Source organism: Budorcas taxicolor, chromosome 18 (genome assembly GCF_023091745.1).
Source record: "Budorcas taxicolor isolate Tak-1 chromosome 18, Takin1.1, whole genome shotgun sequence".
Lineage (NCBI taxonomy): Eukaryota > Metazoa > Chordata > Mammalia > Artiodactyla > Bovidae > Budorcas > Budorcas taxicolor.
This window is the reverse complement of record NC_068927.1, coordinates 46,376,701-46,448,295: the sequence shown is the minus strand read 5'-3', so window position 1 is coordinate 46,448,295 and position 71,595 is coordinate 46,376,701. Positions and strand designations below refer to the sequence as shown.

The window sequence follows — 71,595 nt, the reverse complement described above, 5'->3', positions numbered from 1 at the left end:
CCTGTTTTCTTCCCCTTCCCATCACTACTCACCCGGAGAGGTGGATAAAATCTAGGAGGTCTGGCTGAGGTGGAATTCTGGGGGTGTTGACCAGAGGTCTCCATTGCTGGGATTGGAGCCTGCTGAAACAGCGGCTCTACAATCTCCAGGAGAGCTGGCGAAGAGCAGCGGCTGCTGTAGGAACTTCACTTGGCCCTGGATCGGGCGTTAAGGCAGCCTCTGATCCTGGTGGAGCACTGGGAAGCAGACGCGTCATTATCCAGTATGGGGGAGGGGTCAGGTCATCCCCATCCAAATCCTGTAGAATTTCTTTTTTTATCATCAGTCTATTTTTGTGCTATTAATATTTTTCCCTTTTCCTTCTGGATACAGAAGCTTGTCCAAGTAGGAGGGTGTTGAGCTAACCCTAGCCATGAGTCAATATATAGATATTGATCCGGGTGTCCTGGCTCTCCTGTGACTACTGTATATATTGCTTTCACTAATTTTAAGTTCATGGTGTCCTCTGGTGGCCATCCTACTCCCATAGGGGGTCATTAGACCTCACAGAGTATGTAGGGGCGGTTAGGCATGATGTTCACCTCATAGTCTCCTCCAAATCCCTTCTTTAAATTTTTAATCATGCATTCCAATAAACTTGCCTTAGATTCACTGCCCCACATCTTGCTTACCTTCTCAGACCTTCTTAAACTTTTCCTTTTCTGTCTAAGAAGTTCTCAGTACCCTATGTACTTCTGATATTTCCACTCAATGAAACATTTAGATTGCCATTCCACCTCTTTCCTAATCAGGGTGAGAAGAGCCTTACCTGCCAGACCCCAGAGGGAGAAGGGGAATCGGCATGTCTTCACCTGCTAGTCAGCACAGCCAAACCGGAACACCACGTGGTCCAAGACTGTTTCTCCCTTAATTTTTAAAGTCCATTCTGCCTTGGTGGGCTTGATCAGGTGTGGATGAAAACACAAATGGGTTAAATATCACACGTCCCAAGCCATCTCCAGGAAAAGCCAATTTGTACTCACTCACATATCCCCCTCCTTCTAGCCTGACAATTCCGAGGGGGTCAAGAATTTCACAGCAGTTGGGACACCTCCTTGGGAAGGGCAGAATACGAGCACCCAAAGACCAAGTTTCTTCTCCTAAAAATCCCCTGGCGATTGCTTGGTAATAATTTTCCCCAAGATGGCGTGGACACCACCTCCTAAATGACCTTCACAAATTTCCTTCCTAAGCCCTAACATGCTCGTCAACCTGTGTACCAAGCAAACGCTGCCACCTGCCTATTCCAGGCTCATGTGGGTCCTTCTAGTCCCTTCCAGGGAGGTGATCAGGACCCCTCTTCCACCCTGCCAGGTGGGTTCCTCCTCACCTGAGCACTCAGTTCCCCTGCTGCCATCCACTACCTGCTAAAGTGAAAAGTCCAGGCATTGAGAAGCAGAATCCTTCCAGAAGGGCAAGGCATCTTCCCCCCTCTAGAAGATTCAAGCTGCAAGGCCTCAGAGTAGTCCCAAATGGGACTTGTCTCCTCAAAGTGAGGAGTTTCCTGGCCAATGCACCTAATGTTGTAGCCACATGTTCTGGGAAACAAACTCACTCAAAAGGACAATGCAGATAGTGGAGTGCAGTTTATTACACTGGTGGGCCCAAGGCAGAGTCTCCTCTTAGCTAAGGACCCCGACCAGTTTTTGTGAAAACCTTATATAACCCTGAAGTGTACGTGCTCAAACCCACCTCCCCAAATTCTCTGAAACTAGTCTGAACAAAGGAAAAGAAAGATCCAGTCAAAGTTAACCATGATTCGTATGCCTTAAGCCTAGGTAGTTAACAGTGGACAATTATCAATAGGCCTGTGGTCATACCCCAATAAGCATAATAGGATTTATGATTCTATTTGGTTACACAGATAATTAGGGTATTCTTGTAGGTGATGGAGAATCTAGGTATGAACCCTGGGGCTCTTCCATGGTGGATAGGGGGGTGGGGTTCTGGTTTTCCACTTGGTATGTCATTTCCATAGATACTGGGCATATAGCTCAAAGTCCACAGTCTGGCCAAGATGGAGTCCTGCTTTCAAGATGGAGCCTGTTCTGTTTCCTCCTTCACTAGTAAAGTAATGCTTAAAATTCTCCAAGCTAGACTTCAACAATACATGAACCATGAAATTCCAGATGTTCAAGCTGGATTTAGAAAAGGCAGAGGAACCAGAGATCAAACTGCTAACATCCACTGGATCACTGAAAAAGCAAAAGAACTCCGAGAGGGAGTTAGCTTTCTATTGCTCTGAGAGGGAGCAACAGAAAAACATCTACTTCTGCTTTATTGACTATGCCAAAGCCTTTGACTGTGTGGATTGCCAGGGTCCAGCCCCTGCAGGATCCAGGGGAAGCCAAAGGAGAAACGGCATTGGTGAATGAATGAATGAACGAATGAGAGAGGAATAGAGGAGAGAAAGAGGCTGATATTCCTTGGTTTACACAGAAAGCCAATAAAGCCCCAAGACACGGAGCTTGCTCTGTTCACGGAGGCCGCCAGGTACCCTCCCAGTCTCCCCAGGGAGTAAAGATGCAGAAAGTCTTCCCGTTCAGGTCTTAGAAACCCAGGCAGATACGTGAATGCAGAGAGCTTCTATGCTCCAAGGGATCAACCTGAAAAAGAGAGTAAGAGAGAGAAAAAAAGACACGGGGTGACCAAGCTTCTTCGGTGAGCGAGGCCCATTACTTTAATTTCAAAAGGGACTTTTATACCTTAATTTGTACATAGAGGGAAATGAAAGATACAAGGTCATACAGAGTCAGCCCAAACATTCCAGCAGTTTTGCCCTTATTGAAACCAGAATATTTTCTGCATACCTTTCCCACAAATGATGTTGTGTACATTATCTTCTGGCCTTGGAGGCCTATGAACATTTTATGATCCTCTTTTGATAAAGGCTGTTCAACCAGAAAACTTATTTTCCCTCAAAGTGTTTTTTCTTTATATTTCTAATCTATGTCAGCCTCAGAAAATGCTAAACAGAGTTACATTTCTCACAGAGCAAAGGTGCAGTGAGTTACAAGAAAGAACCAGTTAGCTCAAAGGTCTGATGTGGTTAATTTCAAGGCTACACTTGTTTTTCTTACATTCCAACTATGTTAACTAATGCACTCCCAGGTGCACAGTGGATAAGAGATATGGGAACTTAGCAACAAACATTGGCCCAATAATGAAATCCTACACCAGCACTACTCTAATAGCTTTTAACTCTTTGAAAGGCTCTATGTTTTAGGCTTCCCTTGCCTCTCACAGCTGGGAGGCTGTGAACAATCATTTGCGTAGCTTCAAGAGTCTGGATAAAGCTGCCAAGCAAGCTAGAATGCTAACGGGGGTGGGGCAGGGGGGTTGATTTGAAATATTCCTCTCAAGTCCAGGAGACTTATTAGCTAGAGCCCTAAGTTGATTTTTCCAGAGAAAGGTGGTCGGGGATAGCCCCCTGTTAATGTCAGAAGAGTTGGTGAAAGGCACAAAATAGTAAGACAGACAGATTCTGGTTTTGAGGTAGATGCTTGAGCAGGTCTAGGGAGCCCCTCGAGTTCTGAAGCCTTGCTTAACAGTTCTCTTCCACAGGATCTCCCATGCTGGCTTCTGGCAGTAGATCACCACAAATGTGGAAAATATTGAAAGAAATGGGAATACCAGACCACCTGACCTGCCTCTTGAGAAATGTGTATGCAGATCAGGAAGCAACAATTAGAACTGGACATGGAACAACAGATTGGTTCCAAATTGGGAAAGGAGTATGTCAAGGCTATATATTGTCAATATTGTCACCCTGCTTATTTAAATTATATGCAGAGTAAATCATGACAAATGTTGCGCTGGATGAAGCACAAGCTGGAGTCAAGATTGCCGGGAGAAATATCAATAACCTCAGACATGCAGATGACACCACCCTTATGGCAGAAAGTGAAGAAGAACTGAAGAGCCTCTTGATGAAAGTGAAAGAGGAGAGTGAAAAAGTTGGCTTAAAGCTCAACATTCAGAAAACGAAGATTATGGCATCTGGTCCTATCACTTCATGGCAAATAGATGGGGAAACAGTAAAAACAGTGGCAGACTTTATTTTGGGGGGCTCCAAAATCACTGTAGATGGTGACAGCAGCCATGAAATTAGAAGACGCTTACTCCTTGGAAGAACAGTTATGATCAACCTAGACAGCATATTCAAAAGTAGAGACATTACTTTGCCAACAAAGATCCATCTTGTCAAGGCTATGGTTTTTCCAGTAGTCATGTATGGATGTGAGAGTTGAACCATAAAGAAACCTGAGCTCTGAAGAATTGATGCTTTTGAACTATGGTGTTGGAGAAAACTCTTGAGAGTCCCTTGGACTGCAAGGAGATCCAACCAGTCCATCCTAAAGATCAATCCTGAATATTCATTGGAAGGACTGATGTTGAAGCTGAAACTCCAATTCTTTGGCCACCTGATTCGAAGAACTGACTCATTTGACAAGACCCTGATGCTGGGAAAGATTCAAGGTGGAAGGAGAGGGGACAACAGAGGATGAGATGGTTGGATAATAAGAGGGTAATAGGCAGGAAGGCCAGGGGTCTCCAAATGGATGAAATAGGCTGCAAGGTCAGACATTTTTTTATCTTTTAAGCGGCAGGAGGAAACAAACTAGTGTTAGATTTTTTTCCCCCTTCTATATACAAATTTTAAAAGAGGTTTCTCTTAAAATTCTGTGTTGCCATAACGGACACCTGGTTCCATCTGAACTTAACTTTTCTCAAACCTTGAGCTAACTGATGCATTTTTCTTATGGAAATGTTTGTCTTAAGCTATGTTAATGTACTAGGCATTTACCCTAGACTCTATCTTCAAGTCGGTTCCACCTAAGGGCTCAGGTTTAGGCTCAGAACTAATTTGACAAACCAGTATGTTATACTCATACATTGTTCTCCTAATCTGTTAATGAAACTATATATTTGTATGGAAATCTGCCTTTCTTCAAGATTCACGTCAATTGTTTTATGGCCTGGGATGATTCACCTGGTGCCATTCTCTGAGTTTTGAGACATTTCCTTTCTTTAATTAGCAGATTGCTAGTAGCTATATAACATCCAGCTAAAGACTAGCAGGGGGGTACTCTTTCTGCCCCCTTCTGATGTCTATGTCAGAAGCTTTCTCTATCTCTTTTTTATCGTGATAAAAATTTATTACACAAAAGCTCTGAGCAATCAAGCCTCATCTCTGGCCCCAGATTGAATTCTTCTCCTCTGGAGGCCAAGAATCCCGGTGTCTTTTGTGGTTTAGCAACAACCTTTCAGTGGCATCACAAACTCAATGGACATGAGTTTGAGTAAACTCCAGGAGTTGGTGATGGACAGGGAAGCCTGGCGTGCTGCAGTCCATAGGGTCTCAAAGAGTTGGACACAACTGAGCAACTGAACTGAACTGAACTCAACTGAATAAAGACACAGGCTCTATGAGAACAAATGTATATACACCAAGGCAGGGTGGGATGAATTGGGAGATTCACTGACATAAATTACACTACTGATACTATGTATACAATGGATAACTAATAAGAACCTACTGGGTAGCACAGGGAACTCTATCAAGGCTCTGTTGTGACCTAAATGTGAAGGAAACAAAAAAATGTAGGGGATACATGTAAATATCCCCTGATATTTACAGGGGATAAAATCAGATACCTGATTCACTTTGCTGTATAGCAGAAACTAACACAGCATTGTAAAGCAACTATACCTCAATAAATAAAAAAGGACACTCTCTCCTGACACTGCTAAGGATTTCTCTTGATGCCCAGAAGGCTGGCTAATATCCCACCCAAGCAACCCCATGTAGCTTTGCTGGCACAGTCCAGTCTAGGTATTACCAGAGGATTGCCCTTTTACCTTCCAAGGAGCTCTCTGAGGGTCCTTTGCTTTGGCCCATGTCTCTTAGGTCCCTCCAACCAGAGCCATCCTTGAGACAAGTACGGCAGAAAGCAACACAAGCAGCAGCGCTGGCCGCCCAGTGTACTGAGGCCAGCATCCACGCTGACCTTCTCCACGCCCGCAGCTGGGGGCTCACACACTGCAGCTTCTGCTCCCTGGGAGTCCTCCTGCCAGTCAGCTCTAGGCAGGAGATAGGACTCCTACTGGTAATTTCAGTATCTACTTACAGAGGGTCTTTTCACTGTGTCCCATATTACATCTTACACACTTTTCCTTTTTTTTTTTTTTTTTTACATTTTTTGTCTCTCTGCTTTTATACGGTATTTTATTTTAGCTAAATTGCATTTACTAATTTTCCTGATCTTAAATGTAGTATTTGAAAACTTAAAGAAAATCCACTGTGAAAGTATTGAAGGAGGAAACAGAACAGGCTCCATCTTGAAAGCAGGACTCCATCTTGGGCCAGACTGTGGACTTTGAGCTATATTCCCAGTATCTATGAAAACGACATACCAACTGGAAAACCAGACCCACCACCACCCCCGACCCCCACCATGGAAGAGCCCCAGGGCTCACACCTAGACTGTCCGTCGCCTACAAGAATACCCTAATTATCTGTGTAACCAAATAGAATCATAAATCCTATTATGCTTATTGGGGTATGACCACAGACCTATTGATAATTGTTCACTGTTAACTACCTAGGCTTAAGGCATATGAGTCACGGGTTAACTTTGACTGGATCTTTCTTTTCCTTTGTTCAGACTAGTTTCAGAGAATTTGGGGAGGTGGGTTTGAGCACGTTCACTTAGTGTATACAAAGTTTTCACAAAAACTGGTCGGGGTCCTTAGCTAAGAGGCGACTCTGCCTTGGGCCCACCAGTGTAATAAACTGCACTCCACTATCTGCATTGTCCTTCTGAGTGAGTTTTTTTCCCAGAACACATGGCTACAACAGTATAAAATTCTCTATATATTAGGGATAAAGATACAGATATAGAGAGGTATGGATACATATTCTCAGACTGACAATTCTCCTTGTATTCCTTTCCCCTAGTACAGTTTTAGATTTCCATCTTGTACCACATCTGTCCCTCCTGCAGGCATTCCTATAGTGCAGGTATGCTAGTGATTAATCCTTTAAGCTTTTGTATATGTGAAAAAGTTTCTTTTTCCTTTATTTCTAAAAGATCATTTCATCAGGTGGAGAATTAGAGATTCACAATATTTTTTCTTCTAATACCTTCAATACTTCACTAAACTGCATTGTTTCCCAAGAGCAGTGTGCTGTCATTCTTATCCTTATTCCTCTGTTCCTCTTACTACTTTGAAGATTTCCTCTTTATCACATTTAAGAAAGCTTGATTACAATGTGCCTAGTACAGTTTTCTTTGTGTTTCTTGTGCTTAAAGTTAACTAAGTGTTGTTCATGATTTTTATCAAATATGGGAAGAGTCTGGTTCCCATTATTAGTTAATGGTTAATAACTATTAATTAATGGTTCCTCGTTATTCCTTAAGAGATTCCATTAATTATGTATTACCCCTCCCCCAGGTTGTCTCATAGCTCACTGATCTGCTTTTGATCATTTATCTGTTTTTCATTTCATTTCATTTTCATTTTTAGTTTCAGTCATTGTCTACTTCAAACTCACCAATGTTTTCTTTAACAGTGCCTAGTCATTGTTAATTCCAGCCAGTGGAACATATTTTTTAACTATTCAAGTTTAATTTGGGTTTTCTAAATATATCTATGCTACCAGCTTACATGTCTAAGTGGTCCCCTCCCTTCTTAAACATTTGGAATAGTTTTACTAACATTAACATTTTGTCTATCAACTGTATCATGTATGTATTTTCTGGGTTTTATAGTTTTTTTAATATTGATTTCTGCAGTTTATATTGATTCTATTCCTCAATTGTTTATATTGCTATCTTTGTTTATATTGATTACTTCTGATAACAGTTCATATTTTTCTGCTGCTTTGCATGGCTGATAGTTTTTGAAAGTCAAATATTCTAAAATTTAAATTTTTAGGTGTTTGATACCTCTGTAGTTCTACAGATATTCTTGAGCTTCATTTCTTTTATTTGGAAATAAGTTGATTCATTTGAAGCTTCTTTTAAGCATTATTAAGATGGCATAATGTGGCTCAGTGGTAAAGAAATCTACCTGCAATGCAGGAGATATGGGTTTGATCCGTGGGTCAGGAAGATCCCCTATAGAAGGAAATGGGAACGACTCCAGTATTCTTGCCTGGAAAATCCCATGGAAAGGAGAGCCTGGCAGGCTGAAATCCATAGGGTCACAAAGAGTTAGTGACTAAACAATAACAACAAAATGATACAAAAGCATCCATATGAAAAGGCAAATTTTATAACCACTGCTAAGATACCTTTCTGAATAAACTACTTGTCTTCCCACAAATAACCACATATTCCTCTAAGGCTGTTAGAAGTACAAACCATTTCCAGATCTGTGTAAATTTCAAAGATTGTTTCCTCTGTTCCTTTCAGATCATTATTTCCTCACTTCGGGCAGTTTTCTTACATGCATACACTGAGCAGTATATAGTGAAGACTTGATGGGGACTTTTTCGCAGAACCCTGGAGTCTTATTTCTGTGCAACTCTTTCCTCTCCAGTATTCTGCCTTGCAAATGTAACCACACTGGCTACCTGGGACTCCCGACTCTTTCTCATGAACTCGGAGAGACTGCTCTTTTCCCTTCTCTAACTCCTACCTCCCGCTGTGCCATCTGGGTACTCTGTCCAGGTAGTAAAGTGGGACAATCATAGAACACACCTTCATTTCCCCTTTCCCAGAGACCACTCCCCTGTGCTACCTGAAGTTCAATTTTTAAATATCATTCTTTGCTATATTTTGTCGAGTTTTAGTTGTTTCAGGTGGAAGGGTAAATCCATTTCCTGCCCAGAACACAGTAATATTGTTTTTTGTCCTACTAGCTTAGGATATTTCATTGACTACAGTTTGGGAAAGGCATTGCTTTTAATATAAATGCCACACTGAACATTATGGAACATAGATTAAGAGTGTCTCTGGTAAATTTCCCTGGTAGTACAGTGGTTAAGAAACTACCTGCCAATGCAAGGAACATGTGATGGATCCCTGGTCTGGGAAGTGAAAGGTCAGGGCAAGGTCGGGCGTGTTGAGGCATGCCTGGACATGCCCGTGCATGTCGGGACATGTCCCGGCAGAAAGCCGAAGACAAGCCCCGGAGACGGGCCGGCAACCAAGCCGTCCAATCAGGAGCCGACACGGAGCCCTTGGACACCAATCACCGCTGAGCCCGTGTTTCCTTCCTTATATGGGAGCCCAGCCTGGACTATAAAACCCTTCCCCACCCCTCATACCTCGCAGACTCCCTTTGCTTCGCAGACCCCCTTCGCTCCCTTGCTTACCCGCCCCCGGGAGTTCTGCCCGAGAGCGACTGCCCAATAAAAGGCCCTGATCAACAGTCCATAGGGGTGGCTCCTTCTTCCTGCCGCGTTTCTTACAGGAAGATTCCACATGTCTTGAAGGAACTAAGCCCAGGTGCCACAACTACTAAGCCTGCATGCTACAGCTATTGAAGCCTGCATGTTTTAGGGCCCACAAGCCACAATGACGGAGCCCACATGCTGCAACTACTGAAGTCCTTATGCCTAGAGTCTGTGCTCTGCAACAAGAGAAGCCACCACAATGAGAAGCCCCTGTAACACAACAAAGAGTAGCCTCTGCTTGCCACAGCAGAGAAAGCTCACACACAACAATGAAGACCCACTGCAGCCAAAAATAAATAAACAAGCAAACAAACAAAGAGTATCTGTGGGACTTGGGGGAGAGGAGATAAAAGATAAGTAATTTCCAAATATAGAATATTTCTTTAATGACTAAAATTTCATCTATCTAACTTACGTATGATAGTGGTAGAAAAACAATAAACAAGAAAGCTTGGTAAATATACAGCACATTAAAAGAGAAACTAAAGGAAAGAGACAGGAAATGCAGAGGACGGGGTGGGGAGGGCGAGGAAGAGATGTGTTGGAACTCAAACAGAATGAGTGAAGACTCAATGAAGTAACATTTGAGTGATGTCCTGAAAAAAGTGCATGTGGTGCATTTTGCCACACAGTAACATTTTATTTTTTATGCAGCCAAAATTATCACTCTGGTTTTCTTTCATCTTTAGAAAGGCCTTCTTTACCCTGAAGTTAAAACAGATTCTCTCATAATTATTTTCTAAGAATTTTATGACATTTTCTATCCCAGTCTTTGTGTAAACCTTTAACTTATCTGCAATTACTACTGAAGGCAGCTGTGAGATACAGATGCAACATTTTTATCTCCACAAATGTTCAGTTAGTTTATTCAGCACCATTTCATCTATGAAGTCGAGCAGATTTCCTGACTGGGAAATTACCTTTATCATAAAATGATTTATATCTATTTCTGGCATTTCTTTAATAGCCAATTTATCTGCTGATGATAAAAGTGTGTGTGTGTTTCAGCATCTCCTGGGTTTCCTGCCCCTAATTACTTAACATATTTTTCACAGCTATTCTTGCTTAGTTTTCCAAATACGGTACAATAAATAGCATATAAATAAACCATATGGTTGTAGTCTTTAAGTTCCGATTCTTTCAATCATAATATGCTTGAGAATCACCCATGTTGCTGCATGTGCCAATGGTTCTTTCACTTTCATTGCTAAAGTAGAATTCAATTGTAGAAGTGTAACATACTTTGTTTTACCTTCAGTACTTGAGGGACACATAGGTAGTTTCCCAGTTTTGATAAACTTATCTGAATAAAGCTGTTATAAACATCAGTGGCAGGTTTTTATATGAATGCAAATTTTCATTTCTTTTGAGTATAAACCTAGAAAAGGGATTTCTAGATCATATGACAACTATAAGATCAATTTTATAAAAATAAAAAAAACATAATATCATATAAGAAACGAATCGCCAGCCCGTCCAGGTTCGATGGCAGGATACAGGATGCTTGGGGCTGGTGCACTGGGATGACCCAGAGGGATGGTACGGGGAGGGAGGTGGGAGCGGGGTTCAGGATAGGGAACACGTGTTACACCTGTGGCAGATTCATGTTGCTGTATGGCAAAACCAATACAATATTGTACAGTAATTAGCCTCCAATTAAAATAAATAAATTTAAATTTTTAAAAAAAGAGGGAGAGAGAAAAGAAAAGAATAAAATACCTTTCTAAAAAAATCCTGGGACTTCTCTGGTGATCCAGTACTTAATACTCTGATTCTGCATGCCACGCAGTGAGACCAAAAAATAAATAAATAAATGACAGGTAAAGACAAACAAAGACTCTCATATGAAATACTTAAAAAAAATCCTATTGTTATTTTATTGGGATTACATTAAACTAACTGCTATTTGTTTGTTCCTTTTGGCCACATGGCATGCAGGATCTTATTTTCCCCATCAGGCATTGACTATGCATCCCCCTGTTGTGGAAGCTTGGAGTCTGAAACACTAGACCATCAGGGAAGTCCCAAATTAACTGCTATTCATAAAGAAAAACAACATTACTATTTTGTCAAAAATTTCCTTTGAATAGCTTCTTCATTTATTTAAATTCATGATAATTTTATAACTTAAAGAAACATTAATTAAACAAATATTAAGTGAGGCTCAATTCAGTCCTTTTCAATGTTTTAGTACTGGGGCTGGAGATTTAAATTTGAAAGTTAGAAATGAAGTTAAAATGAAGATGGATAATATCACTAACAGTGAACATATATACAGAAGGAAAGACATACAGAGAGAATGGTCCTTGGCATAGGAATCAACCAGAAAGGACTGAGTGGGATCTTCCAGTAAAGCCGGAGAAAAACAAGAAACTATGATGTCATCACAGTCAAACTGAAAGAGTGTGGAGAGACAGAGGAGAAATGAGTTGAGACAAATGAATAATTAAACATTAGAACTACGGCAATTAAATGACTACTCCTTATAAACCCACAGGAAAAGGCTTGGCAGATCCATCTAGACTCTTAATGTTGGGTCAATTTTCTCTATGCTATTTTAAAAAAAATCTACTCCTTTTTCATGATTCAATGAACTGTTATTGTTACATTTTAAACTATCTTTGACTTTATCTATGGCTTTTCTCTTCTGTCACAATGACCATGTATTTATTCCTCCACTAAAACTAGACCTTCTATGGAGTCTAATACTTCTGTTGTAATCCCTGGTGACAACGATCCTCATTATAGTTCCTCTGTATTTCAATTTCCTTGGTGGATCTGAAGAATTTAGTTTGGGGGGAGGGTAAATTTTAAGTCAATCCTCATTAGAAAAAAGATTTATTTATTCATGGAGTGGACAGAGTTTCAGGAAGGAAGAGACATATGTATACTTCTGGTTGATTAACATTGCTGTATGGCTGAAACCAACACATATTGTAAAACAATTATTTTCTCATTTAAGAAAAAAAAGATTTATTTGGATGGATTTGGGAATACTTGACATTTTTAAAATGTCAATTCATCTCATACAAACACTTAGCCCTTCAGTTCAGTTCAGTTGCTCAGTCGTGTCTGACTCTTTGCGACCCCATGAATTGCAGCACGGCAGGCCTCCAATCTATCCAATTTTATTTGCACTTTCGAACAAAAGTTGAGACCTCTTTACTATGACCTGAACACTTAACACTAAGACTGGTAGAGCATGCAGAACATGGTAGACATAAAACCGAGATGTAGAAATAGCAAATGGATGAATTTAAATCCTTAAGCCAGGAGGTCAAAGAAGGGCCAGGACTCAAGGTCCTGGCCACTTAACTCCAAGTCCCAAGTTCAGCCTTTATTATGTGATCATATTACACTTTCCTGACCAGAAGGTAGATTTTACCAGTTCTACCACTTTTTCCATGAGTCACACTGACTGTAGTCTGACATTGTCCTAGAACCTAAGAAAACGGAATATAACCTAGTCCCTTCCTTGTAGCTTCACAAGCCTCCTATGGCAATGCAACTACCCATTTCATGCCTTTACAAGTAAGCTGGAGGGTTCCAGACATATGCTCAAGTGACACATTCTGCAGTTCACACTTCACAGCATGAGCTGTTTCCACGGAAAAAACATTCCCACTGGGGTAGCTTCTACTATTCACTCCCTTCCTCCTGGTCTAAGACATCATGGAGGTCCTGGTCCCTCTGGCAGGACCAAGAACAGCAGTGGTACTCAGTGTCCCTGAAGAAACGTCAGGATCCTCAGAAGTCATCCACTTAAGAAGCAGAAAATGGTGAATGCCACTGGGAGAAGACGGGACCTGTGATGAGCCTGCTCAGGTCATCACCTGAGACACCTGTCAATAACCAGAGGGACATTTAAAGGCATAGACGCTCTGCCACTGTGGGAAAGGCCAGAGCAGGAGATAAGTTATCTGTGCCCACAAACAGTTTTATCCTGCCAGGTTGGTGAAGTCCAGAGTTACCTATAAGTTATTGGCTTAATCTTGACACACAATCCCCCTTAGCAGATGACTTAAGAAAGTTACAACAAACTTTCCCAAGTTCCCATAGCTTGCCAGGGACAGGGACTAGTTTTCCCCTTGTCTTACGTGCCTCCGGATCCCATGCTCTCGGTGACCATGTGTCACTTCTCCTCACCATCATGCAAAACCTCCTGCCTCACATCCTCCCCAGAGCACACAGACACTGGGCACACTGAGCATGATGCAGTTATTTTATTAGAGTCAGCCTGATAGAGACCATACCAGGTGGAACAGATGTCTGGATTCCAGCTTCAGGTGAGAGAATAGGGTAGGAAGCTTGAGCACAGACCAGGCATCCCTGGCTAAGATTAGCTCACTAAAGAGGGCAGAATGGAAAAGAATCCTTTAATAGTATTCACCAACGTGGACACTCTATAGCCAGTGCAATCCTTGCTGAAGATCACGAGAATCTGGAAGGACAGAGCAGGAGAGACAGGATCTGAGTCCACAGCCAGGCTATCCCATCTCCCCAGGATCACCTCACACCTCACCCTCAGGGATTCAGCCCCATCCCCAGCAAGAACCTCTGCCCACAGACCCACCACTGGAGAAGGGGCTGCCATCAGGCAGCAGGAGGAGGATGGTTCTCTAACAGCCCAGGCACAGGTATCAGGAGGGAGATAGAGCCACTGGCCACACCAGGGAGGAGAGGAGATGAAGGGTCAGAAGGGCACAGTTGGGACTGGTCCTGACAGAGGAGCAAGGTGCTGGAGTCTGGGTTTGGGTCACATATTCTGCACCTGAGCCTCCTCTGCCAGGTGCGCTGGGTGCACAGAATGTGCATGCAGGTTTCATAAACTAGCCCTGGGACCCTGTGTGCTTCTGTTAGTACTAGAAACTTTGGTTCTTGGAAATCCTCTCATTTTGAACAATCAACAATTTAGGGAAAATATGCTAAGACAGACTATTTAAGATCTCCAATATTGTTATCAAGAAAAATAACAAAAACAAAAAAAGATGGTTCTTCAAGAGATACATTTCTAGCCCAGGTGAGCAGCTGCAGGTACCTAGAAGGTACCTCAGGCATCAAAATACCACAGTGGAAATTCTGGCTGTAGGCACTGAGGCCATGTCGGTGGAAATGGGGCTCTGAGCCAGAGTGGGAACAAGAGGAGGTGATGTGACCACAGGCCAGAAACCTTACATAGACAGGGAGTCCCATGCTGAAAAGAGACTCTAAAGGCAGGGCCTCCTTTTCAGTATTCCTAAAGTAGAACTGACACGAATCCTACAGGCAGGTGAGCTGGATGCTGCATTTCCTGCCAAAGATTAAAATGCTACTCCTTCAATGCTAGTTCCTCTCATGGAGGGGAAAAAAATCACATGACAATACATTTGGGATATTGCATTGCTATTAGTTCTCTATTCTGTGTGAGTTAATGGACATGATATGGACATATTCTGTAACCAGAGGCTGGAAGTGCAGGTGGACTGCACTTGCATATTACAGGTACTGCAGGTTGGAGCAAAGGTTTATATGCTTCTTTGTTTAGAGCTCTTCTCTGTCACATATCCCATGACTGCATGATGTATTACCATGTGGCATATTGCACTATGCTGCATGTGAGTTCTCAGAGTGGGTGAGGGTAAAGTTAAATTACCTTAAATATCAGATGATTAACCCTGTTCTGATGTCCTACTTCAATGAAGCAATCCTGGATTTTTCCAAAGGCTGCTTTTTCTTCATCTGTAGCACTGACCGAATCAAAGTTTTCATTTAATGCTGCCCTTGGTAGTACAAAGTTCACAATGATCTGCATTTCATAAAAAACAGGGCAGGCTTCCACTGAAGGCAAGACAGAAAAATCACATCAAAATGTAATCAGAGTAGGAGGTTTTCCCACCACTTGATAGGAACCCACACATCCAAAGCTTCCGGACTCACCTCCCAAGGAGACACACCCTCTCCCAGGACTGTTTACATCCCAGACAGAAATCCTTCCCTATGAGGCACTCACAGGAGAGGGAGCAGCAAGAGGGGCTTTGCCTGGAGACCCCTCTGCCCTTGACCACTAGCCCAGGCATATCAGCCCCCTTCCCTTTTTCCAATGAACACGAGTATCCACAGCAACATCCCAGGGTGTGCACAGTTAATGACCCTTCCAGCTCTACACAACCCGCTCCATTCAAAGACTGAAAGCCTCAAGGGGTTTGTGCAGGACTCCTGGGCACTGATCTGCCAGCTGCCCTCAGAATCTGCCCCTCGAAGCAGCTTGGACAGGACAGGGAAGGATACAGTGAGACAACATGGGGCAAGGATCATGAGGGTCATCTGGACCCTCCTTCCTAACCTCATGTGTCTCAAAGGTCAGCTCTCTGGTCACCAGCAAGGCCAGCACAAGCAGTGCTCCCTTCATCGTGGCGGTGGCTGAAGTGCTCTGCTCAGGGCAGGGTTTCTGTCACTTTATAAACAACTAGCTCCCCTAGCTCAGCTCATGGTGCTCCCTAGAGTTCCACAGGTCTGTGGCCAGCCACCTGGCACAGATGGCTCCCTAGGCCCTTGGGGTGTTTATGGTGGAAGCCTTTCCTACTCTGAGAGCAGAGCCCTGGAGAACATGTGGGTGTATCTTTGCCAAAGACCAAGTGGAGCTGACATTTCTAAGTAACTCCATTTGGAGCTAAATGCTCTGTTTTCTGGGCCCCAACCATCATCTGTTTTCTGGGTCATCATTCCCCCAAAACTATCCTGGCTCTGAGGGCAGCACTCTCCCAAACTGAGCAGATGGACTCACAGGAAGGCCAAGGACAGGTCTACACCACTATCAGGTAGAAGAAAGGTCTTCCAGAATCCTTCCTTTTCCCCCAAGTTTAAGTCATGGAGATAAGAATTGAGCACTGGACCTTACTGAGACCACTGTGGATGGGAGTTCTAAGGCCTAGGATGCTGGGTCCGCCAGAGATGGTACGTGATGTGCGAAAACTCACTCAAGAGCCAAACTCAACCTTCCACACTAGGAAAACAGTTTGTTGGCACAAACAAGATAAGATGGGCCTTAAATTCAAAGGAGAAAGCCTAAGAAGATCCCGCTGGTCAAACTGGAAACAATTCAACACACAAAATGAATAACAGAGTACAAGATGATAAGATAACCCAAAGTATAAACTAATCCATGTGAGTCCATATTGATATAAATAAATGATCAAATAAATACAGACTTCCCTAGTGGTTAAGAATCTACCTTCCAATACAGTGGACACGGATTCAATCACTGGTCAGGGAAATAAGATCCCACATGACCTGGGGCAAATAAAACCCTCAAACACCAACTAGAGAGAACATTCTTTGCAAAGAGAAGGTCTATGAACCACAACATAGAGCCAACGTGGCAAAATAAAGCCCAGCAAACTTAAACAAAAATAATATGAGAGAAGAGACAACCATTCCTTACAGAAATATTCCAAATAACACATGTAGATTATCCCCTCCAGGAGGGGGAATTTACTGCCCTGACCCCTATGAGCTTCCCTGATAGCTCAGTTGGTAAAGAATCCGTCAGCAATGCAGAAGACCCTAGTTCGATTCCTGGGTCAGGAAGATCCGCTGGAAAAGGGATAGGCTACCCACTCCAGGATTCTTGGGCTTCCCTTGTGGCTCAGCTGGTAAATAATCCGCCCACAATGTGGGAGACCTGGGTTCGATCCCTGAGTTTGGAAGATTCCCCTGGAGAAGGGAAAGGCTACACACTCCAGTATTCTGACCTGGAGAATTCCACGGACTGTATAGTCCAAGGGGTTCCAAAGAGTCGGACACAACTGAGCAACTTTCACTTTCACTTTCATTCTGAGTATGGTCTAGACTTAGTAACTCATTGCCAAAGAAAAGAGGAGGGGAAGAGGAAAACAGTGCAGAAACCTGGCAAACACAACATGATCAAGTACTTAAGACAGACATTGTTGTTGTTCAGTTGCTCAGTCATGTCCGACTCTTTGTGACACCATGGACTGCAGCATGCCAGGCTTCTTTGTCCTTCACCATCTCCCGAAGCTTGTTCAAACTCATGTCCATTCAGTCAGTGACATACCCACTGGTAAGACACACTGTTGTCACTTGTTCCCTGATGTGAGGGCACAGGAAGGGCATTTCACCTCTGTGGTGTCTTCCTCAAAATACAAAGCCTGAAGCTCACTCAACATTATGAGAATAGCAGCAGACAAACTCAGCCTGGGGGCCTTCGACAATCCCTGGCCAGTCTTCTTCAAGACTGTCAAAGCCATGACAGACCAGGAGAAAATGAGTAATCCACAGAGCAGAGGACACTGGGGACAGAGGACAATGAATGCAGTGAGTTATGGATTGGATCCTGGAACACAAGAGACATTAATGGACAACCTGGTGAAATCCAAATAAAGTGTGAGGTTAAGTTAGTAGTAATGTTCAAATTACTACTAAAGGCAAAGGAGAAATGGAAAGATATAAGCATCTGAATGCAGAGTTCCAAAGAATAGCAAGGAGAGATAAGAAAGCCTTCCTCAGTGATCAATGCAAAGAAATAGAGGAAAACAACAGAACAGGAAAGACTAGAGATCTCCTCAAGAAAATTAGAGATACTAAAGGAACATTTCATGCAAAGATGGGCACAATAAAGGACAGAAATGGTATATACCTAACAGAAGCATAAGATATTAAGAAGAGGTGGCAAGAATACATAGAAGAACTATACAAAAAAGATCTTCACAACCCAAATAACCATGATGGTGTAATCACTGGCCATTGAATGCAAAGTCAAGTGGACCTTAGGAAGCATCACTATGAACAAAGCTAGTAGAGGTGATAGAATTCCAGTTGAGCAACTGAACTGAACTGAACTGAATGTTCAAATGTTGTTTTTCAGTGTTGACAAATATTTGCAACTATTCTATACATCTAAAATTATTCCAAATTAAAATTTCATATAAAAAACTTGATATAGATCAATGAGGTACTGTGTGACAACCTAGAAATGTGGGATGGGATTGGGGGCATTCAAGAGAGAGAGGACACATGTATATCAATGGTTAAGTCATGTTGTTTTATCACAGAAGTTAACACAATATTGTAAACTAATTCTATTCTAACTAAAAATACATTAAAAGAAAAACAACCCACATAAGGAAAGGGCTACGTCTCCCACATTCCACCAATGACCTTGCCCAGCTTTTCTCCCTGATGTCACCAAATGTCCCCATGATTCAGGGACATTTCAAAGGAACCAGTGGCACCCTTGGAAGTGCACTGGTACTCAGCACTCCAAGCCCTGGTTCCTCTCCTCACAGAGCTGCAGAGGGTATTGGGGGCAGCATCTTCAGAAGAACAGGAGACATGGGATCCATGGGAAGTGGTCCCACCACTTAGAGGTCCTGCTCCCACAGACAAAGAGACAGCATGTGTAGCCTGGGCAATGTGGTGTTCACCTTACTTCCCAGGAATCTCTGAGGCACATCTGCAGCCACCTGAGGGCTCGTGGGGTGACCTTCAGAGAGATGGCCCCCAGGCAGCAGGAGCCATGGCTAGGAGCAGCTCCACTAGGCCAGTTCTCACTACAGCTCAGTATTTGGTGCCTCTTTGCCAAAAGCAGTTACCGGATATGAATCCTATTTGGCACAGAGTTCTAACTATGATCACACCTTGTGTTCCAACTCAGCTCTGGCCTTCAGCAAGCCTTAATATACCACAGGTGGCTCAGAGAAAGGCTAGCCAGGTTCCTCCAGTGAAAACTCTTTGCTTCTGAATTATCCAATATTTTAAACCTTTACCTTATTCACTTAATTCCAGGCAATATTCATAAGCACATATATAGCAAATAGAATTAACAATATTCTTGTTTATCAGCTCCAGAGAAATGGAATATTTCTGCCATTATTCTAACAAACACTGTGCAGCATCTACCGAATGCAGGCCCTCTCCTAGTCCTGAGATGCTGCAGCACACAGCACAGCTGTCGCTCTCCTGCAGCCCTTCATCACCTAAGAGGGAGTGAAAGACAGTGACCCCACGGGAAGACGCACTCTGGTGCCAGGAGCCAGCATGAGGAATCCCACCCATGGCAAAGGTCATGAGGAAGAGACCCGACAGGCAAAGGCAAGTCGGATCTCGAGGGAACCTCCCTGGACCTACTCGAGCATCTACCCCAAAACCAGAATCTGTCTGCCTTACTATATTATGCCTTTCACCAACTCCTCTGACATTAACAGGGGGCTGTCCCCCCACCACCTTTTTCTGGAAAAAGTTAATTTAGAGCTTTTAGATAATAAGTCTCCTGGGCATAATAAGAGTGTTTCAATCCAAAAACCCCTCTGATGGCTTTCTAGCCTGCCTGACAGGTTTATCCGACTCTTACAGCTACGCATGTGATTGTTTACAGCCTCCCCACTGCCTGCAAGAGGCACAGGAAGCTTAAAACATCCTAGGAATGTAAGGCCTTCCAAGGAGTCAAAATCATTAGAATAGGACTGATTAAGGGTTTCATTGTTGAGCCAGTGCTTGCTGCCAAGTTTTCATATCTTTTATTTGTTGATATAGTTGGTATGTAGAAGAAACAGGTAGTAGCCCTGGCATTAGCAACATTAGATCTTTGAGTTAAGTGCTTTCTTTGTTATAACCCACTGCATCTTTGTTCTACAGGAATGTAACTTTATTTAGTACTTTGAGGGTGATGCAGATTAAAGAAAAAACACTTCAAGGGAAAATGAGTTTTCTGGTTGACAGACTTTTATCTAGGAAAAGAGCCATAAAAATGTTAACAGGCCTCTTGGCCAGAAGATAATGTAAATCACCTGAGACCTTTTGTATATGGGAAGGTATGCAAAAAGAAAGCCTGGTCTCAATAAGGGTCAGGACTGCTGCCCCTGCATAACTCTGCATATTCCATTATTTCTTTATGCACAACTTGGAGTATATAAGCTGCCTTTGAAAATAAAGTTATGGGTCTTGCACCGATGCTTGGCTCCCCCATGTCCTTCTTTTCTTATTCTCCCTTTTCAGGCTGAATTCCCATCTGGAGCATAGAGGCTCACTGTGTCTACTTATTTGCCTGGGCTTCTAAGACCCGCACAAGAGGGAGCCCAAGGTGGGGCACCCTCCACTATTCAAGCAGGCACCTGTGGCCTGTGTAGATGGTGCAAGTCCCTTGTCTTGGGGCTTTATTGGTTTTCTATGTAAACCAAGAAATACAGCCTCTTTTCTCCTCTATTTTCTCCACTATACTATTCTTTCCTAATTTCTCTTTATATCTCGAAATAAACAAATCTCTCCTCACTGACACCATGCCTGCTTCGAATTCCCTGGATCCACTGGGGCTGGACCCCGGCACTCTGGGCAAAGATGAAGCAGGGGGAGAAGACAGAGGGCCATGGGGGGAGGAGCAGAGGGCAGCATGCTTTGAAATAAGGGCTCAAGATATGGGGGAATCTGTGCCCTGTGATACTTGAAGACACCTGAGGATGAGGGAATGAATCATGCAACCACTGGAGGAGGGCACCACACAGAGAGGCCCTGCAGCATAAGCAAACTTGATCTAGTCAAGAAGCAGACAGGAGGCACTGAGGGAGGAAAGGCAGGGATAAGTCCAGAGAGGCAGTGCAGGGCTGGTTGTGCAACTGGCCCAGGGATTGTGGCTAGAAAGGGCTTGGCTTTTCCTCTGGAGAGGTGATGTTGGGAACAGAACAGACACTCAAGAGTAGAAAGAGACTTTAGAAAATGGATGGACATAAAGATTGTCATACTGAGTGAAGCAAGTCAGACAGAGAAGCAGAAATACCTCATGACATCTGTTATACAGGGAATCAGAAAAGACATGATACAAAGGAATTAATTTACAAAACAGAAACAAACTCACAGACTTAAGAGAATAAAACTTTGCTTGCCCAGGTTGGATAGGGGGCAAGGATAGTCAGGCAGTTTCAGATGGACAGATGCACACTGTTAAATTTAAAACAGATTATCAACAAGGACCAACTGTACAGCACAAGAAACACTACTCAATGTTATGTGGCAGCCTAGATGAGGGGGGAATTTTGGAAAGAATGGATGCATGTGTGTGTGTGTGTGTGTGTGTGTGTGTCTGTGTGTCTGTGTATGTGTCTGTGTGTGTCTGTGTGTGTCTGTGTCTGTGTGTGTGTGTGTGTGTATTTATGGCTAAGTGCCTTTGTTGTTGACCTGAAACTATCATAACATTGTTAATTGGTTATACTCCAATACAAAAGAAAAAAATTGAAAGAAAAAAGAGGGACTTCCCTGGTGGTCCAAGGGTTAAGAATCCACCTTTCAACACAAGGGACATGGGTTCGATCCCTGGTCAGGGAACTAAGATCCCACATGCAGCAGAGAAACTCAGCCTGCAGGTCATAACTACTGAGCCCATGCTCCACAACTAGAGAACCCATGTGCCGCAACAAAAGACCTCACATGAGAAAAGGAAGATCCTATGTGACACAACTAAGACTCAACACAGCCAAATAACAAATAAGTATTTTAAAAAGAGATTGCAGAAAATATTTCTGTGTAGAATGAGGTGCTATCAAAGTCACCAGCTGGCAGTTCTTGATCAAGAAAAAAACAGAAATTTCTAGGCCAGCAATAGATGACATTTCAGGGCTCCAGACAGGGATTGCTGGAAGGAGCCCAACAAAGGCCACTGACCAAGATTAAGGACACAGTGATAACAGCAGGGCAGGAGCCACCAGAGACCCTGACCAGGGGCTCAGGGCTTGTGCTTTGCCCTGCCTGGAACTTACTCCCTGTGAGATCATTCACTAAGCACTGAGCTTCCTGAAGACCGATAAAGTCCACACCAGCCAGTCTTCAAGGTCACAGTTGTTCTGACAGTCTGTCACAGGCCAGCATTCAGGAGGCCTGATCTGGGAGCACTTTTGCCCTTTTTGGTCAACCTGGGGATTTTCAGTTGTTAAGCTTCCTGAGTCAGCTGCCCCTCCCACAGAGCCCTCCAGCGGGGAGGAGGCTGAGCCAGTGCCCTCTGTGGGCTCAAGGACTAGCATCTTGCCAACACACACAGCTCCTCCTATGCAGCCCCGGGCACTCTCACACTGTGACCTGGCAGAATCTCCTGAAAAAAGGAAGCATGCGACACAGTCCCCTGGGGTGAGGACGAGCACAGGTATAAAAGGGCTCCAGGTGAGTAGGGAGCACCTGCCACCAGCACCATGATGCGGGCTGGAGCTCTCCTGCTGCTCTGTGCTGCCTTGCTCCTCATCACGGGTGGAAGTGAGTAGCTGCGACCTGGGCTCCCCAAGGGTTCCGACACCTTCCCAGGGCAGCACTGAACATGTCAGGGGCAGGAAGGAATAGGGCATTCTGATGAATATCTTTCAGGAAGTGTCCCCTTATCTTTCTGTTTCAGAGTATGATGACATCTGCCCAGCCTTGAGGGACACGGTTGACCTGTTCATATCAGGAAGACATGGGGCCTATATTGAACAAGCTGAAAAGTATAACAAAGCCTCTGATGTACTGGAAACTGCCGATACCCTAAAGAGCTATGCTGATAAGAGTTTGACAGCCGAGGATAAGCAGGATGCTCTCAGTGCTCTGGTGGGTCAGGCTGTGTGTAAATGTGCCTGTGGGGCCTGTGTTGGGGTGGGGATGTCAGGGACCTGCTCAGGGCTCTGGGAAGTGGGGGGATCATATCCTCTCCACCCTGGCCCTTCCCTGGGAAACTGAGAGCAAAAAGATCCTCATGAACGAGGAGGTAGAGAGGATGTGGCCAACACCCACAGTGTGGGAAAGGATCCTGCAGGAAAACTCAGTCCAGCCCTGGAGCTCTTGAGCTGGCCCTGACTGCTCAGCTCTGCCTGGTCACAGGCCTGGGACCCTCCAGGCCCTCCTGACTCTGTGGCGCCACCTGCTTTGGAGTTAGGCCCTCAGCACTGGCCTCCCTAACTCCAACCTTTCCAGCACATGAACCTGAATCTGCTGCAATCCATTAGCATTGAGTCCTTCCCTTCTGCAAACATCAGTTCTTTCCCTTACTGCCTGAAAGCCTTCTCTATTCCACCTAAACCCAACATTTCTCCTTATTCCCTGGACCCCAAAGGGGAATTTATGCCTCACATGTCCTAAGAGGAATCTTTTTCCAAAAGCTGCCCTCCTGCCCTCCCCAGGCCTGGGATGCCTCGAGGATCAGAGTCAATCCTTTAGAAATAGACAGCAGCCCCAGCTCACCACAAAGAAAGCAAGCCCATGGTCTGTGATGAAGACCCAGTACAGTCCAAAAAAAAAAAGTATCAACAACCATCAAAATTAGGATCTCTAAAAAATCAAAACAGTTGAGAAACCTGTATCACTTTTCAAGAAAAGAAATAAGACGGGGCGGTCCTAAGATGGCGGAGGAATAGGATGGGGAGACCACTTTCTCCCCCACAAATTCATCAAAAGAACATTTAAACGCTGAGTAAATTCCACAAAACCACTTCTGAATGCTGGCAGAGGACATCAGGCACCCAGAAAAGCAGCCCATTGTCTTCGAAAGGAGAAAAAAATAAAAAAATAAAAAAATAAAGGTCACTGTAAACGAAAAAAGAAAGAAAGAAAGAAGACACAAATTACAATAAAGAAGAGATGTCTTTATTGGTTCTACATACATAAAAATAAGGAGAAAACATTATGAACAAATTATGCCAATTAACTGGATGGCTTAGATGAAATGGACAACTTTCTTAAAGATAAAAATTAGTAAAAGTGACTCAATGCAAAAGGAAAGATAAATTTTAATTAAATCATCACAAATAAAAAGTTCTAGGCCCATAGATCTATAGTGGTGAATGTCATAAAATATTAAAGAAATAAAGACAATCCTCTATAAATGCTTTAAAAAATGAATGCCAAACAAACCTTCCTAACTCATCTGTTGAGGCCAATATTCTCTTCATCATATTTTCAGGAAAAAGATATTACAAGAAAAGTAGAAATTCATACCCTTTGTAAAAATATACTCACAAAATATTAGGAATTCAAATCCAGCAACATATAAGAGGAGTGGCACATAAAGACAGAGTACTATTTATCCAGGGAATACATGATTCATTTAACATTCAAAGTCAATCAAGGTAATCCACCATATTAACAGAATAAGGGAGAAGAGTCTTATGATCATCTCAATTGAAGGTGAAAATATGTTTTGACATAGTCAAAATATTCATAATAAAACATATCCATACACTAAGATAAAAAGAAAGTTCTTCAACATGCTGAGCTGCACCTACAGAAGACATAATAACGCAGGGGACACAGGTGGGATCCCTGGTCCAGGAGGACTCCACATGCCATGGACGACTAAGCTCGTGTGCCACGACGACTGATCCCAAACTCCAGAGCCCACAAGCCACAACTAACGAGCCCATGCACCACAACTACTGAGGCTCACACACCCTACAATTGACATAAAAGTTATTGGTGAAATATTGAATGCCTTCCCCCCAAAACTGAGACAAAAGCTAAGATGCCCACTTTCATGAATTTTCTGGAACTGGCAGTACTGACCAATGAAGCAAAAAAATAAAAAAGAAACACACACTGAAAAGGTGGAGGTAAAAGTGTACAAAAAACATCAAAACATGCAGGAAAAAAACTGACGGGCAGATTAATGGATAAGGAACTTGTGGTACATACACAAAATGGAATATTACTCAGCTATAAAAAGGAACACATTTAAATCAGTTCTAATGAGATGGATAAACCTGAAGCCTATTATACAGAGTGAAGTAAGTCAGAAAGAGAAAGACAAATACTTAATATATTAACGCATACATATGGAATCTAGAAAAATGGTACCAACAATCCTACGTGCAGGGCAGCAAAGGAGACACAAACACAAAGAACAGACTTTGGGACCCAGTGGGAGAAGGGGAAAGAACAGCATTGAAATATACACACTACCATATGTAAAACAGATGACCACTGCGAATTTGATGCATGAAGCAAGGCACACAAAGCTGGTTCTCTGGGACAACCTAGAGAGATAGGATAGGGAAGGGGGAGGGAAAGGGGTTCAGGATATGGGGGGACACATGTATACCTATGGCTGATTCATGTTGATGTATGGCAAAAAAGTTACAATATTATAAAGTAATTATCTTCCAGTTAAAATAAATATATTAATTAAAAATCAACATCATTAAGCCTTTCAGTACAACAGTAATAAAAGAAAACTTCCTCAATCTAATAAAAGGCATCAAAAATAAGGAAGACTTCAGCTAACATGGCATTTAATAAACAAAGACCAAATTTTTCCCCCAAGATTAAGAATAAGCAAAGATACTAACGCATATATATAAAATTTAGAAAGATGGTAACGATAACCCTATATGCGAGACAGCAAAAGAGACACAGATGTAAATAACAGTCCTTTGGACTCTGTGGGAGAGGGTGAGGGTGGGATGATTTGGGAGAATGGCATTGAAACATGTATATTATCATATGTGAAACGAATCGCCAGTCCAGGTTCTATGCATGAGACAGGGTGCTCGGGGCTGGTGCGCTGGGATGACCCAGAGGGATGGGATGGGGAGGGAGGTGGGAGGGGGTTCAGGATGGGGAACACATGTACACCCATGGCAGATTCATGTCAATGTATGGCAAAACCACTACAATATTGTAAAGTAATTAGCCTCCAGTTAAAATAAATAAATTTATATTAAAAAAAGAATAAGCAAAGAGGCCTGTTTTTCTATTTCTGTTCAACATTGGACTGAAAACTCTCACAACTGAAAAACAGCAAGAAAAAATGAAAACGAAGTACAGTTGGAAGGGAAGAAGTCAAACTCTCTTCATTCACAGAAAAAATTAAATACAGAGAGCAAATTATAATATACAGAGGAAATCCTAAAAATCTACAAAAACATCATTATCTATATAAGTGATTTGAAGATATTGCAAAATACAAGTTAAATGTACAAGCAAATACAAAAAATCAAAATACAAGCAAAATAAAAATTAAGCACATTTGGAGAACAAGATGGCGGAGGAGTATGTGGACGTGGAGTACATCTCTCTCCACAGATACATCAGGAATACACCTTCAGACACAGAAGTACTTGCAGATGCACCAGCTGAGAGCAGACAGGAGTACCTGAACCACTGGAAAAGAATATACAGAACCACGCAAAACTTGGTAGGATGAAGGAACTAGAGGGAAAAGTTCTTTGGGAGATACATGCTAGCTCAGGTGAGCAGCCACAGGTAGCTAGAAGCCTCCACAGGAGCCTCAGCACCAAAACACCACAAGGGAATTTCTGGCTTGTAGGCACTGAGACCATGTCAGTGGAAACAGAGCTCTGAGCCAGAGCAATGGCATTAAAGTGTGATAAAAAGGAGGTGATGTGACCATAGGCTGTAAATGTTATAAAGCCTTCCTGAGAAGAGACTCTAAACACAGGGGCTTTTTTCCATATTTCTTAAACAGAACTGACATGACTCCTAGAGGTGTGGGAGCTAGGAAATGCTACCTTTCCTGCCAAAGATTAAAATTCTACTCCTCCAATGCTAGCTCTTCTCACTAAAAAAGCAATCACATAGGTCAAAACACTGGCCTACTGCACTGATGCCAGTCCCCTATTGTGTGCAAGCTGACTGGCATGATATGGGTATACTCAGTAGCAGAAGAGGCTGGATGTGCAGGCGGACTGCACTTGCATATTACAGGTGCTATAGGCTGGAGCAAAGGTTCATGTGCTTCTTTGTTTATAGCTCTTGTCTGTCACATATCCCATAACTGCATGATTTATTACCATGTGGCATACTGCACTATGCATGTGAGTGGGCAAGGCAGAGTGGGGGTCAGGGAAGTAATAATTACCAAGAATTTCAGAACCAAAAACTTGAAAATAACTCCCGCCTCACTGTAGCAATCCTGGATTTTTCCTATGGCAGCTTCTACTGAATCAGTAGCATTGACCACATCCAGGAATAGGTCCAACAGTGTCCTGTTTCCAAAGGACATTGTGCTAAATAAACACACCATAAAACACAGGGCAGGCTTCTGCTAAAGGTAGAGACAGAAAACACCTTGTCAAAAGAATCACCAGGTCAGAAAGTTCCTGTTTCCCGCTGCTTGATAGGAACTCACACATCCAAAGCTTCCAGACTCACCTCCCACAGAGACCCACTCTCTCCCAGGACTGCTTACATCCCAGACAGAAAACCTTCCCTATGAGGCACTCCCAGTAGGGAGAGTAGCAAGAAGGGTGAGGCCTGGAGACCCCTCTGCCCTTGGCCACCATCCCCAGGCATATCAAACTGCTTCCTCCCTTCCAATGAGCACCACTACACCCAACAAACTATCCCCTCAAGGTGTGCACAGCAAATGACCCTTCCAATTCCACACCACCCACTCCATTCAAAGACTGAAAGCCTCAGGAGTTTCTACAGGGCTCCTGGGAACTGATCCGCCACCTGCCCTATGAATCTGCCCCTCAAAGCAGCTTGGACAGGACTGGGAAGGATGCAGTGAGACAGCATGGGGCAAGGATCAGGAGGGCCAAATGGACCCTCCTTCCTACCCTCATGCATCTCAAAGGTGAGCTCTCTAGTTACCATCAAGGCCAGCACAAGTAGTGCTTCCTTCATGGAGGCAGCAGACTGAGTGCTCTGCTCAGAGCAGGGTTTCTGCCGCTTCATGAACCACTAGCTCCTGACCCCAGCCCACATCCCTCCCAGGAGTTCCACAGGCCTGTCTGCATAGGTGGTTCTCTCAGCCCTTCATGTGTCTACTGTAGGAAGCCCTTCCTACTCGGAGAGCAGAACTCCTGGAGAACTTGCGGTAGTATCTTTTCCAAACACCAAGTGGAGTTGACATTTCTAAGTGACTCCATTTGGAGCCAAGTGCTCTGTTGTTCCAGCCCCAACTGGGACACCTGTTTCCCTGGTCATCCTTCCCCCAACTTATCCTGGCTCCAAGGTCAGCACTCTCCCAGACTGAGCAGATGGAATCACAGGAGGCCCAAGGACAGGTCTACACCACTACCAGGTAGAAAAAAGGTCATCTAGAATCCTTCCTTTTTCCCCAAGTTTAAGTCCTGGAGATAAGAATGCAGCACTGGGCGTTCCTGTAGCCCCCAAATATCTTAACATCTGCAGTCTCCAGACTGGACCCCGGGCACTAGTGGACAGCAGCCTTGGACTCCAAATCATTCCGACCTGGGAACTCTCAGGACTTGAGGCCACGTGGATTTTCTCAGGTGCTGCTAATTCTGTAACAACAGATCACACCACCAGCTTTTCTCAAACCCTTAAAGGAGCAAGTTCCTGGTACATTCTTGATGCCCAGTGTCTCCAGTCTTGGCATTTTTCTTGGTTGTCCCACCCTCCTCCATAAATGAATCTAGTCTCAAGAAGTGCTTGGACTGTAGTCTATCCAGAAACTCAGAGAGAAGCTGTAAAGCTGTGGTGTTTGCCTCCTGTGTCAGAGACTCTGAGGGCCACAGCTCTCGAGGACGCTGGAGATAGGAGGTCTAAGGCCCAGAGGGCTGGGTTCACCAGAGGTGCCACTCTGTGCGTGAAAACTCTCTCAAGAGCCAAAGTCAACCTTCCACACTAGGAAAACAGTTTGTTGGCACAAACAAGATAAGATGGACCTTGAAAACTCTAGGAGAAAGTTTAAGAAAGCTCCCAATTGCCAAACTGGAAGCAGTTTGAAGACAAAATAAATAACAGAGAATTAGATGATAACCCAAAGTATAAAGTAATATGTATGAGTCCATACTCATATAAATAAATGACTAAATAAACAAATGTGGGAGAAGAAACAACCATTCCTTAAAGAAACATCCTGAATAACACAGATAGATCATCCCTGCAAGGAGGAGGAAATTACTGCCATGATCACCTGATTGTGGGCTAGCCTTAGTAACTTATTTCCAAAGAGAAGAGGAGGGGAAGGGGAAAACAGTGCAGAAACTGGACAAACACAATATAATGAACTAATCAAAAGCGATATTCCCAGTGGTAAGACCCTCTGCTGTCACGTGTACCCTGAGGTAATGGGACAGGGTGATTCACCTCTGTGGTGTGTTCCTCAAGACCAAAAGTCTGAAGCGCACTCTACATTATGAGAACAACAGCAGCCATATTCAGCTTGGAGGGCCTTCTACCATCCCTGGCGAGTGCTCCTCACGACTGCCAAGGCCATAACAGACCAGGAGAGAATGAGTAACTCCACAGAGCAGAGGACACGGGGGACACATGACAGTGAACGCAGCGTGTATAGGTTGTGGATTAGATCCTGGAAATCAAAGTGACATTAATGGACAACCTGGTTAAAACCAAATATACTGTGAGGTTTATTCAATTCAGTCACTCAGTTGTGTCCGACTCTTTGAGACCCCATGAATTGCAGCACGCCAGGCCTCCCTGTCCATCACCAACTCCCGGAGTTCACTCAAACTCATGTCCATTGAGTCGGTGATCCCATCCAGCCATCTCATCCTATGTCGTCCCCTTCTCCTCCGGCCCCTAATCCCTAACAGCATCAGAGTCTTTTCCAATGAGTCAACTCTTCGTATGAGGTGGCCAAAGTACTGGAGTTTCAGCTTTGGCATAAGTCCTTCCAAAGAAAACCCAGGACTGATCTCCTTTAGAATGGACTGGTTGGATCTCCTTGCAGTCCAAGCCACACTCAAGAGTCTTCTCCAACACCACAGTTCAAAAGCATCAATTCTTCAGCGCTCAGCCTTCTTCACAGTCCAACTCTCACATCCATATATGACCACTAGAAAAACCATAGCCTTGACTATATGGACCTTTGTTGGCTTTTGAATATGCTATCTAGGTTGGTCATAACTTTCCTTCCAAGGAGTAAGCGTCTTTTAATTTCATGGCTGCAGTCACCATCTGCAGTGATTTTGGAGCCCAAAAAAATAAAGTCTGACACTGTTTCCACTGTTTCCCCATCTATTTCCCATGAAGTGATGGGACCGGATGCCATGATCTTCGTTTTCTGAATGTTGAGCTTTAAGCCAACTTTTTCACTCTCCTCTTTCACTTTTATCTACAGGATTTTTAGTTCCTCTTCACTTTCTGCCATAATGGTGGTGTCTTAGTAATCATCTAATATTGTTTCTCAGTTTTGATAAATATTTGTAACTTTTCAATAAATCAAAAATTATCCCAAATTAAAATTTTATTTTATAAACAGCTTACATAAGAAAAGGGCTACATGTGCTACATTCCTCCACGGAACCTGACCAGCTTCTCACCATGATGTCACTAAATGTCCCCACAGTCCAGGGACATCTCAGAGGATCCTGTGGCACCCTCGGAAGGGCATTGGGCTGGATCCATAGCAGCCACCTGTGTTACTCAGCATTCCAGGCCCTGGCTCCTCTCCTCACAGCACTGCAGAGGGCATTGGAGGCAGTGTCATCTGAAGGACAGGAAGCACGGGATACATGGGCAAGGGTCTCACCACACGGAAGTCCTGCTGCCACAGACAAAGAGCCAGCATGTGCAGCCTGGGCCATGTGGTGTTCACCTTCCTGCCCAGGAACCTCTGAGACACATCTGCAGCCACCTGAGCCCCTCGTGGGGTGACCTTCAGAGAGGTGGCCCCCAGGCAGCAGGAGCCATGGTGAGAAGAGGCTCCATGGAAGTCAGCTGACACTGCAGCTCAGTACTTGGTGCCTCTTTGCCAAAAGCAGTTACTGGATGTGAATCTTATTTGGTAAAGGGTCTGACTGTGATCATGCCTTGTGTCCCAACTCAGTTCTGGCCCTCAGCAAACCTTATTTCGCCACAGGTGACCCAGAGCAAGTTCAGTCAGATGCTTTCAGAGAAAAACTACCTGATTCTGCTAGCCAGAAAGTCATAGAGAGATGGAAGCAAGCTTTGGGTGCCAAGACAGAAATAACAGAATGGAGCCAAGCCCCAAAAGAAAGGCCCTAGATCTAGCAATAGCAGAAGTCATTAATGCAATGAAGAGCTCATGGATAAATGCACTGCTTTAGTGTTACCATCATAACCAGGAAGTTTCTTCACAATTTCTTACAAAATAATGTATAACAGTGACTACTAGTCCAAAGGTATAATACATTTATGATCATCCTTAAGCTGGCCATGCTCATGGAATCAGAACACAGGATACCCAGCTGGGGTCTCAAACATAGGCTTCTGAAGGGGTCCACATGGAATGGGAAAATGTTCTTTTATGTGCCCCAAGGAGGTAACCCCAGAAGGCTACAGGACTCAGAAGATCCTGAGGAGCGCTCAAAAGACAAAAAGAGTTGACAGAAACACAGCTTACATGCTGAAAGAAAGCAAAGAAAACACACACATGGATTTATCATGTCCATTCCCAGATTACTGAGGTAACTGCAAACTCACTATTTTGGATAAACAAATATGCCCCACTTGTAAAGCCTGCAAAACTGCACACAGGCCCCTGTATCTGGGCAGCCGGGGCACAGAAACTAGCATGGTCAACACAACAGAGCCAGGTGAAGAGGCCCTGCTGATGACAGCAGGGCAAGGGCAAGCCCAGATACCAGGACATCACCACTGCCTCCACCACAAAGGCAGCTCTGAGCAGACACACAGGACTGGCCCCGGTTCAGGAGCATCTTCCACACTCAATCCATGAGGAAACAGCCCATCCTACATTCTTTCAGGAGAGGCACAGAAGGAATAATAATAAATCAGAGAAATACCAAAATGATTTTGGCCTACCTGTTCAAGGGAAACTATTAGAGCAAAGCCCTAAAAGATTTCTGAGGAAGCCCAGAACTAAGAGCAACCCTGATGAGACTTCCCTGGTGGTCCAGTGGGGAAGAATCCATCTTCCAATACAGGGGACACTGGCTGGATCTCTGGGTGGGAAATTAAGATGCCACATGCCATAATGTAACTAAAACTCGTGTGCCACAACTGAAGAGAAGGCTTAGTGCTGCAACAAAAGACCGCACATGCTGCCACTACAAAGATCCTGTGCACCACAACGAAGCCCCAGCGGAGCTGAGCATGAATAAATAAACAGATTTACAGAAGAGGGAGACAGTGACGGTCCTTGCTTCAGCAGCACATATACTAAAACTGCAACAACACAGAGAGGATAGCATGGCCCCTGCACAAGAATGACATCTAAATTTGTGAAGCATTCAATATTTTCTCATGTGTATAATAGACAACTAGCAAGAAGCTGCTATATAGCACAGACAGCCCAGCCTAGCTCTCTGACAATCTAGAGGGTTGGAGTTCAGGAGGAGAGGTTCAAGAGGGAGATGATATACATGTATGTATAAAAGATCTTCACGACCAAGATAATCACAACGGTGTGATCACTCACCTAGAGCCAGACGTCCTGGAATGTGAAGTCAAGTGGGCCTTAGAAAGCATCACTACGTACAAAACTAGTGGAGGTGATGGAATTCCAGTTGAGCTATTTCAAATCCTGAAAGATGATGCTGTTCAAGTGCTGCACTCAATATGCCAGCAAATTTGGAAAACTCAGCAGTGGCCACAGGACTGGAAAAGGTCAGTTTTCATTCCAATCTCAAGGAAAGGCAGTGCCAAAGAATGCTCAAACTACCACACAATTGCACTCATCTCACACGCTAGTAAAGTAATGCTCAAAATTCTCCAAGTCAGGCTTCAGCAATACGTGAACCGTGAACTTCCAGATGTTCAAGCTGGTTTTAGAAAAGGCAGAGGAACCAGAGATCAAATTGCCAACATCTGCTGGATCATCGAAAAAACAAGAGGGTTCCAGAAAAACATCTATTTCTGCTTTATCGACTATGCCAAAGCCTTTGACTGTGTGGATTACAATAAACTGTGGAAATTCTGAAAGAGATGGGAATACCAGGCCACCTGACCTGCCTCTTGAGAAATCTGTATGCAGGTCAGGAAGCAACAGTTAGAACTGGACATGGAACAACAGACTGGTTCCAAATAGGAAAAGGAGTACATCAAGGCTGTATATTGCCACCCTGCTTATTTAACTCATATGCAGAGCACATCATGAGACACGCAGGGTTGGAAGAGGCACAAGCTGGAATCAAGATTGCTGGGAGAAATATCAATAACCTCAGATATGCAGATGACACCACCCTTATGGCAGAAAGTGAAGAGGAACTAAAAAGCCTCTTGATAAAAGAGAAAGAGGAGAGAGAAAAAGTTGGCTTAAAGCTCAACATTCAGAAAACAAAGATCATGGCATCTGGTCCCATCACTTCATGGGAAATAGATGAGGAAACAGTAGAAACAGTGTCAGACTTTATTTTGGGGGGCTCCAAAATCACTGCAGATGGTGACTACAGCCATGAAATTAAAAGACACTTACTCCTTGGAAGGAAAGTTATGACCAACCTAGATAGCATACTGAAAAGCAGACATTACTTTGCCAACAAAGGTCCATCTAGTCAGGCTATGGTTTTTCCAGTAGTCATGTATGGATGTGAGAGTTGGACTGTGAAGAAAGCTGAGCGCTGAAGAATTGATGCTTTTGAACTGTGGTGTTGGAGAAGACTCTTGAGAATCCCTTGCACTGCAAGGACATCCAACCAGTCCATCCTAAAGGAGATCAGCCCTGGGTGTTCTTTGGAAGGACTGACGTTGAAGCTGAAACTCTAGCACTTTGGCCACTTCATGAGAAGAGTTGACTCACTGGAAAAGACTCTGATGCTGGGAAGGATTGAGGGCAGGAGGAGAAGGGGACGACCAAGGATGAGATGGCTGGATGGCATCACTGACTCAACGGACATGAGTTTGAGTGAACTCCGGGAGTTGGTGATGGACAGGGAGGCCTGGGGTGCTGCAATTCATGGTGTCGCCAAGAGTCGGAGACGACTGAGTGATTGAACTGAACTGATGATCATATGACTGCTTTCTTAATTGTTTTGGGTTTATTTTCTTTAGGTCTTTTCCTTCTCCTGTGTTTCTTGTCTAGAGAGTCCCTTTCGCATTTATTGTAAAACCTCTTTGGTGGCGCTGAATTCTCTTAACTTTTGCTTGTCTGGAAAACTTTTGATTTCTTCATCAAATCTGAAGGAGAGTCTTGCTGGGTAGAGTATTTTTGGTTGTAGGTTCTTCATCACTTTAAATATATCATGCCATTCTCTATTGGCTTGTAGAATTTATGTTGAGAATCATCTGATAGCTTGATGGAATTCCCTTATATGTTATTTGTCATTTTTCCCTTGTTGCTTTTAATATTTTGTCTTAAATTTTTGTCAGTTTTATAACTATGTGTCTTGGTGTGTTCCTCCTTGGGTTTATCCTGCCTGGGTCTCTCTATGCTTCCAGGACTTGGTTGACTATTTCCCTTCCCATATTAGGGAAGTTTTCAGCTATTATCTCTTCAAATATTTTCTCAGATGCTTTTTCTCTTCCTGTTCCTTCTGGGACCTCTGTAATGTGAATGTTGGTGTGTTTAATGATGTCCCAGATGTCTCTTCTGCTGTCCTCGTTTCTTTTCATTTTATTTTTTATACTACATTCTGTGACAGTGATTTTCAGCATTCTGTCTTCCAAGTTATTTATCCATTCTTCTTCCTCAATTATTCTGCTATTGATTCCATCTAGTGCATTGTTCATCTCTGTTGTTTAGTTCTAGTTCTTCTAGGTTTTGGTAAACATTTCTTACATCTTCTCCATTGATTCCCCAAGATCCTGGATCATTTTCACTATCATTATTCTGAATTCTCTTTCTGGAAGGTTGCCTATCTCCACTTCATTTAGCTATTTTTCTGGGGTTTTATCTTGTCCCTTCATCTGGGACATAACTTTCTGTAATGTGTTTTTTTCTTCTTTTTCCTTTTTAAAATAGAATTTTACAAAGATAAAATTATCTAAAATTAAGCCCATGATTGAACTTAAATATACAGTTTCACTTTCCAGGTTAGGAAAATACAATCCTGGTTGAAATTTCAATGCTTCCATAACTTCAGAATAAATGCAAGGTGCTGACAAGTGTATGTTGCCATGCTTCCAGGCTAAGTCTTTGTATCCATTGTTCGGTAGCCTTCCAAATAGTAATCTCCATGATCACTTGCTGTGAAGGCTTGCTCCACTCTTTCAGTGCATATACTCTGGGTTTCTTTTAAGCTATCAATTAAGTCAGCGGTATCTTCCCAACTCAGAGCTTCTCCCATGATAGTATTCAAATCAAACCATAAATTTTAAACTGTAATAAAATTAGCAGAAATAGTTTCCAGTAATGCAGTGTGGTTTGTTTTCCTTTTAATATTGCACTTAATTTCCAAAAATTAATTAATCCTGTTGCTACAGAAAGGAGGAGGCTTTCAGGGGGCTCAATAAAGCTTTAATCCAATTATCTGCTTATGGGTGGGATTGTGCTCCCTCCCAGGTAGTTGTTTGGCCTGAGGTGACCCAGTCCTGGCATCTATGGGCTCTATGGTAGGGTTAATGGCCATCTCCAAGAGGGCTTATGCCAAGGAGGACCTTCCCAGATTGCTGCTACCACTGCCCTTGTGGTGAGCCCCTGCTGATCCACACCTCCAGAGGAAGCCCTCCAACACTAGAAAGTAGTTTTGGTTTAGTCTCCTGTGGGGTAACTGCTCTTTTGCTCTGGGTCTTGGCATGTGCAAGATTTTGTTTGTGCCCTCCAAGACTGGAGTCTGTTTCTTCCAGTCTTCTGGAAGTCCTGTAATCAAACCCCATTGGCCTTCAAGGTCAGATTCCCTGGGGATTCCCAGTCTCACTGTCAGATCCCAAAGATGGGAAGACTGACACGGGGTTCAAAACCTTCACAACAGTGGAAGAATTTCTTTGGTATTATTGTTCTCCAGTTTGTGGGTCACCCATCTGGTGGGTATGGGATTTGATTTTATCGTGACTATGCCCCTTCTACCATCTCGTTGTGGCTTCTTTGTCTTTGGACATGCAGTATCTTTCATTGGTGTGTTCCAGCATCTTCCTGTAGATGGTTGTTCAATAGCTAGTTGCAGTTTTGATGCTCATGCAGGAAGTGCATGTCCTTCTACTCTGCCATCTTGAACTAGAAGCCTGGAGAAATGTCTTTTAATTTCATAGCTTCAGTCAACCTCCATAGGGATTTTGGAGCACAAGAAAATAAAATCTGCCACTGTTTTCACTTTTCCCCATCTGTTTGCCATGAAGTGATGGGAGCAGTTGTCAATACCTTAGTTTTTTTGAATGTTCAGTTTTAAGCCAGCTTTCTCACTCTCCTCTTTCACCCTCAAGAGGCTCTTTAATTCCTCTTCACTTTCCGCCATTAGAGTGATAATATCTGCATATCTGAGATTGTTATTTCTCCCCGCAATTTTAAATGCTGAGTAGCATTCAACTGTAGGAATGTGGCAAGCTTTGTGTATCTATTCACTGGCTGAAGGACAGTTTTGATAAACAGAGCTGAATAAAGCTGCAAGAAACATCAGTGGGCAGGATTTTTATTTGAATTTATTTAAATTTTCATTTCTTTTGAGTGTAAACCTAAAGAGGAGATTTCTGGATCATGTGATAACTGTAATACCAATTATATAAGAATAAAATACCTTGAAAAATCCTGTAGTGATTTTCACTGCTGCTGCTGCTGCTGCTGCTGCTAAGTCGCTTTAATCATGTCCGATTCTGTGTGACCCCACAGAAGGCACCTCCCCAATCTCTGGGATTCTCCAGGTAAGAATATTGGAGTGGGTTGCCATTTCCTTCTCCAATGCATAAAGTGAAAAGTCAAAGTGAAGTCGCTCAGTCGTGTCCGACTCTTAGCGACCTCATGGACTGCAGCCTACCAGGCTCCTCCGTCCATGGGATTTGCCAGGCAAGAGTACTGGAGTGGGGTGCCATTAACTAACTGCCATTTGTAAGAGAAAAGTTACACTTTTATTTGGTTGAAAATCCCCTTTGAATGGTCTATTCATTTATTTAATGTTATTTGCACCTCACAAAAATTTTAGAGCTTTTTTAAAAAAATATTCATTAACAAATATTAAGTGAGAGACACATTTGTATGTTGCAATAAACGTGGACATGGAAATTTACTGTCAAAAACTATAAACAAAGTTAAAATGAAGCTGGATGATATCATTAAGTAAGTGAACATACTTAAGAAAGGAAAGACACTGAAAGAGAATGCTCTCTGCTATAGGATACAACCCTAAAGATCTTGTAACAGGAGGGAAAGGGGCAGGGCACAACTTTTGAAAGAATGACACAGCCCAAGGACACAACATAAAACCTACTGGAACCAAGATGGCAGACAAGATTAGACCTTGGTCCTCAATCAACAAGTGAAATGACACAACCAAAGGTGCCATGACAGTGCCATGACACTATTAAAAGACCAAGGAGTGGGCAGTGGCCCAAATCCTGGAAATCTCTGCCCGTTCCCAAAAACAGTTGGAATAATCCTTGCACTCATTAGCATATGAAATTATCCAGCCGAAAAAACACCACACCAAGTTTCAGGGTGGCATTCACCCTCTAAAGCGTCTGCCAAAAATGCAGGAGACCTGGGTTCTATCCCTGGGTCGGGAAGATCCCCTGGAGAAGGAAATGGCAACCCACTCCAATATTCTTGCCGGAGAATCCCATGGACAGAGGAGCCTGGTGGGCTACAATCCACCGGGTCACAAAGCAGGCACGACTGAGTGACTTCACTTTCACTTTTCGCCCTCTACGATCGCCCACACTGTGTCTGTGGAGTATGCTTCTCTCTGTATCTGAATAAATCCACTTCTTATCCATCACTCTGTCTCTCACTGAATTCTTTCTGCGATGAGACATCAAGAACCTGAGCTTATTAGGTCCTGAAACCAGGTACTGTCGGTTTTGCCTGGGTTCAAGTCCCAGCCAGGTAGGTTCAAGTCCCAATCTGTGGTAAACAGTTTCAATATGAGAAGGATCTTCAAGAAAAACAGGAGAAAAACAAGAAAACTGTGATGTCATGAAAGTCAAACTAAAAGAGTAACTGGGGGTGGGGGTGGGGGAGAATGAGTTGTGACAAATGAATAATTAAACATTAGAACTATGGCAATTAAATCATTGTGCTTAGTTGCTCAGTCAAGTCCAATTCTTTGTGACCCCATGGACTGAAGTTCATCAGGCTCCTCTGTCCATGGGGAATCTCCAGACAAGGACACTGGAGTAGATCTTCCCAACCCAGGGATCAAACCCAGGTCTCCTGCATTGCAGGCAGATTCTTTACTGACTGAGCCACCAGGGCAGCCCAAGAATACTGCAGTGGGGAGCCTATCCCTTCTCCAGGGGATCTTCCTGACCCAGGAATTGAACCAGGGTCTCCAGCATTGTAGGGGGATTCTTTAACAGCTGAGCTACCAAGGAAGCCCCAGTAATCATTATTCCACATAAATCCACAGGAAAAGTCTTGGCAAATCCATCTAGATTATTTTAATGTTTGGTCACTTTTCTCATTTGCCATTTTTTTAAATATCCGTTCCTTCTCCATGATTCAATAAAACTGTTATTATTATATCTTAAACTACATTTAGACTCTATCTATGTCTTTTCTGTTACCAAGAGCAGGTACCTATTCCTCCATTAAAACTAGACTGTTTATGGAGATATAAATTTCTGCTGCAATACCTGGTGAGAACAAATCCTCCTGAAAGTTCCTGTTTTGCTTAAATTCCTTCACTGACATCAAGAAAGTAGTTTGGGGTGGGGGTGGAGGGTAAACGTAAGTCAATCTACATTACAAAATTTACATGGGTTTGGGAATAGTTGACATTTATACAATGTCAATAAGTCTCATACAAGAATATGATTTAGCCCTTAATCTGTTCAAATTTTATTTTGTAATTTTCAACAAAAGTTTAGACCTCTTTAATGGCACCCCACTCCAGTACTCTTGCCTGGCAAATCCCATGGACGGAGGAGCCTGGAAGGCTGCAGTCCATGGGGTTGCTAAGAGTCAGACACGACTGAGAGACTTCACTTTCACTTTTCACTTTCATGCATTGGAGGAAATGGCAACCCACTCCAGTGTTCTTGCCTGGAGAATCCCAGGGACAGGGGAGCCTGGTAGGCTGCCGTCTATGGGGTCGCAGAGTCGGACACGTCTGAAGTGACTTAGCAGCAGCAGCAGCAGCAGTATAACTTGAACACTTAATATGAAGTCTAGCAGATACCAATGTGACCTTATGCCTGCCTGGCTACAAGGTAGAATGATTTTACCACTTATGCCACTCTTCATGTGGGTCACGCTGAATACAGTCTGACTACAGACTGACAGGAAACAGAGATAAAAGCTAATGCTTTCCATGTAGCCTCACAAGTCTCCTACTGGTAATACAACTACCCATTCATGCTTTTAAAAGTAGGCTAGAGGGTTCAGGACATGTGCCCATGTGGCACATCCTGCAATTCACACTTCACAGCATGAGCTATTTCCACAGTAACAACATTCCCGCTGGGGTAGCTTCTTCCATCCACTCCCATCTTACTGTTCTAAGACTTCATGGAGGTCCTGGCCCCCATGGTAGGACCACAAACAGCAGTGGTACCTAGTGTGCCCAGTGAAATGTCAGAATCCTCAGAAGACATCCATCTAAGAAGCAAAAAAAAAAAGAAAGGCAAATGCCACTGGGAGAAAGAGAGGATCTGTAACAGGCCTGCTTAAGTCATATCCTGAGTCACCCATCAATAACCAGAGAAATATTAAAAGGACTAGAGGATGTGTCACTGTACTAAAGGCCAGAATGGGAGACATACTATCAGTGCCCGCAGACAACACTTTTATCCCTCCAACGTTAAAAACAATACATTCGTTTAACCCTAACTGGAAGTCAGGAGTAATATGTATGTTACTCTGCTTAATCTTGACACACAATCCAAGTTTAGCAGATGACAGAATGACTTGAGAAAGTTACAGCAAACTTGTCCACAGTCCCAGGTTTTTCCTCATTCTGTCCGACCCTGGTCCCCATGCTCTCAATGACCACGTGTCACTTCTCCTCACCATCTCCCAAGATCTCCTGCCTCACATCGTTCCCACAGTACACACACACTGGGCACACTGAGCAAAGCTGCAGTTATTTTATTAGAGTCAGCCTGACAGAGACCATATTATGTGAAACAGGTGTCCGGATTCCAGCTTTAGTTGAGAAGGAGAATAAGGCAGGTAGATCAAGCGCCGACCAGGCATCCCTGGCAGAGACTATCTCGCCAAAGATGTCACACTGAGAATTAATCCTAAAACAGTATCCACCACCGAGGACAATACATAGTTGTTGCAATCCTCACTCAAGATGATGGAAATCTAGGAGAGAGGAGAAGGAGTAAAGACAGGACCTGAGCCCACAGCTGGGCCATCCTGTCTCCCCAGGATCACCTGATGCCTTACCATCAGAGATTCAGCCCCATCCCCAGCAAAAACCTCTGCCCACAGACCCACCACTGGAGAGGGGGCTGCCAGCAGACACCAGGGGGAGAATGGCTCCCTAAGAGCCCAGGCACACGTGTCAGGAGGGAGACAGAGCCACCAACCATGCCAGGGAGGGGAGGAGATAACAAGGGTCAGGAGGCACAGCAGGGGCTGGTCCTGAGGAGGAGCAAGGTGCGAGAGTCTGGGTTTGGGTCACACCTCCTGCACCTGATCCTCTTCTTTCAGGTGTGCTGGGTGGACAGACTGTGCATGCAGGTGTCGTAAACAACCCCATGTGCCCTGTGTGCTCATATTAGTGCATGAAACTCTGTTCCTGGAAAACCTCTCATTTCAAAACATCAAAAACTTAAGGAAGATATGCTGAGACAGACTATTTAAAATCTCCAAAACTTATGAAAAGAACAAAGAGGGGAAAAAAGAATACTTCAGGAGATACATTGCTAGCTCAGGTGAGCAGCCACAAAGACCTAGAAGCCCCCTCAGTAGTTTCGGGCACCAAAATACCACAGTGGAAAATCAGGCTTGTAGGCACTGAGACCATCTCAGTGGAAACAGGGTTCTGAGCCAGAGCAATGGCCATCAGAGTGGGAAAAAGATGAAGTGGTGGTAAGTCATAAACCTTACAAACCTAGAGAATCTCATCCTGGAAAGAGACTCTTAAGGTAGGGGCTCCTTTATAATATTCCTAAAAGGAAGCTGATATTACTCCTTCAGGTGTGGAAGCTGAATGCTTCCTTTCCTGCCAAGAATAAAACTCTACTCCTCCAATGCTAGCTCGTCACACTAAGGAAAAAAACATGAGTTAACACACTTGGCCTACTGCCCTGACGCCAGTCCCCTATTGTGTGCGAGCTGACTGACATAACACAGGCATATTCGGTAGCAGAAGAGGCTGGACATGCAGGTGGACTGTCCATGCATATTACAGGTGCTGCAGGGTGGAGCAAAGGCCTATGTGCTTCTTTGTCTGCCACATACCCCATGACTGCATGATCTATTACCACGTGGCACACTGCACTATGCATGTTAGTGGGCAGGGCAGGATAGGGGTGAGGGGAGTAAATTACCATGCTTTTTATATTCAACAGTTTGTCATCAAATCCCGCCTCATTGAAGCAATCCTGGATTCTTCCTATAGCTTCATTTTCTGCATCAGTAGCATCAACCAAACTGAGCGTTGAGTTCAACAATGTTTTGCTTCCAAGGGCCACTGAGCTAAATGCTGCACTAAACATAGGGCAGGCTTTGGCTGAAGGCACAGACAAAAAACACCTCATCAAAAGAATAACCAGAGTAGGAGGTTCCTATTTCCCACCACTTGATAGGAACTCACACAACCAAAGCTTCCAGACTCACCTCCCAAAGCTTCCAGACCTGCTCTCACCCAGGACTGCTTACATCCCAGACAGAAAACCTTCCATATGAGGCACTCCCAGCAGAGGGAGCAGCAAGAGGGGTGAGGTCTGGAGACGCCTCTGCCCTTGACCACCATTCCCAGGCATATCAGCCAGCTTCCACCCTTCCAGTGAGCACCACTACACCCAACAAACCATCCCCCAGGGTGTGCACAGCTAATGACCCTTCCAACTCCACACCACCCTCTCCATTCAAACACTGAAAGCCTCAAGAAGTTTGTGCAGGACTCCTGGGAACTGAGCAGCAGCTGCCCTCAGAATCTGCCCCTAAAAGCAGCTTGAACAGGACTGGGAAGGATGCAGTGAGACGGAACTGGGCAAGAACAGGACCATCTGGACCCTCCTTCCTACCCTCATGTGTCTCAAAGGTCAGCTCTCTGGTCACCAGCAAGGCCAGCACAAGCGGTGCTCCCTTCATCACGGTGGTGGCTGGAGTGCTCTGCTCAGGGCAGGGTTTCTGTTACTTTATAAACAACTAGCTCCCTGAGCCCAGCCCGTGCCCCTCCCAGGAGGAAGGGGCATGTGGCAAGGCTCCTGGCACAGGTGGCTCTGTAGGCCCTTGGGGTGTTTATGGAAGAAGCCCTTCCTACTCTGAGAACAGAGCTCCTGGAGAAGATGTGGTAGCATCTTTGCCAAAGATCAAGTGGAGCTGACATTTCTAAGTGACTCCATTTGGAGCCAAGTGCATTGATGTCCCAGCCCCAACCATCACGTTTTCCTGGTCATCCTTCCCCCAGCCCATCCTGATTCCCAGGGACAGCACTCTGACAAACTGAGCAGATGGAATCACAGGAAGGTCAAAGACAGGTCTACACCACCGTTGGCTAGAAAAAAGGTCATCCAGAATCCTTCCTTTTCCCCCCAAGTCCTGGAGATAAGAATGAAGACCTGGGCCTTCCTACAGCCTCCAAATATCTTAACAGCTGCAGTCTCTACACTGGGCCCTGAGTACTGGTAGACAGTACCAGTACTGGAGCCTTGGGCTCCAAATCATTCCAATCTGGGAACTCATAACCTGAAGACATGTGGGTTTTCCCAGGCGCTGGTAATTCTGTAATATTGGATAACTCCACCAGCTTTCATCTGGGCATTAAGAGAGCAAGTCCTGGCACGTTCTGGACCTCTAGTGGCTCCAGCTTTGCCCCTTCTCCTGGCTGTCCTCTTCCATCTGTGAACCTGGTCTCAAGAGGTGTTTGGACTGCAGTCTATCCAGAAACATCAGTGAGCAGCTGTGGGGTTGTGCGGTTTGTCTCCTATATCTGAGACTCTATGAGGTTCACAGCCCTACAGGACACAGGGGATGGGAGCTCTAAGGCCCAGACTGCTGGATCCACCAGAGGTGGAACTCCACTTGTGAAAACTCTCAAGAGCCAAACTCAACCTTCCAGGCTAGGAAAGCAGTTTGTTGGTACAAACAAAATGAGATTGACCTTGAAAACTCTTGAAGGAAGTCTGAGAATCTCCCAATGCCCAAACTGGCAACAGTTTGACAGACAAAATAAATAAGAGTATTAGATGCTAACCCAAAGTATAAAGTAATACCTGTGAGCTCAACTGATATGAAGAAATGATTAAACAAATAAATAAGGATTTCCCTAGATGCCCTCCTGTGCAATGGAAGCTGGTTCAATCCCTGGTTGGGGAACTAAGATCCCACATGCCCTGGGGCAACTAGAAGCATCCCACTGCAACTAGAAAGCCTGTGCTCTGCAAAGAAAAAACCCACAAGTCCCAACCAAGACCTAGCACACTTAAACCATTAATAAACTAAAATAAGTGAAACTAAATAAATGTGGGAGAGGAGACAAAAATTCCATACAGAAACATCCTGAACATCACAGGTAGATTATCCCCTCTAGGAGGCAAACTTAACTGTTCTGCCCCTTCAAGTGTGGGCTAAATTTATTAACTCACCTCCAAAGGAAACAGGAGGGGAAGGGGGAAAACAGTGCAGAAGCCAGACAAACACAATATTAATCAACTAATCAAGGCTGATATTCCCATTGGTAAGACACACAGCTGTCATGTGTACCCTGATGTGAGGTGACAGGAAAGGCACTTCACCTGTGTGGTGTCTTCCTCAAACCACAAAGTCTGAACCCCACGGGACATTATGAGAACAGCAGAAAACAAACTCAGCTTGGAGGCCTCCTACCATCCCTGGCCAATCCTCCTCACGACTGTCAAGGCCATGACAGACTAGGAAAGAATGAGTAATCCACAGAGCAGAGGACCCTGGGGACACATCACAATGAATGCAGCGAGTATAGGTTGTGGATTTTATCCTGAAATGCAGGAGACATTAATGGACAACCAGGGGAAATCCAAAGAAAGTATGAGTTTAGTTAGTAGCAATTTTCTTTTTTTTAATTTAAATTTATTTATTTTAATTGGAGGCTAATTACTTTACAATATTGTATTGGTTTTGCCAAAGTAATTTTCTCATGTTTTTTCTCAGTTTTGAGAAATATCTGTAACTTTTCAAGAAATAAAAAGTTCTCAAATTAAAAATTAATTTTAAAAAAACTTGCACAAGTAAAGGGCCACATCAGTGGCATTCCTCCACTGACCCTGACCAGCTCTTCACCCTGATGTCATCACATGTCCCCATGATCGGGGAACATCTCAGAGGATCCTGTGGCACCCTCGGAAGGGCACTGGGCTGGATCCATAGCAGCCACCTGTGTTACTCAGCACTCTAGGCCCTGGCTCCTCTCCTCACATAGTTGGGGAGGGCACTGAGGGCAGTGTCTTCTGAAGGACAGGAGGCACGGGATGCATGGGCAGGGTCCCACAACATGGAAGTCCTGCTGCCACAGATAAAGAGCCAACATATGCAGCCTGGGCCTTGTGGTGTTCACCTTCCTGCCCAGGAACCTCTGACACATCTGCAGCCACCTGAGTAGCTCATGGGGTGACCTTCAGAGGGATGGTCCTCCAGCAGCAGGAGCCATGGTGAGGAGGGGCTGCATGGAGGTCAGCTGACACTGCAGCTCAGTACTTGGTGCCTCTTTGCCAAGAGCAGTTACCGGATGTGAATCCTATTTGGCATAGGGTTCTGACTGTGGTCACACCTTTGTGTCCCAAATTCAGATCAGGCATTCAGGAAACCTTAATCTGCCACAGGTGATTCAGGCAAAGGCCAGTCAGATGCCTCCAGCAAAAAACTACTTGATTATGACTCATCAAACATTTTAAACCTTTACCATATGTAATTATTTCCAGGCAATATACATAAAGGCATCTAGAGTAAGTAGAATTAAAGATATTCTTGCTTATCACCTCAAGAAATGGAATATTCCTGCCATTATTCTAACAAACACTGTGCAACATCTACCAAATGGTGGGCCCTCCCCTAGTCCTGGGGTGCAGCAGCACACAGCACAGCTCTTGCTCTCCTGCAGCCCTTCATCACCCAAGAGGGAGTGAAAGACAGTGACCCCACGGGAAGAGGCACTCTGGGGGAAGAAGAGGCAGGGGAAGAAGACAGAGGGCTGCAGGGGGAGGATGGAGGCAGGACACTTTGATAGGCGGGCTCAAAAGTCTGGGGAAATCTGCCCCTTGATACTTGAAGACACCTGAGGATGAGGGAATGAATCATGCAGCCACTGGAGGAAGAGCCTTCCAGGCTGGGAGGGCTCCACGTGCAGAGTCCCTGCCGCAGGAGCACACTTGGTCAGGTCAAAGAGCAGACAGGAGGCACTGAGGGAGGAAAGAAAGGCAGGGATAAGTTCACAGAGGCAGCAGTAGTGTGGGGCTGGTTGTGCAACCAGCCCAGAGATTGTGGCCTAAAGTGGGCCTGGCTTTTCCTCAAGTGGGAGCTCTGGAGAGGAGATGAGGGGAACAGGACAGAGAAATTCAAAAGTAGGAAGAGTTGCAGAAAATGGATGGACCTAAAGACTGTCATCCTAAGTAAAGAAGGAGAAATATCTTACAATATCTTTCATATTAGGAATCTAAAATAACATGATACAGATGAACTAACTTACAAAACAGAAACAGATTGACAGAGAATGAACTTATGGTTGCCTTGAGTAAGGATGAGGGGAAGTGATAATTAGGAATTTCAGTATGGACAGGTCCACAATGCTATATATAAAATGGATTATCAATAAGGACCAATTGTACAGCGCAGGGAACTTTGCTCAATGTTATGTGGCAGCCTGGATGGGAGGGCAGTTTGGGAAAAAATAGATACATGTGTGTATATATATGGGTGAGACTCTTTGTTGTCTACCTGAAACTACCATAAAACAGTTAATCCGCTAAACTTCAATACAAAAGAAAAAGTTAAATTAAAAAAAAAAAGACATTGTGAAGGATAATCCTGTATACAATGATGTTCTATCAAAGCCACCAGTTGGCAGGACTGGTCAAGAGAAAACTAGAAATTTCTGGGCCAGCACATAGAAGAGCTTTCCAGGTTCCAGATACTTATTCAGGGAAGTGGCCCAACAAAGGCCACTGACAAGATCAAGGACACGGTGACAGCAGCAGGGCAGGAGCCACCAGAGAGCCTGACGAGGGGCTCGGGGCTTTGCCTGGAATTTACTCCCTGTGAGACCATTCACTAAGCACTGAGCTTTGTGAGGACCCATAAGGTCCACAACAGCCTCTCTTCAAGGTCACAGTTGTTCTGACAGACTGTCACTGGCCATCATTCAGGAGGCATGATTTGGGAGCACTTTTGCCCTTTTTGGTCAACCTGGGGATTTTCAGTTGTTAAGCTTCCTGAGTCAGCTGCCCCTCCCACAGAGCCCTCCAGCGGGGAGGAGGCTGAGCCAGTGCCCTCTGTGGACTCAAGGACTAGCATCTTGCCAACACACACAGCTCCTCCTGTGCAGCCCCAGGCACCTTCACACTGGGGCCTGGCAGAATCTCCTGAAAAAAGGAAGTATGCGACACAGTCCCCTGGGGTGAGGACAAGCACAGGTATAAAAGGGCTCCAGGTGAGTAGGGAGCACCTGCCACCGGCACCATGACACGGGCTGGAGCTCTCCTGCTGCTCTGCGCTGCCTTGCTCCTCATCGCGGGCGGAAGTGAGTGGCTGCGACCTGGGCTCCCCAAGGGTTCTGACACCTTCCCAGGGCAGCACTGAGCATGTCGGGAGCAGGAAGGGAATAGGGTGTTCTGATGAGTGCTTTACAGGAAGTGTCCCCATATCCTTCTGTTTCAGAGTGTGATGACATCTGCCCAGCCTTGAGGGACACTGTTCACCTGTTTATATCAGGAAGCCATGAGGCCTATATTGAACAAGTTGAAAAGTATAACCAAAACCCTGATGTACTGGAAACCGCCGATACCCTGAAGAGCTGTGTTGATGAGAGGTTGACAGCGGAGGATAAGCAGGATGCTCTCAGTGCTCTGGTGGGTCAGGCTATCTGTGAATGTGCCTGTGGGGCCTATGGCGGGGGGTGGGGGGGTGGGTGGAGAGGGATGTGTCAGGGGTCTGCTCAGGGCACTGGTAAGTGGGGGAGATCATTTCCTCTCCACCCTGGCCCTTCCCTGGGGAACTGGGAGCAGAAAGAACCTCATAAATGAGGAGGTAGAGGGTGTGGCCAACAACCACAGTGTGGGAAAGGATCCTGCAGGAAGACTCAATCCAGTCTGGAGCTCTTGAGCTGGCCCTGACTGCTCAGCTCTGCCTGGTCACAGGCCTGGGACCCTCCAGGCCCTCCTGACTCTGGGACGCCACCTATCTTTGGAGTTAGGCCCTCAGCACTAGCCTCCCTGACTCCAGCCTCTCCAGCACAGAAAACTGAATCTGCCGCAGTCCGTTCCCATTGGGTCCTTCCTCTCTCCAAACATCAGGTGCTTCAAGTCCCTACTCCATCTCACCTAAACCCCACATTTGTCTTTGTTTCCTGAATGCCAGAGGGCCATTATGCCACACATGCCCTAAGAGGAGGCTGTTCCAAAAGCTGCCCTCCTGCCCTCCCCAGGCCTGGGATGCCCAGAGTCGAGGGTCAGGGTGAATCCTCTCTCTGCTGCCCTAGAGGTGGGGGGACAAGCAGCTGTCTCAGCTCTAAGTCTCCAAGGGCCAGAGGGAGGAAGCAGACTGGGATCAACTCACCCCTGAAGACCTCCAGGAGTCACTCCAGAGCCCTGCCAGATGCTCCTCAGCAGTGTTCCCCTTTCTATCGCAGAAGACTGCCCTCAGCCCTGCAGGGAGACCCCACAACCTCTGTTCCATTGGAGGAAGCCTCACTGGAATGTAGCCACCCTTACTTGCTCATATCCAGAGGCCTCCCTCCAAACAAGCCACCAGGCCCCTGAGTTCAGTGCAGTTAACTGCCATGTCCACCCAAGGCCTCACCAGGCTTCTGTACCTTCTTTTACAGAATAAGGTATACTCAAGTTCTCTCTGCTGATGGAACTGTCCCTGCCAGGAACCCAAGGAAGCTTCTTGCCTGATCCCTAAGTCATGTCAGCAACCTGCCACATCCAGGTGTCTATTAAAGGATTCCAGCAATAAAAAGCCTTACAATTCATAAGAGAGTGCTTACTCAATGGATATTGGGCTTTGGATGTGGGGGGAGAGAGGACGTGACCACAGTAGAGACCACCAGTGTGCCTTCCCACTGCAGCTGGATTTCAGTGCTGTCAGAGTCTTCTCCACAAATTCAGGACATGGGGGTGGGGTTGGTGATCATTATATCAGTCAGAGTGTCTGATCACTTCCGTCACCAGGACCCAGGTCATGAGCATCATCCACCAAATGTAGGCCTCCCAGCAACTTGAGGGGTAGGAGTAATCATGATCATCTTAAAGGGAAAATCTGAAGCTCAGAGCAGGTGAAGCATCTGCTAAAAAAGACACAGCTTCCCCCACCCGTCCACCCTGGGGAGACAAGCTCGGCTAACTCACCCTGTGACTGTGCACATATTCCAGCCCTTCTTTGGGCCTCCGGTTCCCATTAACAAAATCAAACTAACTCCATTCTCCAAGGCTGGAGTGAGACCAAAGTAAAATAATGGGTGAGAAAGAGCCCTGTCCTAAGCACCTGACAGGAGAGGAAGAACAAAGGGTCAAGGTTCACATGCTGAACTCCATCACTCCCTGGGCCTCAGTTTATCCTAAATCCAACCCACCAGTTGTTGACTCAGCTGCTTCCACATAAACACACTGAGTTGGGTCTCACGAGTGGACGTCCAGGGGCCTGGGTTTTCTTGCTCCTCCTGTTTCTCTGCTGCCTGCCCACTAACTGGGCCCCATGCTCACCCTGTCTGATTGTTCTTCACCTGACCCCACCCTCTCTGTAAGAGCTTATTCCCACCCAACTGCTCCCCTCCAAAAAAGAGTCTTCTAGGCTTACCCCACAGGGCTTGGTCTAGGACAGGGAATCTCTAAGGTCCTCATGGTGAGGAGGCTTAGGACAGGTCCCCAAGGTGATCCAGAGCTGCTGCTTCTCCCTGTGGAGGGGACCATGGGCAACACGGGGGAGGTCTCCTTGCCCAGGGTGACACCAGGCTCTTGTCTCTGCCCACCACTCCACCTCAGCTCTTCTAAGATGGAGACCTGCCTCTGTGGGAGCTAAGGTGAGTTGAGAGGGTGTCAGCATGTCCTGGGGCAGGGGCCCTTCTCCTCATCTGACTCAGGATGTGTATTCCACCCCACCCCCACCCAACTGACCTAAAAGCCTTCTGAAAGGACAGGTGCCACCCAGATGAGTTGAGTGCACCTTACAATGTCTTAGATAAAGACGGACCTTGCTCTGTAGTGAGTGTACAGGTTGAGGGGAACCCTTACAAGGATGTGGCGAATACAAGTAAGGGGCAGCTGGTCCTCCTGGGACAGACACAAACCATCTCTTGGCTTGTGCTCAGCTGCAGAGAATTCCCTGAGGCTGCTGGGGAGACACCTCCATACTGTCCACCTGCCCACTCCCCTCTCCATGCCTACCTCTGATCCACAGCACCCTTATCTAATCTGGAGTTAGAAGAAAAGGCAGCATCTGATTTTTCCCAAATCCTTTTCTGTCTGACATCCCAGACCTCAGATGGGTGGGAAGGTAACTGTCAAAAACCTGTAGCTTTTGATCTCTGATTCTCACATGAATCTCCCTCTGAGATCATAGACGCCCCACCTCGCTGCCACCTAGGCCAACCTGAGTTCACCTGCAGCTGTGGGATAATCCCCCAATGCAGACACTTCCCTCCTCAAACATCTGCATCCCCCCTACCTGCTTGGTGGATTTCTCCAGCACCTGGGAGCTTGCTGAACCACTGATAGGCTCAGTGGAAAGTGTGGGGATTCATGCCCACAGGGCAACCCTCAGACACTACAGACCCCAGCTTCCTTGACTGCTGGTAGGTCTCCTCAGAGGTGAGCTCCACACTCTCTCTCAAGGCACCCAGTGGCCTAGGGCCCCACCTGCCCACTTCCTTGGCCTTCCTCACTTTGGTGTTCACTGTCCTTAGTTCCTCTCTTAAGCACCTGGTATCACCTCCCTAATTACCTGCTTGCCCCCAAGTTCCTGTGTATGGGTCTCTGTTGGGAACACACAGTCTCCTAGTGTCCTATGTCCATCTGCCTGATCAGAAAAGACAAGAATTCAAGAGGAGGATGCTCAGTGAAGGCAGCAGGAGGAAGGCAGAGGGATACCATAGTTGACCCTTCAGAGGCATCACCACCCTACACAGAGAACAGGAACCTGGGTCAGAGAGGAAGGTGCTCTTTGTCCGTGTGTTTCTCTATGGACCTTGCACTGAGATATTCCCAAACTGTCCTGACAAGGTGTTTTGAGGGTGCACCCCTATCCTAGCCCATAGGAATCCATGTGAGAATCCAGGCAGAAGCACACATTGCCCCACTGATTAAGTCCTGGGAGCCAGAAAGTCAGAGAGAGATGGGAGCAAGCTCTGGGTGCCAGGATAGAAATAACAGGACTGAGACAAGTTCCCAACAAGGAAAAGCCCAAAATCAAGCAATAGTGGAGGACATGAATGCAATGAAGAGCTGCATGGATAAATGCAGTTTCACTGTTACCATCTAACTTGGAAGTTTATATTCAATTCCTTTTTTAAAATATTGTATAACACTGACTACTCTTCTAAAGCTATGACATATCTACTCTCATCCTCTGGCTGGCCATGCTCATGGACTCAGAACACAGGATATCCAGCCAGGGCTTGAAATCCAGGCATCTGAAGGGGTTCACATCTGGAAGGCTCAGATGCTCTATGTGCCCCAAGAGGGTACCTGAGGAAGGCACACAGCTCAGCAGATCCTGAGGGATGCTCAGCACAGCAAAGAGTTGATAGAAACACAATTTCCACTGTGAAGACAGCATAGAAAGCACACACATGGATGCATCATGTCCATTCCCAGATTACAGAGCTAACTGCAAATTGACTACTTGGCTAGACAAATGGGCCCCACTTGTAAAGCCTGCAGAGATGCACATAGCCCCGTGTATTTGGGCAGCAGGGGCACAGAAACTGGCCTGGGCAACATATCACAGTCAGGTGAAGAGGCCCTGCTGATGATAGCAGGACAAGCCCAGATTCATATTATCACTGCTTCTACCACAAAAGCAGCTCTGAGAAGACACACAGGGCTGGCCCAGACTGAGGAGCATCTTCCACACCCAATACGTGAGGAGCTAGCCCATTCTGCACTGTTTCAGGAGAGGCATGGAAGGAATAATAATAAATCAGAGAGATACCTGAATCATTTTGGTCTAGTTGTCCAGGGGAAAAAAATGAGAGAAAAGCCCAAGATTACTGAGGAAGCCTCAAACTGAGAGAGATCCTGAGGAAAGGCCAGGAATAATAAATCAAGGCAGACTTCTTGCTGGTTAAATGTCCAGGGGAACTTTGCACAATGGTGCAATATGGTACACAGCTGTGTGGTATGCAATACAGGCTTACAAAACATTCTACCTGCATACTGACTGAACGCTTCAATTTTGGAAAAAATGTGAAAAATAAATATCTAGTTCCTCTTTCTGTCTCAAAACACTGAAAAAGACAGTATTAGGAATTTAAGAATTTAAAAGTATAATTCTACCAAGACAAAGAGAACAATATAGGGTTATCACCAGATGACTAAATATAACACATCTTCAGAGAACAGAAAGCAGAGAAAGATGTGGTGAGTGCAGGCAGAGAAAGCTGTATCTAACAAATCAGACAGAGCCAATTTTTCTTTAATTTCAAAGAGCTTTGCACTTCGGAGGCACTGGGCAGTGCAGTGGATAAGAGTAAATAAAGTTGCAAAGCTGAAAAGAGGTCACTGGTGTGAAATTTCTACGTGGAATCACTGAAATCTCCAACCCTCTTCCCCATCTCTTTTATTCATAGAACACCTGCATCCTTCAAGAAACAAACTAGAGAGGCAGCATGATGTAATGGTAAGATTAGGGACCCTGGAGGACTTCATGGTTCAAAAGTGGCTGTATTCAAAAGCTAAGTAATTTGAATGGCACAAATGTAAGCTAGGGGCTTCCCTGGTGGCTCAGCAGTAAAGAATCTGCCTGTCAAAGCAGGAGATACAGGTTCAACCCCTGGAGAAGGAAATAGCAATCTACTCCAGTCTTCTTGACTGGGGAATCCATGGACAGAGGAGCCTGGCAGGCTATAGACCATAGGGCTGCAAACAGTCAAATATGACTTAGCAACTAAACAACAACAATGAAGAGAAAAATAAAAAATCAATTATAAGAGAAACCCCATAAAGGCTATTAGCTGATATCTCTGCAGAAACTTTGCAGTCTGAAGGCAGTAGCATGATACATTTAAAGTCCTGAAAGGGAGAAACCTACAACCTAAGATACTGTGCCCAGCAAGAGTATCGTTTAGAATAGAAGGAGAGATAAAGAATTTCTCAAACAAGCAAAAACTAAAAGAATTCAGCAATACCAAACTTACACTGAAACAATGACAAATTGTCTACAAATAGAAAAGAGGCTAGAATTTCCAGGAAATGGAAAATCACAATAGGAAAGGCAAATACACAAAAGGACTGAAGATCACGTACACAAGCCAGTAAAATTCGGCACTTTCACTGCCATGGCCTGGGTTCAATCACTGGTTGGGGAAATCTCACAAGCTGCATGGCCAAAGAAAAAAAATCAAAAATTCATATAAGTGATTATAGCTGTAATCTATAGTAAAAGGGTAAGCATGAAGATGTAAAATAGAACATAAAAGACAAAAAATATGGGGAAGGGGAAAATAAAAATGTAGATCTTTTAGAGTATGTTTGACCTTATAGGACTATCAGTTTAAAGCAAGTGGATATAGCTATGGGTCAACATACTTGAATTCCATGGTAACTGCAAATCAAAAACATAGAACAAATTCACAAAACCAAAAAGAAAGGAACTCAAGCACATAACAAAAGATCATCATCAAATCACAAAAGGAAAAAGAAAAAAGGAGAAATGAACAAAGAAGAACTACAAAAACAACTGGAAAACAGATTTAAAATAATTACATGTTCATCAATAACTGCTTTACACATCAATGGTCTAAATGTTCCAATCAAAAGACACAGAATGTCAGACTGAATTAAAAAACAAGAACCTGTAATATGCTGTCTACAAGAGATTCAATGCAGGGGAAAGACACACAAGGACTTAAACTAAGGGAATGAAAAAGATACTTCATACAAATGAAACTGATGAGAAAGCAAAGGCAGTGATACTCATAGTAGACAAAATAAAATTTTAACACAATGGCCATTAAAAAGAAAGACAAAGGACATTGCAGAATGATAAAGGGATCAATACAAGAAGAGGATATTGTACTTGTTGATGTACATGCACCCAGTATAGGAGTACCTAAATATACAAAACAAACACTAACATAAATAAAAGCAACAGAAATCCTAAACGACACAACAGACCAGTTGGACTTAATTGATATCTGCAAGACACTATATCCAAAAGATGCCAAAGGTGCCAAAGTACACATTCTCCTCAAGTATGGAACATTCCCTAGGTCGGACCACATACTAGTTCACAAAACTAGCCTCAACAAATTTTAAAGGATAGGAATTATGTCAGGCATCTTTTCTAACCACAACGGTATGAAAACTGTGGCAGTTTTAACAGTTCTAAGACAGAAGTTCACAGTAATCAAGTTGTCCTAAACAAACAAGAAAAGTCTAAAGTAAACAACCTACCACCTAAAAGAATTAGACAAACAAGAACAAAAAAAAAAACCTAAAGTCAACATAAAGATGAAAATAATAAAGATCAGAGAGGAAACAAATAAAATAGAAATTTTTTTTTTAATTTAAAAATCTTTAATTCTTACATGTGTTCCCAAACATGAACCCCCCTCCCACCTCCCTCCCCATAACATCTCTGTGGGTCATCCCCATGCACCAGCCCCAAGCATGCTGTATCCTGCGTCAGACATAGACTGGCGATTCAATTCTTACATGATAGTATACATGATAGAATGCCATTCTCCCAAATCATCCCACCCTCTCCCTCTCCCTCTGAGTCCAAAAGTCCGTTATACACAGCTGTGTCTTTTTTCCTGTCTTGCATACAGGGTCGTCATTGCCATCTTTCTAAATTCCATATATATGTGTTAGTATACTGTATTGGTGTCAATAAAACCAAGAGTTGTTTTTTTGAAAAGATAAACAAAATCAACAAATCTCTAGCCAGGATCATCAAGAAGAAAAGAGAAAGGATCCAAATACACAAAATAAGGAATGAAAGAGGAAAAAAAAAAACTGACACCACAGAAATACAAAAAGTCATGAGACTACTATATGCCAACAAATTGGACAACCTAGAAGAAATGGACAAGTTTCTAGGAGCATACAGCCTGCCAAGAGTGAGTCAAGAAGAAACTGATAATTTGAACAGATCAATCAGCAGAAGTAAAATAGAATCTGTAATTAAAAAAAAAAAAAAGAAGTCCCTGCAAACAAAAGGCCAGGACTGGGTGGATTTTCTGGGGAAATCTACCAAACATTACAAAAATAACTTATATTCATCCTTCTCAAAATGCTGAAGAGGAGGGAAATTTATCCAAATTCCAAATTTATCCTCTGAAGTCACCATCACTCTAATACCAAAACCAGACAAAGACACTACAGAAAAAGAAAATTACAGGCCAGTATCTTTGATGAGTATAGATATAAAAATTTGCAAACTGAATCCAATGATACATTAAAAAAAATGATCATATACCACAATCAATTTGATTCATTCTAGGATCACAAAGAAAGTCAACGTACGCAAACCAGGACTTCCTTGGTGGATAAGAAGATAGCAGATAAGAATCTGTCTGCCAATACAGGGGAACCGGGTTCAATTCCTGGTCTGAGAAGATTCCCCACATGCCACGAAGCAACTCTTTAGTTTAGAGCCTATGTGCTCTAACTACTGAACTTGTGCCCTACAGCCCAAAAGCCACAACTACTGAGCCTGTATCCCACAACAATTCAAGCCTGCAAGCTCCAGAGCCTGTGAGCCACAACTACTGAGCCCATGTGCTGCAACTACTGAAACCTGCACACCTAGAGTCTGTATTCTGCAACTAGAGAAGCCACCACAATGAGAAGCCTGCATACTGCAACAAAGAGTAGCCCCCACTTGCTACAACTAAGAAAACCTGCATGCAGTAATGAAGATGCAGAACAGCCAAAAATAAACAAATAATTCTTATAAAAGTCAACATATGCAAATCAATCAATATATCATAGTAACAAAAGGAAAAACAAAAACATTACAATCTCAGTAGACAGAAAGTATGTGACAAAATTCAACATCCATTCACAACTAAAAAAAAAAAAAAAACCTCACCAAAGTGGGTTAACAGTCAGACATGACTTAGCAACTAAACAACAAAAGTGGGTATAAAGGTAACAGCCCAACAATAATAAAAACCATTTATAACAAATCAACACCCAACATAATAATCAATATTGAAAAGCTGAAAGCACTAAATTCAGGAACAAGACAAGAATGTCCAGTCTCACCACTTTAATTCAGCATAGTACTGGAAGTCTTAGCCACAGCAAACAGACAAGAAAAATAAATAAAAGGTATACAAATTAGGTTGGTAGCTCAGTCAGTAAAGACTCTGCCTGCAATGTAGGGAACCTGCGTTTGATCCTTAGGTCAAGAAGATCCTCTGGAGAAGGAAATGGCAACCCACTCCAGTATTCCTAGGGGGTTCCCAGGTGGCACAGTGGTAAAAAATCTGCCTGCCAATGCAGGAGACACAGGAGATGCAGTTTCAATCCCTGGGTTGGTTAAGATCCCGTGGAGGAAGAAATGGCAACCCACTCCAGTTATCCTTGCCTGGAAAACCCCATCAGAGGAGCCTGGTGGGCTACAGTCTATGGGGTCACAAAGAATCAGACATGACTAGGCAACTAACACACACACACACAGATCCTACAGAGGTAGTAAAGCAGGAGAAGAAATAATCTATGCAGATTGGAAAGGAAAAAACAAACCGGTATTAGATACATTTATATAAGTCCAAAAGAATCTACAGATAAGATATTTTAATATAAAACAGTTAAAGTTTTTGGCTGTGCTGGGTCTTCGTTGTGATACATGGGCCTTCTACAGTTGCAGAGCATGGGCTCTGGAGCTCATGCAGTTGGTAATTGCAGCATGTGGGCTTAGCTGCCCTGCAACATGTGGGATCTTAATTCCCTGACCAGGGATAGAACCCATGTCCCCTGCATTGGAAGGCAGATTCTTTTTTTTCTTAATTATTTATTTTTAATTGGAGGATAATTGCTTTACAATATTATGTTAATTTCTGCCATACATGAATCAGCCACAGTTATACATATGTCCCCTCCCTCCTAAACCTTTCTCCCACCTCCCACCCCATCCCACTCCTCTAGGGTGTCAGAGATTACCAGTTTGAGCTCACAGTCATTCAGCAAATTCCCATTGGCTATTACATATGGTAATGTATGTTTCCATGCTACTCTTTCAATTTATCTTACCCTCTCCTTCCCCTACCGTGTCCACAAGTCTTGTTTTCCATGTTTGCGTCTCCACTGCTGCCCTGCAAATACGTTCATTGGTACTGTCTTTCTATATTCCATATATATGTGTTAATGTATGATATTTGTTTTTCTCTTTTTGACACTTCACTCTGTGTAACAGGCTCTAGGTTCATCCAACTCATTAGAACTCATGCAAATGTATTCCTTTTTATGGTTGAGTAGTATTCCACTGTATATATGTACCACAACTTCTTTATCCATTCATCTGTCAATGGACATCTAGGTTGCTTCCATGTCCTGGCTATGGTAAATAGTGCGGCAATGAACACCGGAGTACATGTGTATTTTTCAGTTATGGTTTCCTCAGAATACATGCCTAGTAGTGGGGTTGCTGGGTCATTTGGTAGACTTATTCTTGGTTTTTTAAGGAATCTCTATACTGTTCTCCATAGTGGCTGAATCAATTTACATTCCCACCAACACTGCAAGGGGGTTCCCTTTTCTCCACACCCTCTCCAGCATTTATTGTTTACAGATTTTTTTTTGATGATAGCCCTTCTGACCAGAATGAGGTGATAGCTCATTGTAGTTTAGATTCACATTTCTCTAATGAGCAGTGTTGAGCATATTTTCATGTTTTATTAGCCATCTGGATGTCTTCATTGGAGAAATGTCTGTTTAGGTATTCTGCCTGCTCACCTTTTTTTTTTTTTAACCTGGGGTACAAATTTTATTGTCAAAAAGGTTTCTGAAAAGTTATTATAGATATTTGAATTAGAAATAATAAAAACGAGCTGAAAATCAAAACTAGCCTAAAATAAGAATATCAGTTTAAGCAAGAAAAAGGCCATTCAGTTGTGTGACAGAAACAATTCAGACATCCTTATGGGACTTTAGTAAAAGCTGCTTGTCAAAATCTACATCAAATATTTTCCCTGCGTCTTATGAGGACAGAGAAAAGCTGATGGTGGCAGAGAGGATCAGCGAGGAGAGTGGCAGTGTTTTCTGCCCACTTTTTGACTGTTTGTTTTTCTGATATTGAGCTGCATGGGCTGCTTGTGTATTCTGGAGATTAATCCTCTGTCAGTTGTTTCATTTGCTATTATTTTCCCCCATTCTGAAGGTTGTCTATTCACCTTGTTTATAGTTTCCTTTGCTATGCAAAAGCTTTGGAATTTAAGTCCCACTTATTTTTGTTTTTTGATCACTGCCTCCTGTATAACGTCATGAACCTCTGTCCATAGTTCTTCAGGCACTCTGTCTATTAGATTGAATCCCTTGCATCTATTTGTCACTTCCACTGTATATTCGTAAGGGATTTGATTTAGGTCATACCTGGATGGTCTAGTGGTTTTCCCTACTTTCTTCTATTTAAATCTTAATTTGGCAATAAGGAGTTCATGATCTGAGCCACAGTCAGCTCTAGGTCTTGTTTTTGCTGACTGTATAGAACTTCTCCATCTTTGGCTACAAAGAATATAATCAATCTGATTTTGGTGTTGACCATCTGGTGATATCCATGTGCAGAGTCTTCTCTTGTGTTGCTGGAAGAGGGTGTTTGCTATGACCAGTGTGTTCTCTTGGCAAAACTGGTAACCTTTACCCTGCTTCATTTTGTCCTCCAAGGCCAAATTTGCCTGTGACTCCAGGTATCTCTTAACTTCCTGCTTTTGCATTCTAGTCCCATATGATGAAAAGGACAACTTTTCTGGGCGTTAGTTCTAGGTCTCGTAGGTCTTCATAGAACCATTCAACTTCAGCTTCTTCAGCATTACTTGCTGGGGCATAGACTTGGATTATTGTGATGTTGAATGATTTGCCTTGGAAACAAACCAAGACCATTCTGTCCTTTTTGAGACTGCACCCAAGTACTGCATTTCAGACTCCTCTGGTGACTATGAGCGGTACTCCATTTCTTCTAAAGGATTCTTGCCCACAGTAGTAGATATAATGGTCATCTGAATTAAATTCGCCCATCCAGTCCATTTTAGTTAAAACTCAACATTCAAAAAACAAAGATCATGGCACCCAGTCCCATCGCTCCATGGCAAATCGATGGGGAAACAGTGGCAACAGTGACAGACTTTATTTGGGGGGGGCCTCCAAAATCACTGCAGATGGTGACTGCAGCCATGACGCTTGCTCCATGAAAGAAAAGCTATAGCCAACCTAGATAGCATATTAAGAAGTAGAGACACTACTTTGCTGACAAAGGTCCATCTAGTCAAAGCTATGGTTTCTCCCAGTAGTCATGTATGGATGTGAGAGTTGGACTATAAAGAAAGCTGAGCACCGAAGAATTGATGCTTTTGAACTGTGGTGTTGGAGAAGACTCTTGAGAGTCCCTTGGACTGCAAGGAGATCAAATCAGTTAATCCTAAAGGAAATCAATCCTGAATATTCATTGGAAGGACTGATGCTAAAGCTGAAATTCCAATACTTTGGCCACGTGATGTGAAGAACTGACTCATTGGAAAAGACCCTGATGCTGGGCAAGATTGAAGGCAGGAGAAGAATGGGATGACAGAGGATGAGATGGTTGGATGGTATCAGCGACTCGATGGACATGAGTTTGAGCAAGCTTCGGGAGTTGGTGATGGACAGGGAAGCCTGGCATGCTGCAGTCCATGTGGTTGCAAAGAGTCGGACATGACTGAGTGACTGAACTGAACTGATTTTTGTTTTTATTTCCATTACTCTAGAAGGTGGGTCACAGAGGATCTTCCTATGATATATGTTAAAGAGTGTTCTGCCTAGGTTTTCCTCTAAGAGTTTTATAATTTCTGGTCTTACATTTAGGTCTTTAATCCATTTTGAGTTTATCTTTGTTAATGGTGTTAGGAAGTGTTCTAATTTCCTTCTTTTACACGTAGCAGTCCAGTTTTCCCAGCACCACTTATTGAAGAGACTATCTTTTCTCCAGTGCATATTCTTGCCTCCTTTGTCAAAGATAAAATGCCCATAGGTGCGTGGGTTTATCTCTGGGCTTTCTATCTTGTTCCATTGGTCTATATTTCTGTTTTGTAACAATACCATACTGTCTTGATGACTGTAGCTTTGTAGTAGTATAGTCTGAAGTTGAAGAAGGCAATGGCAACCTACTCCAGTACTCTTGCCTGGAAAATCCCATGGACAGAGGAGCCTGGTGGGCTGCAGTCCATGGGGTCACTAAGAGTCGGACACGACTGAGCGACTTCACTTTCACTTTTCACTTTCATGCATTGGAGAAGGAAATGGCAACCCACTCCAGTGTTCTTGCCTGGAGAATCCCAGGGGCGGAGGAGTTTGGTGGGCTGCCATCTATGGGGTCACACAGAGTCGGGGACACGACTGAAGCGACTTAGCAGCAGCAGCAGAAGCAGTCTGAAGTCACGAAAGTTGATTCCTCCAGCTCTATTCTTCTTTCTCAAGATTGCTTTAGCTAGTCAGGGTCTTTTTTGTTTCTATACAAACTGAAATTTTTTTTCTAGTTCTGTGAAAAATGGAAAGGCAGATTCTTAACCACTGTACCACAAGAGAAGTCCTAGCACTCTCATTTTTGACAAAGACAGCACTTGAAAAGCAGTGGGAAAGTGATGAAATTTTCCTATTGGTACCAGGAAAATAAGATTTCTACATGAAAAAGTAATTGGACTCCTACCTCACAACCACACACAAAATTTAATACTATATGTATTATAGACCTCAATGGGAAAGGCAAAACAATTAAAGTCTTTAGAAATGATATAAAAGAATATTTTTATAACTTTGGGAATAACAAGATTTTTAAAACAAAACACACACACATACACACAACCCTGACCTTAAGGGATAGCCATGATAAATTCAATTATATTAGATTTTAAACTTGGGTTTATTAAAATACCATTAAGAAAGTAAAAAAGGTAATTCATTGTGTTGGCAAAGATATTTTCAACAAATAATCAACCAAGGTCTCTTATCCAGAATATAAAAAGAACAACTGGTTCTAATTACTCAATTAGAGGGGGGAAAGTAAGAAAATACAATACATAAATGGAGAAAATACTTCCACTGGTATTTCACAAAATTATCAATAAATGTATGAAGTGTTCAATACATCAGTAAAAGCAAATTGAAAGCACAATGAGATATCATTGCACATCTCCCTACCAGTGACTAATATCAGAAAGAGTTATAATACCAGCTATTTATTGGTGCTATAGAGCAAGCAGGAATTAACACACTGCTACTAGGGATGTACACTGACACAATAACTTTTCTATTTTAAAGTTAAAATGGCTTTTTCGCAACGGGTTTGCCGCCAGGACACAGGTGTCGTGAAAACCACCATTAAACCTAAGCCAAAATGGGAAAGAAGAAGACCCACATCAACATCGTTGTCATTGGGCACGTAGATTCAGGGAAGTCTACCACGACCGGCCATCTGATCTACAAATGTGGTGGGATCGACAAGAGAACAATTGAAAAGTTCAAGAAGGAGGCTGCCGAGATGGGAAAGGGCTCCTTCAAATATGCCTGGGTCTTGGACAAACTGAAAGCTGAACGTGAACGTGGTATTACCATTGATATCTCCCTGTGGAAATTTGAGACCAGCAAGTACTATGTTACCATCATTGATGCCCCAGGACACGGAGACTTCATCAAAAACATGATTACAGGCACATCCCAGGCTGACTGTGCTGTCCTGATTGTTGCTGCTGGTGTTGGTGAATTTGAAGCCGGTATCTCCAAGAACGGGCAGACCCATGAGCATGCCCTTCTGGCTTACACCCTGGGTGTGAAACAACTAATTGTTGGCGTTAACAAAATGGATTCTACTGAGCCACCCTATAGCCAGAAGAGATACGAGGAAATTGTTAAGGAAGTCAGCACCTACATTAAGAAAATTGGCTACAACCCCGACACAGTAGCATTTGTGCCAATTTCTGGCTGGAATGGTGACAACATGCTGGAGCCAAGTGCTAATATGCCATGGTTCGAGGGATGGAAAGTCACCCATAAGGACGGCAATGCCAGTGGAACCACCCTGCTTGAAGCTCTGGATTGCATCCTGCCACCAACTCACCCAACTGACAAACCCTTGCGTTTGCCTCTCCAGGATGTCTATAAAATTGGTGGTATTGGTACTGTCCCTGTGGGTCGTGTGGAGACTGGTGTTCTCAAACCTGGCATGGTGGTCACCTTTGCTCCAGTCAATGTAACAACTGAGGTGAAGTCTGTAGAAATGCACCATAAAGCACTGAGTGAAGCCCTTCCTGGGGACAATGTGGGCTTCAATGTCAAGAACGTGTCTGTCAAAGATGTCCGTCGTGGCAATGTGGCTGGTGACAGCAAAAATGATCCACCCATGGAAGCAGCTGGCTTCACAGCTCAGGTGATTGTTTTGAACCATCCAGGCCAGATCAGTGCTGGATATGCACCTGTGCCGGACTGTCACACAGCTCACATTGCTTGCAAGTTTGCTGAGCTGAAGGGGAAGATTGATCGTCGTTCTGGGAAAAAGCTGGAAGATGGCCCTAAATTCTTGAAATCTGGTGACGCTGCCATCGTTGATATGGTTCCTGGCAAGCCTATGTGTGTCGAGAGCTTTTCTGATTATCCTCCCCTGGGCCGTTTTGCTGTGCGTGACATGAGACAGACAGTCGCTGTGGGTGTCATCAAAGCAGTGGACAAGAAGGCAGCTGGAGCTGGCAAGGTCACCAAGTCTGCCCAGAAAGCTCAGAAGGCTAAAAGAATATTATCCCCAATACCTGCCACCCCAGTCTTAATCAGTGGTGGAAGAACGGTCTCAGAACTGTTCGTCTCAATTGGCCATTTAAGTTTAATAGTAAAAGACTGGTTAATGATAACAATGCATCGTAAAACCTTCAGAAGGAAAGGAGAATGTTTTTGTGGACCATATGTTTTGTGTGTGGCAGTTTAAGTTATTAGTTTTTAAAATCAGTACTTTTTAATGAAAACAACTTGACCAAAAATCTGTCACAGAATTTGAGACCCATTAAAAAAGTTTAATGAGAAAAAAAAAAAATAAAGTTAAAATGTTTTTCTAGAAGATCACACAAAAGTTGGGAAGGGAAGGAAGAATGTCAACTCACCTACATCAAAATCTGGGCTGAGAAGGGATAAAGAGCTGGTTACGGAAACTAGCAGCTGGAGCAAACCACAGAGATCAAGATAGTGCCCCGCCAACAGACCAGCAGCCTGGATCAGCCAACTTTATGATCACTGGTGGAGTTCAGCAGGGACGACAGAGGTGCTGGCTCCAGCTTTTCCGGAAGGGAAAAGCTGCAGCTGACTCTTTAACCGGTTCCTGGTGGTCTTGTGCTCCTCTCAGTCACTGCCAGAGAATTCCTCATGACCATATTCTGCCTGGTGTCCTCATCCAGGCAGGGTTTGAGCTGGGTATGTAAGAGCCTTTGACATGACATCTCTTAAAGAAGGTATGCTTTGTGTGTTGAACTTGTATGTGTATGTGATTACACTCTTGGAACCCCTCAGGAGTCTGAAGCAAGAAGCTGGAACAAAAATCCCTATTCTGCTGCTTCTTGCAAATGCTGTAGATACAGAGACTGGCAAGACGGCTAAGGCCCAAACTTCAAAACAAACTGCTCCCAGGGCAGCCTCTTCAGGGTTTCACCAGGGTCCCCATCCATCCCGCCCCCTTGGCAGGGGTAGGCGGGAGGGTCGCGGGGGTGCAGGATTGGATTCCTGTACTATTGTGCTCATTCCTTGGTCAGCAGGCGCCAGTCTCACAGGTCTCTGCCTGACAGTCTCTATCCAACTCCTGCCCCCAAATCCCTCAAAGTCCATATGACTCCCCACCCTGGGGGCCACAGAAAGGCAAAGGAAGTGAGCTGTGTGAGGAATGAATTGTTTAGGGACAAGGCTCTTTTCCATAGCCCAGCCTGGCCACAGGACCAACAGTCCCTGGCTGAAAAATCACACAGCTCCGTAAACAGAGGGTGCTTAGTCCCATTACCAGGCTCATGTGGGAGCCAGTCTGGCTAGAGAGGCAGGAAGCCTGGCGAGGAAACCCAGAAATACCATTAGCACTGTTGGCTCAGCTGGAAGACCACCCAGTTCCCAAAATGACCTGGCTGAGAGGCAGGGAGATCAATGCCAGAACTCACACTCTACTCCACTGCTAACTCCCATGCTCAGCATCAAGATCCAGGTATTGCAATAATCACAATGGACCCTACTGCAGTCAGTCTACCCCGTATTTCCTCTGGCCCCTGCAGCCCTCCTTCTCTGCTCTGCTACAGTTGAATAGAACTACGCACTACTCCGATGTGTTTCATTGTGTCGTGTCCTGTTGTGTTCCACTGTGGTGTGAAAACTCCCTGTCCAGGTACCTCTAAGGTCTCAACTATGAGAAGCCCCCAGGCCCTACTTGGCCCTCAAGAAATGCCTGTTTCCCCTATGCTTCTGTTCCCTGGCTCACTCTGCTTGGTCCTCACGCTGACCTCTCTGCTGCTCACCTACCACTGATCATCCCCCACTCTGAAGCTAGCTCACAGTGGAGATCTCCCCAAGTGTTCCCTCCCCTCCATCCTCCAGCATAGACATTTCTAACAGCAACCAGGTGTCAGATTAACTCCTGACTCAATCCACTCACAGGCCTCAGGGCCACCTTTTGCTCAGATACTTGGCATAGAGAATGGTTCACACTTGCTCTTGAGTATCCTCACCTGGTGGCCTCTTTGCTATAGCACATGCTGCCCCTCTGGTCCTGGGTTTGTTCTGGACCTCTCTTTGCTGCTGGGCACAGGCAGGAATAAAAACTCACCACCCTTCCCCTACAATCTCCACTCTGACACCAGCTATTGTGGTACAGGGGAGACCAAGCTTTGTTTCTTTTCTTGGCATCCTCATTCCCCACCATACAATTTTACCTAGAGAAAGCTGGAGGGAATTATAAAAGAAAACCTACCTGTTACCCAGCTACAGAGAGCCGCACCCCAAGCAGTGCTAGTATGCCTTTCCTAGCCTATCCTCATCACCGTATTCCCAGGTGTCCTCCTTTCAGGGCCGACCCACTGTGGTTCAGTCTCTTGACCCCAAACTTCACCTGAGTTCTCACTGCCAGTCTGAACTACCCTTTCCAAACCCCTCAAAGCCCATTTCTTCATTCTCTATAACTCAGGTTGCTATCAGCAAACTACCCTCTAGCTTCTTCTCAGAATGTTCCCTTCACTCTCTTTTGATAAGTGAACTTGCCATATTAAGGCAGGTACATTCACACAAAGATGTGCATAATCAAAATAAGGAAGAAATACTCGTAACTATCACAGTCTTTATTTCTGCAACTACTCATGTGATCATAAGTTCAGTTCAGTCGCTCAATCATGTCCGACTCTTTGCAACCCCATGGACTGCAGCACACCAGGCTTCCCTGTCCATCACCACCTCCCGGAGGTTGCTCAAACTCATGTCCATCAAGTCGGTGATGCCATCCAACCACCTTATCCTCTGGAGTCCCCTTCTCCTCCACCTTCAATCTTGCCCAGCATCAGGGTCTTTTCCAATGAGTCAGTTCTTCACATCAGGTGACCAAAGTATTGGAGCTTCAGCTTCAGCATCAGTGGCCTGCCACAGGGGTAAGGGCTCTGGGTGCAGCAGACCTGGGTATGGCATAAGCCCTTTTGGAGGAGGTCTCCATTAACCCCACCATACAGCCGCCAGAACTTCCACAGGACTGGGGAAACAGCCTGTTGGAGGGCACAAACAGAACCTTGCGGCACCAGGACCCAAGAGAAAGGAGCAGCGACCCCACAAGAGACTGACCCAGAATCTCCAGCAGAGACGTGGGTTGGCAGTGCCCTGCTGCAGGGTCAGGGGCAATGAGTGAGGCAGTGCATGCACAGGACCTTTCAAAGGAGGTCACCATTATCTTCAATACCTCCACCATAGTTTGGCCTCAGGTCAAACAACGGGGAGGGAACACAGCCCCACCCATCAATAGAAAATTGGATTAAAGATTTACTGAGCATGGCCCCGCCCACCAGAACAAGACCCAGTGTCCCCCTCAGTCAGTCTCTCCCATCAGGAAGCTTCCATAAGTCTCCTATCCTGATCCATCAGAGGGCAGACAGACTGAAAACCACAATCACAGAAAACTAACCAAACTGAGCACGTGGACCACAGCTTTGTCTAACTCAATGTAACTATGAGCCATGCCTTGTAAGGTCACCCAAGAATGACGGGTCATCTTGGAGAGTGCTGACAAAAAATGGTCCACTGGAGAAGGGAATGGCAAACCACTTCAATAATCTTGCCTTGAAAACCCCATGACAGCATGAAAGGCAAAAAGATAGGATACTGAAACATGAACTCCCCAGGTTGGTAGGTGCCCAATATGCTATGGGAGATCAGTGCAGAAATAACTCCAGAAAGAATGAAGAGACAGAGCCAAATCAAAAACAACAGCCAGTTGTAAATGTGACTGGTGATGGAAGTAAAGTCCGATGCTGTAAAGAGCAATACTGCATAGGAACCTGGAACGTTAGGTTAATGAATCAGAGCGAAATGTAAGTGATCAAACAGGAGATGGCAAGGGAGAACATTGACATTTTAGGAATCAGTGAACTAAAATGGACTGGAATGGGTGAATTTAACTCAGATGACCATTGTGTCTACTACTGTGGACAAGAATCCCTTAGAAGAAAAGTAGCCGCCATCATAGTAAACAAGAGAGTCCGAAATGCAACACTTGGATGCAATTTCAAAAACAACAGAGTGATCTCTGTTCGTTTCCAAGGCAAACCATGTGATCATAGCTAGTATATATAATTCTGTTTCTAACTACATATCCACTACCCTACTCCATATGCCTTTTGCTCTCAGAAAATACCTTGGCTTGTCATTCTTCTTTCCCTGCAGAGTGACACAGACTTACATTTCTGAAGGATCTGGCACATTAGTAGTTCGGTCTATAGTGGGGAGTTATAGTTTTTCATTAATTTTACCACATATGTAAGGTATACTAATACAATAATATACAATATAAGGGAGCACTAAGAGATGCCACAGGAGATCTCCTGTGTTCCAGACATACTTCTCCTCACTCTCGTTACATAATAGGAACAGACTTTTCCCTCTATAATTAAAACCAATCACCCCAGTCACCACAATAACCTCTTCTTGGCCTGGTCAGTGGGATCGGAGACCACATTGGCCAAGAAACAGTCTCAAACTAATTCTGTGTTCCCCAGTGAAAGTATTCCTCCCTTGAGAACTAAAACTTCCAAATCCCAAAGTTTCAGGGACAGAAAGCAAAAAAAAAAAAATTGTTGCTGTTGGATCACTAGGGGTAGTAGGGAAGACAACCCTCAATTGTCAAGACTCATGAATCCTGGTTGTACGGGAAAAAACCTGCAAGAAGACCCAAGAAGTGGTGCTATGCCTCCTCCAGTCAGGGGATGGGTTATTCAGACATTGATTGCTGACTTAGAGAACACACCGCATCCTGGAGGACACTGCGCCAGCCCCACAAGGTGCTCTTACCCAGCCAGCACCATGTATGTCTGAGTCTTCAAAAGGCTATGCAAAATACTCTCAACTGCTTCTGGCTGAGGGGAAACATGGAAATACCAGTAATGTCAATGAGCATGAGACAACTAGCACACTACATCTGCTGTAAAGTGAGTCCTTGGTCAGAGTGGATGCCGGCTAGGACACCACTGATGTCAAGTAAAGCACTTCCTAACCTAAGATGGTCTAAACCTTCATGCAGCCGGTAGTCCCAGCAGGGGCCAGAGTAACAGGTGAGGCTGACATGATTCAAAGTGGCGCACAAAGTGGACACAGTGGGGAGGGAGCAGGTGTGACCAATTGAGAGTAGCACTGAAACATATATATTACCATATGTAAAACAGATAGCCAGTGAGAATTAGCTGTATGACTCAGGGAGCTCAAATCCAGGGCTCTGTGACAAACTAGAAGGGTGGGAGAGGTTGGGAGGTGGGAGGGAGGTTCAAGAGAGAGGAGACATATGCATACCTACGACTGATTCTTGCTGATGTATGGCAGAAATCAACACAGCATAGTAAAGCAATTATCCTCCAATTAAAATTAAAAAATAAAAGTGGCATATGAGAGATGTTTGGTACCCACCTTTTTCCTCTTTCCTCTTTTCTTCCCCAGATCATCTCATGGATATTATTAAGCTGAAACACTGTCTTTATGGTATGAACTCTCAAGTTTGTACCCTCAGTCAATGAGTTCCAAAATCCTAACTAACTGCCTACTTGAAATCTCCCATTGGATGTTTTCAATACTTCTAATATATTAATAGTTTGTCCAAAGTCCAAAATGTAACTCTTAATTTCCCCCAAAATAACCTGTATCTTCCTAACCATGAGAAAGTCTTCTTCATCTCAATAAATAGTATCCCGAAACCTAGATTTCCCCCTTTCCCTCACCATTCACATCAAATCCACCAGATTTCCTATAAAATCTGTGTCTAAACCCTATCTTGTCTCTATTGTCTTCTCTCAGGATACTCCACCATGACCTTGGTGGAGAAATCTCTCCCCACAGGAGGACAAGGCAACGCCCATCTGCATGACCTCCCCAATAACCACTTCAGTGCAGATGTGGAAACAAAAGCCAAGTAGTGAAGCCTGAGGACCAAGGGGGAAGATGTGGAAGTGGAGATAGAGAGAGTCGTCAAGTCTTACAGGGAGTTGTGCTGTGAAGGGAAATAAGGTCAGTACAAATGCCACCCCCACCCCAGGAGTGGGGTGGCATCAGCGTCCCACTCTGCTCTCAGGGTCACTGAGACTGTTCCCAGTCAAAGTTAGCCCTCAGCCTCATCATCCCTACACAAAATACCCCAACACCCTCAATCACACCGTCTCCCGCAAGTCAAGGCAGCTTTTCTCCTCAGGGTCAGCATGACTCTTCCACACTAGGACTAGAGAACAGGCAAAGAAGTGGAGGTGTGAAAGGGGAGCCTGACATAGCAGGGCACAGAGAGGAAGTTGTGAATGGAGGGATGAGGGTATCGTTTCTGAATGAGGAAATTTCCATGCGCTGGTCTGGCCTCAAGGATAATGGTTCCTGGAGGAGACCCACACAGCTCAGGAATAAGGCCAACACTCAGGCCCCACAACCAGGCTCAGACTGAGAACAGACTGGATCAAAAGAGGGAGGAAGCCTGGCTGGGAATTTGAAATGCCTTATTCACTCTCTTGGCTCAACTCAGAGGTCATCAGGTTCCGTGGGATAAAAGGCAGGTAAAGCAAATATCTCAAGCAGGGTGATGTCCCTGGCCTCCAGCCACCGTCACTCCTGCAGTGTCCTCAGGGTTGAGGTACAACCCTTCCCCTGGGCCAGGCACTGTCATAGAAAAGTGTTTTACCTGTCTGCGTCATCGAAGTGAAGTTATGTGTGTGGCTGTTAACCTCAGGCGTGTATGGTGAGGTTCATGAGGCCATCACGCAGCCTGTTGTAGGGCAGGCATGTGAGAGATGCCTGAGACACTGGAGGTCCAGCCCCGGCACAGCAGTCATGGACAAGCATGCGTACTGGGTATGGGCTGATGGGGTGATGGGTGAGGGGTTGGACAAACAGGTGAAGGTGGCAGGTACACAAACACCACCCCTAAGCACTTCCCTCTGAGCTGCCAGAGTGTGTCAGGGCCACAATCACCCAGTTGGACAGTCCAGAGAGGCCTCACATCCTCAGGGAGTGCACCCAGCCCTCTCTGCCCTGCAGAGTGACCCTCCTGCTTCGAAAGGACCCTCCAGATGTCACCGCGCCCTCAGCTGAGGGAGGGCAGTGCAGCAGAGCACTCAGGGCCAGAGAAGGAAGGAAGATGGAAGGGGAAAACCAGAGGTCCAATTCCCTGGGCCCACATTTATCAGCTGCCATCATCCTTGTGTCTCTGTCTCTAGGAAGAAACTCTCCTAAAAGAGCACTCTGGCCTTAGGTCCAGTATTCCTGCCTGGAGAATCCCCATGGACAGAGCCTGGCAGGATACAGTCCACGGGGGCGCAGAGCCTGACACGACTGAGCAACTAAGCACCGCGTAGAGCACAGCCCTCAGACCTTGCTCCGTTACCCCAGCAGTCTGTCCACAGTGCATTTCCCTTGAGCCTCCAGCCCATCCCACAGCCCCCACACCATGTCTCTCAGACACATGGGGCAGAGTCAGCTGGACATACCCTATCACAACCCCATGCTGCTAAGTCACTTCAGTCGTGTCCCCGACTCTGTGCGACCCCATAGACGGCAGCCCACCAGGCGCGCCCAGCCCTGGGATTCTCCAGGCAAGAACACTGGAGTGGGTTGCCATTTCCTTCTCCAATGCATGAAAGTGAAAAGTGAAAGGGAAGTTGCTCAGTCGTGTCTGACTCTTGGCGACCCCATGGACTGCAGCCCACCAGGCTCCTCCATCCATGGGATTTTCCAGGCAAGAGTACTAGAGTGGGATGCCACTGCCTTCTCCATAATCATGTGCATATAAGCACATGCACCCTGTCACACACACATGATCTCAAACACACTTGTAGACACACACATAAATTCTGAGACAAATGGGCTCTTGCAGTCACACAGTCACACACACTCCAAGTCTCATATGCCCCCACAAACACACACTCCCATACTCCCAACAGAGGACTCAATACACACACACACAATTAAATTCTCACATCTCAGACCCATGCACTCTACCACTCAGAAGCCCCACTGCAGACACAACACACACACACTAACATCTGTAGATACACACACCCCAACATAATGTCCCTTTCATTCACTATACTCCCTAGACACTTAGGGCATCAGTCTGCAATGCCCTTCCCTCTCCCATTCTTAGTGGCCTAAATTCCTTAGTGGCCCCTGAGACACTGGGAGCATGGGGAGAGGAATCTCCAAGCCTGGCCAGCAGGACCCCCAAACCCACAATTCAGGCCCAACACCCACTGCGGGTAGCTCAGGTCATGTTCCCAGCCAAGCCCCAGGACCAGGAATTTAAGGAACACACCACCCACAGGCAAGAGGAGTTTGCAGGTCCCCAGCTGGACCCTGTGACCTGCAGTCCTCATTGGAGGGGGCACACCCAGCTGCCATGCTCCTTCCTCCCCTCAGAGGCCATCTAAAACTCTCACCAACCCACTGATGTCAGGAACAAATTTCTCACCAAGGGCATGGACAACTACATGCAGCCTGCTGGTGAAAACAGCCAATGAAGCTGGAGGTCAACACAGCCTCACAACTCCAGGACTGTGTGGCCAGCACAGCCCCTGTTTAACTCAAACAATCATCCATCTCTCATCAAGAAGTGTCAGGGTAGATGCATAGCTGCCCAGGATGGTGACCATGGGGTGCTAGGTCTCTTAGTCTTAGTCTTGCTTAGCCTTCCCTCTCTGATACCCCTATATTCCTTGCTTTCCTTTCTGTAAGATCCCTCCCATAAGCTTCCCACCCCTTCCCTCAGGTACACATCAATGACATGGGCTCCAACTAGA

General features: G+C 44.6%; 4 protein-coding genes and 1 non-coding gene across 5 annotated transcripts in view; 3 read left to right on the top strand and 2 right to left on the bottom strand.

Moving 5' to 3' along the window:
* Positions 1-15,833, bottom strand: part of LOC128063928 (major allergen I polypeptide chain 2-like) — a 19,020-nt gene extending 3,187 nt beyond the window's left edge. The window contains exons 1-3 of the mRNA XM_052656760.1: positions 15,755-15,833; positions 15,078-15,256; positions 13,794-13,886 (exon numbers count right to left, since the gene is read on the bottom strand). Of these exons, the coding sequence (XP_052512720.1) occupies positions 13,794-13,886; positions 15,078-15,256; positions 15,755-15,833 (351 nt within the window). The remainder of the gene's footprint in view (positions 1-13,793; positions 13,887-15,077; positions 15,257-15,754) is intronic.
* Positions 15,834-32,462: 16,629 nt separating this feature from the next.
* Positions 32,463-32,564, top strand: LOC128064259 (U6 spliceosomal RNA). Its single transcript, XR_008200975.1, has one exon. It is a non-coding gene; the product is annotated as a U6 spliceosomal RNA (small nuclear RNA).
* A 7,989-nt stretch (positions 32,565-40,553) lies between these two features.
* LOC128062805 (androgen-binding protein homolog) lies at positions 40,554-42,614 on the bottom strand. The gene is made up of 3 exons (XM_052655232.1): positions 42,548-42,614; positions 41,849-42,030; positions 40,554-40,655 (listed from the first exon to the last, which is right to left on the bottom strand). Exons 1-3 carry the CDS (start codon positions 42,612-42,614, stop codon positions 40,554-40,556), a joined length of 351 nt encoding a protein of 116 aa, XP_052511192.1.
* A 4,560-nt stretch (positions 42,615-47,174) lies between these two features.
* On the top strand, positions 47,175-48,567 carry LOC128062806 (major allergen I polypeptide chain 1-like). Its single transcript, XM_052655234.1, has 3 exons — positions 47,175-47,235; positions 47,373-47,563; positions 48,538-48,567. The coding sequence occupies exons 1-3, from the start codon at positions 47,175-47,177 to the stop codon at positions 48,565-48,567; spliced, it is 282 nt and encodes a 93-aa protein (XP_052511194.1).
* A 12,896-nt stretch (positions 48,568-61,463) lies between these two features.
* LOC128062803 (elongation factor 1-alpha 1-like) lies at positions 61,464-63,113 on the top strand. Its single transcript, XM_052655230.1, has one exon. The coding sequence runs from the start codon at positions 61,464-61,466 to the stop codon at positions 63,039-63,041; it is 1,578 nt and encodes a 525-aa protein (XP_052511190.1). The 3' UTR covers positions 63,042-63,113.
* Positions 63,114-71,595: the final 8,482 nt, after the last annotated feature.

Coding starts and splice junctions, on each gene's coding strand:
- LOC128062806 (XM_052655234.1), top strand. CDS start 47,175: ATGACACGGGCTGGAGCTCTCCTGCTGCTCTGCGCTGCCTTGCTCCTC. Junction 47,236..47,372: donor GCTCCTCATCGCGGGCGGAA/GTGAGTGGCTGC, acceptor CTTCTGTTTCAG/AGTGTGATGACATCTGCCCA. Junction 47,564..48,537: donor AGGATGCTCTCAGTGCTCTG/GTGGGTCAGGCT, acceptor CTTCTTTTACAG/AATAAGGTATACTCAAGTTC.
- LOC128062803 (XM_052655230.1), top strand. CDS start 61,464: ATGGGAAAGAAGAAGACCCACATCAACATCGTTGTCATTGGGCACGTA.
- LOC128062805 (XM_052655232.1), bottom strand. CDS start 42,614: ATGAAGGGAGCACCGCTTGTGCTGGCCTTGCTGGTGACCAGAGAGCTG. Junction 42,031..42,547: donor GACCTTTGAGACACATGAGG/GTAGGAAGGAGG, acceptor CTGTGCCTTCAG/CCAAAGCCTGCCCTATGTTT. Junction 40,656..41,848: donor TGTTGAATATAAAAAGCATG/GTAATTTACTCC, acceptor CCTCTCTCCTAG/ATTTCCATCATCTTGAGTGA.